Source organism: Rhodamnia argentea, chromosome 10 (assembly GCF_020921035.1).
Source record: "Rhodamnia argentea isolate NSW1041297 chromosome 10, ASM2092103v1, whole genome shotgun sequence".
Classification (NCBI taxonomy): Eukaryota; Viridiplantae; Streptophyta; class Magnoliopsida; order Myrtales; family Myrtaceae; genus Rhodamnia; species Rhodamnia argentea.
Window position 1 is genome coordinate 20,462,496 of NC_063159.1, and position 68,923 is coordinate 20,531,418.

Sequence of the window (68,923 nt, forward strand, 5' to 3'; positions counted from 1 at the left end):
TTTTTTTTTCCCTGAATTTGGACTTTTACCGGAAAGAGAGGTCACGCGGTGGCTCGGCGCCGAGCCTAATCCCAAATCGGGGACTTCTAATTAGGCCTCGGACAGTGAAAGCCGAGGCTTTGAATTTTCCCAACCGGGCGCCACCCCCCAAAAAAAAAAAAAAAAAAATGAAAAAAGAAAAGTCCACGTTTTGCTTTATTTATTATCCTTTTTTTTTTGTGTGGATTTGCTTGTGAATTATCGGGCGATGGCCCAAAGAAAAAAAGGGAAAAAATCAAAACGAGAAAACCAAAGGGCCCAGTCAGAGCCAGCCACGAGCGGCTGTAGCGTGCCGCCTCTGCACACGTGGCGAAGCCGCGAGTCCTGAGCTGTCATTTCGCCCCGGACAAGGAAAACAGGGAAATGCTGAGGTGGACTGGGTAGAAATTTTCCCCAGTGGGCCCCCCACCCACCAGCCTCTCGCTCTATCTGCATTCTGAGGATGTTTTTTTCTTTTTCTTTTTGTCCATTTCTCCTTCGAAAAAACCGGGGTCGTTTTTTTTTTTCTAAATCCTTTTTCACTTGGGAAAAGAGAGAGCTTCTTCTATAAATTGACTGCTCTCGCCATGCCTATCCCTCCCCACAAAAGATAGAGCGGCCCTCTGTCATCGCTCCTCCTGCTCCGCCTCCTTTAATCCCTTTGATCATCTTCATTCTCTCTCTCTCCTCCTCGAATCATTAATCAAGTCTTTTTCTGCAGCTCTCTCTGTCTCTGTCTGTCTGTCTGTCTCTCTCTGTGGGCGTGTCTGCGTTCTGTGGGTGATATATATTTAGCGCTGGTGCAGAGAGAATCGGTGGTTAACCCACATTTTTATTTTTGCCTCGGAGAATCTCTGGTCTCGAAGAATCCGCTTGGCCAACGAGAGCCCCATGAATGGCTTGTAATTCGTGAATTCTTATAGTGGGGGTGTTGTTTTTTTAATTTCGTTTTTTTTATAATTACGAGCATTGTTGTGTCGAGACAGCTCTCTCGTACTTGAACCCCGGAATCGTGATACCTGGGGGGGCTCTTTTCTTTTCCTGCGGAGTCCAAATCCGCCCGTCCTTTCGTTTTCGCTTGTTGGGCATTTTGGCGTGCAAACGGAGGCTCTAGGTGGGGTTGGGTGAAAGAAGCGGACTTGGAGTGAGTTTGAATCAGCCGTCGTTCGGCATACGCATCGATAGATCTGTTGAGGGATTTGGTTTTTTTTTTTGCTCGAGCGGAAGTGGGTTTTGTCGTCGGTTTGCCATCGGATCCTTCCCTGATCTCGCTTGGATTTGATTTTAGTCCCATCGGCTTAAACACCCTTCTTTCGTCGGAAAAGAAAGTCGTCATCTTTATCTCTCATCCATAGCGTGAAGCTAATCGAATCCAAGCCTCTTCGTTGTTTCGGTAATGTCGTCCGCTTCGTCGAGTTCGCTCCTTCAGCCGACAACGCGAGCTCATGCTCTGCCCACGTCGCTCGCCAAGCTGTCCATTACGCCGCAGTTGAGCGTGTCTCGTTCCAGGAGCAGAGCGAAGGCGAGTCGGTGCTCTGTTTCCAAGAAGTCAACGGGCGTTCAGGAGAAGAGTTTCTTCGGGCCCCGGCTTCAGGAAACCAGATCCGAGAGGCTCCGCGCCTTGGCGTCTGATGGGTCCAGTAGGCTATCGAAGCTCCGGCTCCTTGTTCGGTCCGCATTGTCCGCGGTCCCAGAGAAGCCTCTTGGTCTCTATGACCCAAAGTTCGATAAGGACTCTTGCGGCGTCGGTTTTGTTGCCGAGTTGTCTGGCGAAAGCAGCCGCAAGACGGTGAGCGAATTTGGCCATTCATTTTGTGCACGCTTTAATTCATACACAACCATGTCTGATTTGGCGCTACTTCTTTGATTGGCGTTCATGTTAAATTTTTTGTAAGCGCATTTTCCACGGGCTTGGTTCCCAGTTTTCTTGAAGGAATTATCTCCTCGTGTGTGATCTGATTAGTTTTGTGGGGGCGTAGATGTTAATTTGGGTTACGATGGGTGCATAAATGGTCTTGTGTTTTCGTCTGTAGGTGACAGATGCTTTGGAAATGCTGATTCGTATGTCGCACCGCGGTGCTTGTGGTTGCGAAACTAATACTGGTGATGGAGCTGGACTTCTTGTCGCGCTGCCGCATGAGTTCTACCAGCAAGTATGTCCTGTTACTTTGCATTTACCCCTTTCGTTGTGGATCATATGAAAATAAATACAAACAAAGAAAACCTTTCGCTGGTGATGATTAAAGTAATTCCATGTTCCTGCAAAAATAAAATAAAAGAGAAATTCTTTGTTTGTAGTTTTATGCTGGTTTTTTGTTTCTCTGGCCTGCAATTTTTGTTCGAGGTATCGAACATTTTTTGCGGTTTTACTGTTGTTTGAGGGTCTTTCTGGTTCTTTCCTCGTACATTGATCATTGCTGGATTGCCTTCCCTCAGGTTGTCAGGGAGAATGGATTCAAATTGCCGCCTCCAGGCGAGTATGCTGTTGGCATGTTGTTTCTGCCAACATCTGAGACTCGAAGGGAACAAAGTAAAAGAGTATTCCAAAAGGTAATCTCGAGACCGTGTGTCTCTCTCTCTCTCTCTCTCTCTCTCTCTCTGTGTGCCTCCAATGGTCACTAAGCTAATCCACACACCGAAATTGCATGATGTGTTAACTCTAGTTGCTTTGTTTGCATCTTTCGCTCTGTCTTCAAGTCTGATGTAGTTGTGTCGGTGTTTTATCTCATGAAGGTTGCGGAGTCTCTTGGGCACATGGTCATAGGTTGGAGATCTGTGCCAACTGATAATTCAGGGCTGGGCAAGTCGGCTTTGGAGACGGAACCTGTAATTGAACAAGTATTCCTCACGCCTAGTTCCAGGTCAAAAGTCGATTTGGAGCGACAGGTACTTGCTTTTTATCTCAATTTATTATCTCTTGAGTGAGAGCTGGGAGTCCAAGATTTTTTTTCCTTCGTCCTTCATGGTGATGGGTTCCTTTCAGAGGGAATCCCTTGGTCTCTTGGCCATTGGGTTGGTTATGCTCTATTCGGGTTTTTGAAAAGAGTCAATGCTGTATGTAGAACAGGAAAGGAGAAGCTTTTATGTGCTAATTGGTTATATTCACTTTTTTTCTTTGCTTAATCTTCAGCCATCTGTAGACAGTGAAGTATTTCTATGTCTAGGGATCTTGCTGTCCATCTTAGATTATTGTTTTGCAGAAAATTAACTTTGGCTTTCCCTTTTCTATCAACTAAAGCACTTGTTCCATTTTTTGCTAGATGTACATACTCAGGAGGGTCTCAATGGTTGCTATTCGAGCGGCCTTGAACCTCCAACATGGCGGCGCTAGAGACTTCTACATATGTTCACTTTCCTCAAGGTTTGTTCGTTTACGATATTGAATCGTGTCTCATTGGTTCAGCACTTTTCCCCACTTGATATCCCCTCCATTTGTTTATCCAAATTTGCAGAACTATTGTCTACAAGGGTCAGCTGAAACCTGTTCAGTTGAAAGATTACTATTATGCAGATCTTGGCGATGAAAGGTTCACGAGCTACATGGCCCTGGTAAATATATTAACCTTTTACTTTCTTCTCTCTCCACTGACTCCATACTTTAACAAACAGCACGGAACAAGTGACTGACGGGATGCAAGGTTGAGGAATGACTTCTGAAGCCTTGAGGTTTGAATGATCCCTTAAGTTCTTCAACTCCCTTGATACTGTATACACTGGGTGAGTTGGTAAGAAACCTCGTTGTCAAGTAAATCATGTTTACTGAAACCTGGTGCAGAGCTGTAGGTTCAGTCTTTAAGGATGAGATGACCTATTTAGTGGAGGGAGAGGAAAGTGTGTTCAGTCAGACCGCCCTAGGTTCCCAGTAATCTTATACTCATCCGCGTCACAGTTCCACGTTTGTGGACTTCGTTTCAGATTTCCCCTCTTGACTAATGCAAGTGCAGGGTGGAATGACTGTATTGGCTGTTTTATTGGTGCAGATACACTCCCGCTTCTCGACAAACACATTCCCAAGCTGGGATCGTGCACAACCAATGCGAATCTTAGGTCATAATGGGGAGATTAATACACTTAGAGGCAACGTGAACTGGTAATTTGTGGCAATGAGCTTGTTGTGCTTTTGTTGGCTATTGTCTTCTTGGCTTCCTACATGGAATATCCTGGAGTAACAGCCAAAAGGGATAAAATCTTTAAATGTGCTAGTACTTTTTGGAAAATTTCTGCTTTTTTCTCTTTTGATATATAAAATCTCCACATCTAGTTTAAGAAGAAGGGAATGCCAAATTCTGGTATCAATCTACAGGTTCTGCTTCACTAGGTTGATGGAAATTTACCTTGTTAGCTCTATAAACGATAGGGTTGTGGTCAACTGTAAGAAATAGAATAATCTTATACCTGCAATGGGACTATGATGTCGGGTGGACGGTCTTTGTATTTTTCTTCACAGACCTTTTTTGTTATCTCTGTTGCCTTATCTTTTTGTATTGACACTGTGTGACACTCTTTTTGTTCTTAGGATGAAAGCACGTGAGGGTCTCTTAAAATGCAAGGAGCTTGGTCTATCAAAGAATGAGTTGAAGAAGCTTCTACCAATTGTTGATGCCAGTTCATCTGATTCAGGTGGAAATTTATTCTGTTTTATTGTAGGTGCTCGCTGCTAGTGGGACCACGTACTTGCGTGGTTCCTTTATCTTTACAGACATAAACTCGGAAGATTCATGGTCTAACTTAGGATAACTCCCTCTTTTAGGAGCTTTTGATGGTGTTCTTGAGCTTCTAGTTCGAGCTGGCAGAAGTCTTCCTGAAGCTGTGATGATGATGATCCCTGAAGCATGGCAAAATGACAAGAACATAGATCCTCAAAGAAAGGCTTTGTATGAATACTTCTCAGCTCTTATGGAGCCATGGGATGGGCCAGCTCTCATTTCATGTAATATTCTGTTGCATTACAGTACCATTTGAAGCATATTCTTGTGCTATACACTTATCCGCAGAATCACTTGCAGTTACTGATGGCCGCTACCTTGGAGCAACATTGGATCGCAATGGCCTACGACCTGGTCGTTTCTACATCACTCATAGTGGAAGAGTAATAATGGCAAGTGAAGTTGGTGTAGTCGACATCCCTCCTGAAGACGTGTCAAGGAAAGGAAGGCTGAACCCTGGGATGATGCTTTTGGTGGATTTTGAGAAGCATATTGTTGTAGATGATGAAGCCTTGAAGCAACAATATTCTATGGCAAGGCCTTATGGAGAATGGCTTAGAAGGCAAAAGATTGAACTCAAGGACATAGTTGACTCCGTTCCTGAATCTAAAAGGATTGCTCCAGCCATTGCTGGGGTGGTGGCAGTAAGTGTCTGAATTTGACTCATTTCCTTACTTTATTTTTGTGTGGGATTCTTATCTTTTTTAATGTCCATCAGGCATCTGCTGACGATGACAATATGGAAAAAATGGGAATTCATGGTTTACTGGCCCCTTTGAAAGCTTTTGGGTACGTGATCTCTCTTATATGAGATACTGAACATTCTCTTTGGTCTTTTTTCTTGTTTTGAAGCTTTCACTTTTGCAGTTACACTGTTGAAGCTTTAGAAATGTTGCTGCTTCCCATGGCAAAAGACGGTACGGAGGCCCTTGGATCCATGGGAAATGATACGCCTTTGGCTGTCATGTCTGATAGAGAAAAGCTCACGTTTGAGTATTTCAAGCAAATGTTTGCTCAAGTGACAAACCCTCCTATTGATCCTATCAGAGAGAAGATAGTTACTTCGATGGAATGCATGATTGGTCCAGAAGGCGATCTTACAGAGACCACTGAGCAACAGTGCCATCGCCTCTCTCTGAAAGGTCCTCTGCTGTCTATTCAAGAAATGGAAGCTGTCAAAAAGATGAATTACAGAGGTTGGCAAAGCAAAATCATAGACATAACTTACTCCAAGAAACGTGGTAGAAAGGGACTGGAGGAAACCCTGGATAGGATCTGTGCAGAAGCAAGTAAAGCTATCAAGGAGGGCTATACAACTCTTGTATTATCTGATAGAGGTATTTTATTGTAAAACTGGATCTAATTTCTCTTGAAGGAACTTGTATATGGGATGGAGTTTAACCACTTTTTCTTCCAATGCAGCCTTCTCCCCAGAGCGTGTTGCTGTAAGCTCTCTCTTGGCTGTTGGTGCTGTTCATCACCACCTTGTAGAAAAGCTTGAGCGCACTCAAGTGGGGTTGGTTATTGAATCTGCAGAGCCACGTGAGGTGCACCATTTCTGTACACTGGTTGGGTTTGGTGCCGATGCTATATGCCCATATCTGGCAATAGAGGCAATTTGGAGATTGCAGGTTGATGGAAAAATTCCACCCAAAGCAAACGGTGAATTTTTTTCGAAGGACGAGCTGGTTAAGAAGTATTTCAAGGCAAGCAACTATGGAATGATGAAGGTTCTTGCAAAAATGGGGATTTCAACTTTGGCCTCCTATAAGGGTGCTCAGATTTTTGAAGCTTTGGGTCTTTCATCAGAAGTTGTTGAGAAGTGCTTTGCTGGAACACCAAGCAGGGTGGAGGGTGCAACATTTGAGATGCTTGCCCAAGATGCACTCGATTTGCATGAGTTGGCATTTCCTAAGCGTGTCTTCCCCCCGGGTAGTGCAGAAGCTGTTGCGCTGCCTAACCCTGGGGATTACCACTGGAGGAAAGGTGGTGAGATTCACCTGAATGACCCTCTTGCTATGGCAAAGTTGCAAGAAGCTGCCAGGAGTAATAGTGTGGCTGCATACAAGGAGTACTCAAGGCGCATCCAGGAATTGAACAAAAGCTGCAATTTGCGTGGGCTCTTGAAATTTAAGGAAGCAGCAGTCAAAGTCCCTCTGGATAAAGTTGAACCGGCTAGTGAGATTGTTAAGCGGTTCTGCACTGGTGCTATGAGCTATGGATCAATTTCACTTGAGGCACATACCGCACTGGCCATGGCAATGAACAGAATTGGGGGCAAGTCAAACACAGGTATTATTTAATTTAATCTCCCCTATATACAATTTGAACTACTTTGTCTCTTAGATGTGCGAAGCAGAACATATCTAAACTTATTAAGATGGAAATTCGTTGTACCATATCGTGGGTGAAGCTTCTGTTTGGGTTTCGCTGCATGTACTTTGATTTAGGATTATTTTACGTCATCCATCTCTGACTGCTGCAGTTTTTTACGTGTGAAGAGTTTTGCTCCTCATAATTGGGTTCGTATCTCCTTTATGTTTTCTGTTGAAGGTGAGGGAGGAGAGCAACCGTCTCGCATGGAGCCTCTTCCAGATGGCTCTATGAATCCAAAGAGGAGTGCCATCAAGCAGGTTGCTAGTGGGAGATTTGGGGTTTCAAGTTACTACCTTACTAATGCTGATGAGTTGCAGATAAAAATGGCTCAGGTATAGGTTGGTTCTATCCTGAAAGCTGCAGAATCCTCTTCTATGATTGCCTTCGATTTTCATACAGTTGGCCCTGTGCTCCCGTTGGAACAGAGCTTCCCTTTGTTTATTCATTTATGTTCATGGCAGATGATGCTGTGTCAGCAAAGCACCATGCGGTGTCTTTGCTTTAATTGATATCCACATGTGGAATTTGGTGAGGTTAACATGTGCTAAAAATACTTCATTTGAATTGGGTTTATTCGATTTTGACTTCAGTTGTGTTCTAATGTAGGGGGCCAAGCCTGGTGAGGGAGGTGAGCTCCCTGGCCACAAGGTAATAGGAGATATTGCGGTGACCAGGAATTCTACTGCCGGAGTTGGACTGATAAGTCCACCTCCACATCATGATATCTATTCAATTGAAGACCTTGCCCAATTAATTCATGATCTTAAGGTAAACTTGTACATCTTTCCTTCTCTGTTGTCCAGTGCCCAGTTCCTGGCTTGTGCAAACTAATCAGTCCTCGTCTTTGTTTGCTATTCTAGAATTCCAATCCTGCAGCTCGAATCAGTGTGAAGCTTGTGTCGGAAGCTGGAGTTGGAGTAATAGCAAGTGGTGTAGTGAAAGGGCATGCCGACCATGTTTTGATCTCGGGGCATGATGGAGGAACGGGGGCCTCTCGATGGACAGGTATTAAAAATGCAGGGCTTCCATGGGAACTTGGTTTGGCTGAGACACATCAAACCCTGGTTGCAAATGACCTCCGTGGCCGGACAGTTCTTCAGACCGATGGCCAATTAAAGACTGGAAGAGATGTTGCCATGGCGGCACTCCTTGGTGCTGAGGAATTTGGGTTTAGCACTGCTCCCCTCATAACACTTGGCTGCATCATGATGAGAAAGTGCCACAAGAACACCTGCCCTGTTGGCATTGCTACTCAAGATCCTGTTCTACGTGAGAAATTTGCTGGAGAACCTGAACATGTCATTAACTTCTTCTTCATGTTGGCTGAGGAAGTTAGGGAAATCATGTCTCAGCTGGGATTTCGGACGATGGACGAGATGGTTGGTCGTTCTGATATGCTTGAAGTCGACAGAGAAGTAACCAAGAACAATGAAAAGCTGGAGAATATTGACCTCTCCTTACTTCTTAGACCTGCAGCTGAGTTAAGGCCCGATGCTGCTCAGTATTGTGTCCAGAAGCAGGACCATGGCTTGGACATGGCTTTGGACCAGGAACTCATTTCCCTGTCCAAAGCTGCTTTGGAAAAAAGTCTCCCTGTCTATATTGAAATGCCTATTTGCAATGTGAATCGTGCTGTTGGAACAATGCTCAGCCATGAGGTAACTAAACGCTATCGCATGGCCGGCCTACCTGCAGATACCATCCATATTAAACTCTCTGGAAGTGCTGGCCAGAGTCTTGGAGCTTTTCTCTGCCCTGGTGTCACACTGGAGCTTGAAGGTGACAGTAATGACTATGTTGGCAAAGGATTATCAGGTGGAAAAATTGTAGTCTATCCTCCAAAGGGAAGTGAATTTGATCCGAAAGAGAATATTGTCATTGGAAATGTGGCTCTTTATGGGGCCACAAGTGGGGAGGCATACTTCAATGGAATGGCTGCGGAAAGATTCTGTGTGCGCAATTCTGGGGCAAGAGCTGTAGTAGAAGGGGTTGGTGACCACGGATGCGAGTACATGACTGGTGGGACAGTAGTTGTGCTTGGAAAAACAGGCAGAAACTTTGCTGCTGGTATGAGTGGTGGCATTGCATATGTTCTAGATGTGGATGGTAAATTCCAGTCACGTTGCAATCTTGAGTTGGTAGATCTTGATAAAGTTGAGGAAGAGGAGGATATTATGACCCTCAGAATGATGATTCAGCAACACCAGCGTCGCACAACCAGCCAACTGGCTAAAGAGGCGTTAGCAGACTTCGAGAGTCTTCTGCCTAAGTTTATCAAGGTAATCCCCAGGGATTACAAGCGTGTTCTTGCGGACATGAAAGCAGGAAAAGCTTCCCAACATGCTCAGAAAAATATGGAGGAAGAGGAGCAAGATGAGGGAGAGTTGATGGGGAGAAATGCTTTCGAAGAGCTTAAGAAGATGGCAGCTGCATCAACCAATGCCAAAGCCAGTCAGGTATGTATCTGATAAATGAGATTTGTTTAGGAACCCCTAGTGCTCCCTTCAAACATTATGACTTGATTTTAGTGCTTGATGTCAATCCTCGACACCAAAAGAAGAATAAAAGATAAGCCCGTCCATGTCCTCAATTCTTGTCTTTATTGATCATTCATGTGTGACACTAAGCCTCTGTTATACCTAAATAAAATCTTTCAACGTGGGACTAGAATACCCCAACTTGTTGTGGTAATTGTATGACAGTGTTAAAAATTTGGAAGATCTGATATTGGAATTAAGTTTTTTCTCCTGAGTTTGTGCTCTGCTTATTGATTCTGTGTTTGCCTGTCTGCGTGCTGGCACAAATGTGTCATAGACAGCTGATATCTCGATGCACATGACATGAATATCTCGTTCTAGGGTTCATGACTTTTAAATAAATTTTCAAAGTTGAAATTTTGCCTCTTGCCTTCCTTTAAGGCAGTTTGTGCAAAGTTTTGTTGCTTTCGTTTTGTGGCGAGTTTTTACCTTTTCTTTATGTGCTTTATGTGGGAGCTGACTGATATCAAGGATTCTGCTGGTAACCGTTCTTTGATGAGGTGTCTGACTTTGACTTTTGGTTTTTATAGACGGTAGAATCTGTTGAGGCTCCCAAGAGGCCTACACAAGTTCCTGATGCTATTAAGCATGGAGGTTTTATTGCTTATGAGCGCGAAGGCGTTCATTATAGGGACCCTAATGTTCGGATGAACGATTGGAAGGAAGTCATGGAGGAGTCCCAAGCAGGTCCCCTCTTAAAAACTCAGTCTGCCCGTTGCATGGACTGTGGCACTCCTTTCTGCCATCAGGTAAGAGTTGTCTGACAATACTTTTTTTTTTTTTTGTTATAATTGTGTGCTTGTGTATGTATGCCTCTAGATGAATTTTATTGTATATCTGTTCATGTGGCTTTAATATGCAGGAAAATTCTGGATGCCCTCTGGGAAACAAAATACCCGAGTTCAATGAGCTAGTTTACCAAAATAGGTGGCGTGAAGCTCTAGATCGACTGTTGGAAACAAATAATTTCCCTGAGTTTACCGGCCGTGTGTGTCCTGCACCTTGTGAAGGCTCTTGTGTTCTTGGTATCATTGAGAATCCTGTTTCCATCAAGAATATTGAATGCTCGATCATAGACAAGGCCTTCGAGGAGGGGTGGATGGTGCCCCGGCCACCCCAGAAGAGAACAGGGTATGCTGTCTCTTATTCAACAACATTAACCGGTCAATTTAATCTGTGCGCTGCTTACTACGTGCTTGGAGAATATGATCGGCAGGCCTCCTGGCTTGAAAGTCTCTGCAAGGCTGTTTATTATATTGCCTAGAGATGTTTCTTTTCTCCTTGGTTGTTCAAGTTAAATCCTTTTTCTGTTTCTTCAGTCATAATGCTTAAGAATTAGCCTGTATTCCAAACAAGTCGTTTGGTTTAATCTGATTAGATTTTAGGGCTGGTTGTGACGAAAGATGTTGCCCCTTGTAAAGTTAATATTATCGATTTCTTTATGCTCTCAGGAAAAAAGTCGCGATTGTGGGAAGTGGACCGGCTGGTTTGGCTGCTGCTGACCAGCTGAACAGGTTGGGCCATTTGGTGACAGTGTATGAGCGTGCCGATCGAATTGGGGGCCTAATGATGTATGGTGTGCCAAACATGAAGGCTGACAAATTGGATGTAGTTCAACGGCGAGTTAACTTGATGGCTCAGGAAGGGGTCAATTTTGTGGTGAATGCCAATGTTGGGAAGGATTCATTATACTCTCTTGATAGGCTCCAAAAGGAAAATGATGCTATTGTTTTAGCTGTTGGCGCCACAAAACCAAGGTAAGTTGATGGTGACTTAACTTTGGGGACATGGAGGAGTTTTTGCACTATGTTCTGTTTGATGAAAAAAGCAACATATATGCTTATGGGGGTCATTTTTCCCTTGTTCAGGGACCTTCCTGTACCGGGACGCGAATTGTCAGGAGTCCATTTTGCCATGGAGTTCCTTCATGCAAACACAAAAAGCTTGCTTGACAGCAATCTTGAGGATGGTGACTACATTTCTGCAAAGGGAAAGAAGGTAGTGGTCATTGGTGGAGGTGACACAGGCACAGATTGCATAGGAACGTCCATCAGGCATGGCTGCAGTAGCGTTGTAAACTTGGAGCTGCTTTCTAAGCCACCAGAGAGTAGGGCTCCTGGCAACCCTTGGCCGCAGGTACAAATATCGCATAAGTTACTTTTTCTCTTGACAATCAAAGGATTTCTCTTGCTTACTGCATTATCGTTTATTTTATAGCATGTGCATTGTCAAACTTGCTCACAGTTCTTTTCCTCTGTCCAATGCTGTTTTCAGTGGCCTCGTATCTTCCGTGTCGATTATGGCCACCAGGAGGCAGCGGCTAAGTTTGGGAAAGACCCCAGGTCTTACGAAGTGCTAACTAAGCGGTTTATTGGTGATGAAAATGGGGTCGTCAGAGGGCTTGAAGTAGTGCGTGTTAGGTGGGAGAAGGATGCGAATGGGAAGTTTCAGTTCAAAGAAATCGAGGGATCTGAGGAAACAATTGAGGCTGATCTGGTTTTACTAGCCATGGGATTCCTTGGTCCAGAATCGGTTAGTATTTGAATCATTCTCTCATATTTCTTGAGTAGTTTTGAACTGAGTTTAGCGTGAGGAGGACAAATTTGCTTGTAAATTAGTTGATTGTCTTTCAGTGGTAACAGTATAACTTGGTTGTACAGTGTTTGCGCTAAAGTAAATTTGATTAGTGTATGGGGCCTTTAGAGAGTCGCTATTTTCAATTGGAAACCTCATATAATATGGAAATGAAGGTGAGCCGGTTAAATATTTGAAGAACCTGAAGATACCTTTAACTCGTACTTGAGGTCAGGTGCAAAATTTCTGTACAGTTGGTTGACAGCATTTTGTGCATGTTGTTTTTGCTGTTTTGCCCTTTCCAGACAATTGCAGACAAGTTAGGTCTAGAGAGAGACGGGAGGTCAAACTTCAAGGCTGATTATGGCCGGTTCGCAACCAATGCGGACGGAGTGTTTGCTGCCGGGGATTGTCGACGCGGTCAGTCTCTGGTGGTGTGGGCCATATCCGAGGGAAGGCAAGCTGCTGCGCAGGTCGATAGATACCTCACAACGGAAGAGGGGGAGGATCTCACTGCCAACCCCGAGAGCCAAGAGGACTCTACCTCACAGCAGCAAGACGTCCACAAGCAGCAAGAAGGGAGCGGCAAATTCACTGTGATGACATAAGAGATGCACAGATTCTGATGGTTTGTGCGCGGTAGGGGGCGAAAGGTAAAAGCGAGCCTTGCCGTGGATATGCAGAGGAGAGCCTCTGCCCAGCTCATGCTGTAGAATCCAAGATGCAAATATAAAAACCGAGGGAGGAAATGAGGAAGTTGGAGATCGGCGGAGGCTCAATGTGCTATTGTGATGCTGGCCGAGGCTTCATCTTCATATGTTGGAAGAAGCTTTTTCTCTACTTCTCTGGTTGGGGGGGAAGGGGCTAATCTTTTAGTCTTTGTTTGGGGTTAGGTTTTGAAAGTTTCTTGATTGTTACAAAGGAATAATGTACAGTTTTTGTGGTCTGATGGACAAGGTTTTATATAGTGGGGAGATGCTTCTTATTTCATTTGAGCCAGTCGGTGCACTTTGCTATTCATTTTCTTTCCATGAACCAGTAACCTCTTCATTCGAGACGTTGCCGTGTGTGGATTCCTTTGTGTAACAATTGATGGAACTTAACGTGAGTCCCATGTCTTATAGATGAGAGTAATTCGATTCGATCTTCGACCCCGGTAACTGTGCATATCAAGAATTCGACCGCTGGACGAGGTTTATATGTCATGCTACTGTCGCGTGGAGGACGACACGACACGAAACGAAATTTGAACTTCAGGGTTTGAGGATATGATATCAGGGCTGATCTCAACCGGTGCACGCAATGTGCTTTATCCAGTTCCAACCAAATGAACCATTTGGGTACCGTCGTAGCGAAATTTAATTGCTATTCCAGAGGTCACAATGGACCGACACGTGGACAGCCTGCAGTCCCCGAGAGAGAGAGAGAGAAACGACGAGTCGTTGCATGCGCGTTCTTTCTTCGAGTCCCATCGTTTTGGCATTTTCCCTTCCCAGAGAAGCCCCTGTTTGGCTTCACTTGAGCTCTTCACCCCTCCTGGATCGCGCGATGGCCATCAATCTGAGTCGTCAATTCGCCTCTCTTGTGGGTCTCTCGGCTCCGAAGCTAGCCCTTGCCAGCGCCGGATCTGAGTCGCTGGCCCGATCCGTCGTCGGCTCGGCTGTCAGGCGGCTCGGCTCGTCGATCGAGCAACCCCGAGGAAACCCTAGCGGAGAGCTGCGGGGAGAAGCGCCGAAGGAGATTCGGCCTCAGCAAGAAGAGGAAGAACCCCGAGAGGAAGGAGGAGGAGAGGAAGATGACGAAGAGGAGGACGGGCAGGTGAACAAAGAGACGGGCGAGATCGGTGGCCCCAGGGGCCCCGAACCGACCCGCTACGGCGATTGGGAGCGCAACGGTCGCTGCTACGATTTCTGAGACCTCCCTGTTTTTCCGGTAGCGTGAGTGATGTGTTCCGTCGCTACTGTGTTGTTTTTTTGGCTTTTTCCCCCGTTTTGTGATCGTGGATTTGTGTTGTGATTTCGTGCGAAACCCCTAGAATCGCATTCGTGGCTTTGAATGGGATTTTGTCCCCGAGATCTCTTATCTGGTTCGCCACCGATTCCTTTCGAGATTTTCGCATGGTCGAATGTCCGCCATTAAACATTTAAGTCCAAAGTTGCGTTTCTGTCGGGGATTTTTTGCTTCTCCTCCTTCCCCGTTGCGCATCTGAAAGAGGAATAGGTAAAGGACAATAAGGTATGCTAAACGCCAACAAACCATCAAAGAAGTAAAAGACACTGCTTGTTCTTACTGCTTTGTTGAACAGAAGCCCAAAGTCTCCTATATTCTCTCTCTTCATTCCCATCTCATAACAGCATGTCATGACTTTGTGTACAATCTTTCATGGGTCTGACCAGCGAAAAAGGCCCACCAAATAAAAAAAAAAAAGATCTTTTTCTACGCCATTGCAGCCGCCACAGCTACCCCGACTCGAATTGTGAGAACGGGTCGTCTGTGAAAGCGCTGGCTGCACCACTTTTGAATAGCTCTGTGTCTTTAATCGATGATGGCCAAATTTGAACGGGTCCCATTCGCCATTTTTTCGTTTTGTTTTTTTCCTTCTTTTTCTGGTCGAAAGTCCCCGTTCGCGATTTGGACCGGCCATCTTGTGTCCCATCTAAACCGGTCAAACTTCTCCCGTAATATAGGACTCGGTGCGCTTGCGAGGGTCTTCCTCTCCTCTGTGACTGACCCTTCTGGCCTCATCTCTCTCTCTCTCTATCTCTCTGAGTTTTGTATTTGCCTGCCCTTTAATGGGTCGGAACATTCGGACATTGACCGTTGGGACTGGAACGAAGTTAATCGAAACAGGGCACGGTTCAGAACCGGGCCATTTCTACCTCTAATCCCCTCCTCTGAGGGCAGTACAGAAAGATGATCCTTTTCCTTTTCCTCAAGTCTTTTCGAGCGTCGTCGACGGGTCGTGTTAAAGAGTGAACCGATACGTGTCGGGAGGCATGTCAGTGCTCGTGGTGCTCATCTCTTGCGTCAATACCGTCGTATGGTTAAACGGATGGAAAAGAGAAATCTATCTGCAAATCATCCTCCATCACTCGTTTTTTGCAAATCAATGGTTTTACTTGTGGAGCTGTGATCCATACTCTCTATCAACAATAAAACATGGAGTGTCTCGCTCCCTGGTGAGCTAGCACGGGCTGGGGGAGCCGTTGCTCCCTTGATGCCGGATAATTTTTATAAATTGAGTTCATGTTTTATTGATAGTTTGGATTTATACCCGTGAATAATTTTACTATATGTATTCTTTTTTACTTGTAGTTGAATAATGCGATAAAAAGATGATGGATGCCAATTATAGTGAAATCTTTTATTGAATGTAATCCTAATTTAAAGGCGAATTGGGATAAATCTTATGTCTCGATTTTTTTCTCATATTTATTCTTCAGTCGTGGTGGTTGTGCACCGAGCCCTACCATCGCTGTATCAATTGCTTTTTTGGTGAAGAAGTGCATCCAGAGAAGTATGCCCAAGGAAAAGTCTGACGGAAATGCACGAGGCGAATCAAAAGTCAGCACATGCTGCATTTTTCGATCCGATTGGACCGGCTAAAAGATCATGTCTTCAACGAGTGGCGATTAGATTAACGTTAAACAAATCAAACCGAAAGAACGTCGTGCAATCCAACTCGTTCCTGCGTGTCCGTACATGCGTGAGGAAGACTGCCATCAACTTGATGTTAGAATATAAAAGTTAATCCAGCCAATAGTGGGACGATTTTCAATACGATAAGTTGCCTGAGGTACGTCAGCTCTGAAAAGAACGACAAAATGACGATGGAGCTCTTTAACCTGCTGCTATTAATTAAAACGCTAAGTCCTTAATCTAATATCTTCCCACTGTCGTTCTTATTTGAAGCGTTCCAAGTCGTCGTTCGCCATTCCAATGCCATCTAAAGCTAATACAGTCTCATTTGTCTATCGGGAAAAAAAAAAAAAAACACGAACCGTCGACTGTCGTTATCGTTGCTTGCATTGAAACTTACGTGTTGAAATGCGCCAAAAAAAGAAAAAAAAAAAAGAAGCTTCATAGGCTTTTTTGCCCTCTTTCTATTAAAATGGGCGTCGTCGGCTCAACTAATCTCCCTCCATGGGCACGAATAGCACGTAATGAAAGTTTCAAGAGTCATGCTACGTATTACGACGACCGTATACGGGCATGTTAAACGAGCGAGTGGTGTTCAACGTTCGGCTAGAATCGCGCCGTGAATTAGCTAGTTTCCCCGAGCAGTTTGTCTTCTCGTTTGTTTGTTTGGTTTTTTTTTTTTTTTTCAAGGTATCTATGCAGTGGCTCGTCGAGTAAAGATCAGAGAAGGCGACTTCAAGCCCCATGATTTTGCGATGACCCTATCCGTTCAACGATTTGATTTGAGCCCATGAACAAAGACTTTCTTCATCCAATAATTACTTAATTTTTGTGCATCGACCATGACTGATTCTTCAATCGAATAGTACCACTTCACACGATCCATACCCGACATCATGTGGTGGAGCCTCCTCCCATTGACCATTGGCGCCCTTTATAGAAATTTTCATGAACTGCCCTTCCTCCATGAAAATCTGTGACAGATATATAAGACCTCTCCATCACTTCCTAGAGGGAAAAAGAAAAAGAAAAAAAATACAAACTCCAGTAGCTATCCGGCTTTGTTTACCTCCTTTCTGAAGCTTTCACTACTCCAAGTGCAATGAAAATCCTCACGCCCTTTGTGACCTTGTTGTTCTTATTATGCACAGAAGCGAGCGGGGAGACCTGCGCCCCCGCCTTCTGTAGCCGTGAGGAGCCCGTGATCCGTTTCCCCTTCCGGATCGGATCCCACCAGCGTGAATCTTGCGGGTACCCGGGATTTGACCTGTCGTGCGACGGGATGAACCAAACCATACTCGAGTTGCCCAACTCAGGCAAGTTCACCGTCCTAGGCATAGACTATGCTGAGCAAGAGATATGGGTGAATGACCCTGAGGCTTGCCTCCCCAAGAGGCTGCTCTCCCTCAACCTCTCCGGCTCACCCTTCGCCGGGGTCTATTCCCAGGACTTCACCTTCTTCAACTGCTCCTCCAGCTACTTCAAGTACCGCCTGAACCCGATTGCCTGCCTCAGCGGCTCCAACTACACGGTCTTCGCGACCTCCTCACCGCGCATCGTGACCGCCCTCTCCCCCTCATGCGCGCTCGTGAAGACCGTGACCGTCCCTGTCGAATGGCCGTTCGACGAGCAGGTCATCTCGTCAGACCTCAGCGTGGATCTCCGGCTACAGTGGGGGGCGCCACAGTGCGGACGGTGCGTGTTGCGGGGCGGGAGGTGCGGGCTCAGGGGCAACTCCACCACTGAGATTGAGTGCACCAATATTCGCCAGCGTGGTAAGAAGGATCTTTCTGTTCAGTAGTCTACACAAACTTCCTTTCTTTATTTTTTTGTCTATCTTGCATATATCATCCTGGTCATCCGAGCACAAGTAATACAGCAAATTTCTAACATGTTAGAACTCTTTGGAATTAGGGGAAGAATAAGAACGAAATAACCTCGTTCCAACAAAAAACTAGCTACATGGAAGAATTCAGCTCTGTGTAGTGAAGAGGCCTGATCAGGTTCTTTGATTTTCAGTCTCTCCAATCTCTGTCGGCTGGGGATAAAGTACTTGTATATTAGATTAATTTCGTTTCTTTTCTACGATCAACTACAATGGATTATCTCAGGCCTTGCGGAAACTACACAAAACGTGAATTCCGGGGGGTTAAGGAAGCAGATGTTGGGTCCATCTTGTCATTTTCTCGATGATCCTGCAATTTAATAGAAGGAGGATTAGAATTGATCAGGATAGTATAGAATTTATGATGGATAAACTCGAGACTGCTTCTTGTCCAGGTCAGGGGAGAGTAAAAAGATTTTTCGACAGTGCCAATTGGGCCAATCATGCATTGCATGCCACCTTCCAAATAAGATAGCCAGCAATGATTGATGAAATAGGTTGAAGAATTCTTCCCAAGAATTACTTTAAAATGAAATGCTCAGATGCTTAAAGAAAAAAAATTCTGTTTTTTTTTTGTTTCCCTAAACCCGGCACCATACTAGTAAGTAACTCTACACAAACAGGCAGAGTCTTTGATCTGATTCATGAAAGTCGATAGAGCCATCGAGTTAAATTTACGGGATAAAGTAGCGAAAAAGTCGATGCCATAGTAATATGTTGACAACAGTAGCAGCCCTTTTTAAAATCTTAAGAGTATCTTTTAGAACCCATTGAGAAATAAAAGCCCTCGCTACTATTCAAGATCATCAGCCAAGAAACGATTACGGATACTGCCGATATGTCAACATTCAAATTACGTAATGAGTGTTAATCATCGATACGCGAATTAACAAATGGTGGGGGGTTGGGATTATAATGATATTGATAAGGAAAGGCAGCATCAACGGTGGTGCTTCCTTAATCGCAGTCAACGCAGCTTACCTAAAATTTGGCTTTGAAGCCATCGTCTTTTCTGATACTTTCGTAATTACAAATTGGTCAACATTTCCATGCTTTTGTTTTCTTCTTGGTCTCGTGAGGGTGTGAATGGAATGGAGTCAACTCTTGATCAGGATAAGTGTTGACTGAAGTGAAATAGAAAGAGCCAAAAAGTGGGACCAATCAAAAGATGCGAAATCCCTCTTGGCTTTTGCTTTTCAAGCTCTGTTTTCTCCCCCCTCTCGCCGTGATTCTAGGTTTCAGCTTTTGGTTGACTTTGACTTTGGCTCGATTGATTTTGGTTCAGACCAAACTTCTGGTCATTGGTACAGAAACAGCTCGGCCGACCAATCAGTGCACTTGATTTGAAATAGGGTTGTCAATTTAATATCCTTCTGGCTTTATAGCATATGTGGCATTCTAGATGTAATGGGCTTACATGCTTTCAGGGATTCCGAGGGGCGCCCGCTACGCGATCATTGTCGGGGTCGGGATCCCGGCGATCCTGTTCCTCCTGGGCTTGCTTTGCTTCCTCTGTGGCAGGGTGAAGTCCTGCGCGAGAGGACGCCGCCCCGCAGTCGTCGGGGAATTTGCCACGGCAGTCGCGCCGCAATCCGCCCTTGTTTCGGGCCTCGACGGGGTGGTCATTGAGTCTTACCCTAAAATTGTTCTGGGAGAGAGCAAGCGGCTCCCGAAGCCCGATGACAGCACTTGCTCGATTTGCCTGTCGGAGTATCAGCCCAAAGAGACCCTCAAGACCATACCGCAATGCAACCATTGCTTCCATGCGAATTGCATCGACGAGTGGCTTCGTCTGAATGCTACTTGCCCAGTTTGCCGGAACTCGCCGCCCCAGTCTTGACAGCATGTTTCATGTCGTGTTCCTCTTTCTCTGGTGCTTGAATTTTGTGTATGAAAACTATAAGCCACTTGACAGTTAAAAGAGGCGGTCTGTTTTTAGCTAAAAGAGCTCAAGGATGTTGGCTCGAATCAAAAGGAATGTTGAAGAGTTCAACCAAATGTACAAGGATGAGATGAATGTCTTGTAGTTGTTCGGTTACAGCACATGTCAGTAACCAAATTCATCAGCTGAGTTGCCACTCTTTGGTAAGAATTCCCTCTGTCAATGAAGCCCTCGTTCCACCCGAATTCACGGATGCAGTCTCCTTCAAGAAGCTTCGAACCGATGTCCTTTCAAATCTTTATTGAGTCGGCCTCGAGAACACATAACTTTTAGCGTTTGCGCCAATACGTTGTCTTCAACTGATTATCCATTTTAGAACTTATCATCCACATGAGAGGGGTCAATTTTTCCTACTAGCGGTAACTCTCGTCCCTACTTAAATTGCTGAAGCTAGATATTTTCCCACTCCCCAAGCAGACAAAAAGTACAATCCTTGTCATAAAACCAACTGCTGCTGTGCTGTGTTTCCCGGAATTGAGGACTTGAAATGCACAACAGAACGAACTGCATTTGCGCCGGGCAATCAAATCCAAGTACTTACTAAATTACAAACTTCCAGTAAGTACATAAATTCTTGTATTGCATGATAGCTAGCCTCGTTAGAAATATAGGAGGAAAGGAATTTCTCTATACATATTGGATCTGATACAACATGTAAGTAGTGGGAGCGCATCGAAGGTTTTCAGGCTATTTCGCGGTTGAGAAAGTTCCTACATTTAACGTATGGCTTCTTGATCACAGCTCTACTTACCGTCACACTGTTTCACATCCATTTCGGTCGAGGATAGATTAGATGACATACTGCGAACTAAGGGAAGGGCCGAGAGCAAGATATTGTGCGGCTTGATGCCGAAATGGAGTGTCCTGTGGTCACTGCCCTGATGAAGATACTCTGTGCCTTTGGCCACTCCAAGAGCGATGTCGTGGAGCCTCTCCCAACTGTGAACTAAGGGAAGGGTCGAGAGGGTCGTCGCCTGGAAATATGTGTTAGATATATTGTATATATTAGGATCAGGATTTTCTCTTTAGTGTATGTATTTACGTTTATACCCTTCCATGTATGTGTTATATGACGGACATTTACTGTAGATTCTTGTGTTGTTGTGATGACTTGAAAACTCTCACCTGCTTAAGAGTGGATTAATATTTAGTAGACTCGAATTATTGGATAAGTTTTGGGAGATTTTTATTCGGACTCAAGGGTATTTTTGAGGATTTATTATTAGCTCGATAATATTTTTAGGGACACGATATGTTGGATTTAGGTCATGTCGGGTCAAATATGTGCGAAATTAGGACAACCGGAGGTAGAATTGGGACAAGCCGCCCGTGTACATCCAGGGAGTCGCGTGTCACGCACGCGATCGACCAGAGACGGACACGTGGCATGCCCTTGTGATACGTGTCACAATTAGCCGACACGTGTCATGATGTGTTTTGAGTGCAAGCTATTGACTCATCCTAAGTTGCTAACTCACTTAAGCCGACCGGCCTTCGTTTGCTTTCCCTATATAAACCTCGAGAGTTAGTTTATTCGACATAAGATCATCAGAACGTCGTCACTCTGCTTCCGTAATCCTCCGAGCCACTTGACCGTTGCGCTGTCCGTATGCCTCCTTGGCCGTACACCGCCTTAGCCATGGCCATGCCGTTCGGTGCCCTAGTTTTGGAACCGGCCACCCACTTGTTCGTCTATCCGTTCATCTGTTGATTGTTGTTTTTGAACCCTATTCTTCTCGATTTATCGAGACAACTAGATTTCTAGTTCTTATTACTATAACGTTTATGGTTTTGCTATTGTGGGCATTATTTTCCTATATGTTTTGGCTGTGATAACTTTGATTTGGATATTCTGAAATCCTATCCTTGAGTGTCCTAAATTCTGGTTCGATAGATCTCGAATCATGATATTGATGACTTTGATTTAGTTTATTCTTGGATTCTGATTGATTCTATCATTGGATTTTGGTTTGATTTGGAGATTCTATCTTTTCGATACTTTGGATTCCGTCGTAATAACTTTGATTGCAATTCTGCTATTCTATAGCTGGTTTAGTCATTTGGCCTCGGAATCCTACTTGCGGAGGAGCTTCGACTTACTCCCGTGAATTAACCATTTTTGAGATGAGCAAGTCGACAAGGAAAAACGTTATGGGAAGTGAAGATCATGGACAGAGATGAGGCCGGTGGATTCGGAGTAGATTACCTTCCTTTATAAATCATGCCGTAGTCATTTGAGCTTTCATAAAGAACTGATTGAAAGATATATAAATGAATTCAGTATTTAGTGATCTCATTGTTTGAAATGTGTATCCGGTTAGTGAAACCATGAAAGGTCATACCTCCTTGTAGGCGTGCTTGCCGTTTGGCTGTTTTGTATTTCATGCACTTGTGCCCGTATGCTCGACCCGCTTGATTTTCTATTTTAGAGCTTTCGCATGCGCTAGTTACTCTGAAAGATTAATTAAAGAAGATCGCGAGTATAGCAACACCTTCAGGTGTGGCGGTATGAGACGTTACGATTATATAGGATTGTACGAGTGGTTAGGCGATTGATAGGGGTAGTAGACATCGAGGATTGTATACAATGCAATATTTCCAATTTCCCTCACCTTAACCTGTTCTCACCATCTTCTACCTTGATTGTTGGCACCAGCGTTTAGGTCATATATATGCTTCTTGTTTGTCTTTTCTATTTCAATAGAGTGTACTTGGGCCTGTTTTATCTATTGTTATGCGTTCTTGTACTAGTTCTCTTTTAACTAAACAATCTGCACCTTCTTTTCATGTTAATTCTTCTGTTTCCACTACATGTTTTGATTTAGTACATTCGGATGTTTGGGATCCTGCCCTCCAACTTTATAAAAGTGGATTCAAGTATTATGTATCGTTTATTGATGATTATTCTTGTTATACCTTGGTTTATTTCATACGTTCTCGTAATAAATTTCTCTCTATCTATAAAAACTTTATAGCCATGCTTTCTACTCAATTCTCTAAAACTATTAAAGTTTTTCGTTTTGATTCGGATGGGGATTATTTTTCTACAGCTTTTCATTCTTTCTTAACTTCTTAGGAAACCTTACCTCAGTTGTCTTGTGTTAGTGTTCCCGCTCAAAATGGTTTTGCTGAGCAAAAACATCATCATATTCTGGATACTAATCGTGCTCTCATGTTGTCCAATTCCGTTCCCACTAAATTTTGGGCCGAAGCGCTTTCTACCGCTGTCTATCTCATAAATCGACTCCATTATTTTGTCTTCTCCAAAGCCATCCCTCACCAAAGTCTTTTCTCGAAACCACTCACTTATTACCAACTTCATGTTTTTGGCTATACGTGTTATGTACTTCTTACACTTCATGAATGTACCAAACTCTCTATAAAGTTAGTTCGGTGTGCTTTATTGGGCTAGAACACGGAACATAAAGATTACAGGTGCTATGATCTTTCTTTACGGAGTATTCGTATGTCTCGTAGTGTTTAGTTCTTTGAGCACATACCGTTCTTTTCTGCCTCTTCTACTTCTTCACAATCCACTCCATCTAGTTTTATGGATTTTCCTCTTGATTCATCTTTTTGTTCCTCCTATTATATCTTCTTCGTCTTACCCAGTGTCATCACCTTCTCCTATTATGCCTCGTCCTTCGTCCACTTCACCTGCCACTCCGAAGCCTCTTGACGATTCTCGCCCACCTTCCCCTCGGCGGAATCCTCCGTGAGATCGCCGTCCTCCGGCTAGGTATGTGGCGGCTATGAGTTGCTATAATGAGTTTGGTTCCTTTATGGTTGTTGTCCACATGTTGCGGGAACCATCACGTTATCGTATGGCCATGCAACATGCCGAGTGGCGTGATGCTATGTCTAAAGAGTTGTCTGCTCTTGAGCGCATTGGTACGTGGGATCTTGTACCTAGGGAAATCCTTGATATCTTATCGCCGGGTCTACAAAATCAAGACTTACTCTGATGATAGTATTGAGCGTTATAAAGTGCGTCTCGTAGTACATTGTTTTAATTAGAAATATAGGATTGATTATAAGGACACCTTTGCTCCTATTGCCAAAATGACTTCCGTTCGCACTCTTCTTGTAGTAGCCTCTATTCGTAATTGGCCTCTTTTTTAACTTGATGTGAATAATGCTTTTCTTAATGGGGCACTTCATGAGGAACTTTATATGCAGCCACCTCCTGGTCTTGCTCATTCTCCTAGTCGGGTTTGCCATCTTTGTCGAGCCCTTTATGATCTTAAACAAGCTCCTCGAGCTTCGTTCGAGCGCTTTGCGGATGTTGTTAGGTCGAGTTGATTTTGTTCGAGTGAGAATGATCATGCTATGTTCACTCATACTTCTCTTGCTGGTTGTACTATTTTGCTATTCTATATTGATGATATGATTATTATTGGGGATGACTCTGCTCATATTGCTTATACTAACAAATATCTTCACCGTCGGTTTGCTATGAAGGATATGAGTTTTTTACGTTATTTTCTCGGTATTGAGGTTGCTTGCAGTCAACGTGGTATTCTTCTCTCCCACCAAAAGTACATCGCTAGCATTCTTGCTCGTGCTAAGTTATCTGATACTTGTATTGCGACTACTCTCGTTGAACTTCATTTAAAACTTCGTCCGGATGTTGGTGAGCCTCCGTCTGATGTTCCTCGCTACCGGGCTCTTATTGGCAATCTTGTCTATGTTATGACCACTCGTCCTAATATCGCTTATGCTGTTCATTTTGTCGATCAGTTTGTAGCAACTCATTTTACATATCATTATCTTGTTGTGCTCCGGATTCTTCGATATCTTCGTGGTACTCTGTCACGCTCAATTTTTCTCTCATCAACTTCCTCACTTGCTATTTGTGCTTACTTTGATATTGACCAAGTAGCGGATATTACCGACCACAAGTCCATTATAAGATTTTGTATTTTTCTGGGTGATACTTTGATTTCTTGGCATGCCAAGAAGCAGTGTATCGTGTCTCGATCTTATACTGAATCCGAGTATCGTGCTATAGTTGATACTACAATGGAGATTATTTGGCTTCCTTGTCTCCTTGTTGATCTTGGCTTGGCCTCCTCTACTCCCATTCCTCTTCATTGTGACAGCAAGAGTGCTATTCACATTGCTACAAATTCAGTCTTTCATAAGTGTACCAAGCACATCGACATTGATTGTCACATCACACGTCATCAGCTCCAAGTACGCATCATTTCTCTTCCCTTTATGGCCTCTGCAGCCCAGCTTGCCAACGTATTCACCAAATCTCTTACATCATAATAATTTGCTGCTATTTTTTCCAAACTCTTGTTGGTTGACCCACCTTAGGTGTTAGATGTATTATATTGATTAGGACCAGAGTTTTTCTTTTAGTGTATATATTTACGTTTATACCCTTCTTTGTATGTATATTTATATCGGTCTTGTGCTAACTGTAAATGAATTATTCCATTATCTATTTCTCTAAATCAATTGATAGGAGCTTCTCTAGAGACTCGATCGGCATGAACTCTTACACCAAGGCTCTTTGGAACCCGCCACCGCAGAAACCAATCATCCGAACCACATTGACGTGGTGAATCTTTCCCATAGTGCTTACTTCGTTGATGAACTCCTCTCTGTTTCTGGATGAATTGTCCAGCATCTTCACGGTGACGAAGATCTCGCTCGAGAGCTTCCCTTTGTAGACCGTTTCGTAAGCCCCCTGGCCTAGTTTCTCCTCCAAGTCGTTGGTTATCCTCTTGATGTCGTTGTAGAAGTAGCGGGTCGGCTTGAGGGCCTCATAGTCATGCAAGAAGCTCTCGATCTTGAGTCGGAATGCTTTCTCTCTTCTTCTTTCGTTGAGGACATAGCCGACTCCAATCAATCCAATAAGAAAGAAAAACGAGCCCAAGACTCCTCCCGCAATCTCTCTTCTTATTCTTTCCGCAGAATCATAAGTTCTATCGGCGTTAGTTAACACCATGAGTGACCTTCGTTTCAGGGCATCAGATAATTTCTATGAAAGTGTAATAACAGAGAGTCAAGCAAAGTCTCATGAAACGTAAAGAGTTTCAGACCCGGTAACCGCATGCGCCTTCAACTAGGATTAAAGCAATACCTATGTGCCCACTAAGAGGCACGGTGCAGCTAATGCCGCTCTCGTTCCGTTGACCCCACAACTCTGCATTCGTGCAGTTCCCGCAGTCCAGTTTGCCCCACACCAAAAGATTCTTGCTCATCATGTTATCGATTGGCATCGGAAGCAAGTCGAAGTTCTCTTGCAGAACATTAGTAGCAATTCTCCGATGTAGGAGTTGGATTCAACACCGTAGACTTCGTACGACCCGGGCTGGCTCTGGCAATCCACCCGGGCCATGCTGGTCCTCTTGGCCGACAGGCACTAGAACATGGTATAGTTATGGTTGGAGGGTGGGTACCCACACGGGTCGTTGTAGACCCTTTGGAAGGAGAAGCGAGGGAGGTTAAGGTTCGCCAGCAGCAAAGGGGAAGCACCCGTTGGGGTCCTGCACGAGGACGGACCGGTTAGCATAGTGGATGGACTTGATGAAGAGCGGCTGTGGGGGTGATGGGGAGTGAGAGCAGAGTGTTTCCAACCCCTTCGCAGGACAACTTGAAATCCGGATGATAGCCGCAGTCGGCGGCCTTCGAGCAGGAATGGGAATTGGACCTGCGGCCCGTGGTGGGAGCACCCTTTGGGGCAGCAGCGGTTTGAGGTCAACGGTGCCATCGGCGAAGCTGAGGAATCGAATGTATGGGCCTTTATTTGTATCGATGTTCCCTCTCTGCATTTTTGGCTCTTCGATCACCCGTCAAACGGGCGGGGCGGGTCGGGTTAGGTCGGATTTTAAATGGTTTCACACAAATAGACTCATTTAAGTCGTTTATGACCCATTTATTGCAATGCAAATAGTGACTTATAGTTGATGTGACGCATACTCGACCTGTATTCCTAAAACACTTTCGTATTTAGTTCAATTTAGGAAAACTCATACTCAAACCGAAGTGAGAGTGCGGAGCGAGCGAGCGCGATATTGAGTGAGAACGAGGAGCGAGCGAGTGCGAGATTGAATGAGGGCGAGAGAGAATGATAAAGAGTCATATACAGATGGGTTGGGTTAAATAAATTGACTCATTTACGACCTCTTTAATATGCATACTATGTTGAACTCATTTATTGAGTATAACTAACTCATATAACAACTCAATTGATCACATACGGGGTAAGAAATAAATTTATGACCCATTTTGATAGGTCTAAATTTCAACCCATAATAAAAAGGGTTACTCACACCCAACCCTCCTTTTTCTAAGCAGTGTCCGAGATTGGAACATGGGTACTTTTTCTTTTCATGACATTGTCGATGTTTGTTTTCCTCGAAAAATTAGGGAAAAAAATAGACACAAAGAGAAACGAAAAGGAAAAAAGAATTGTGGATGTCTGAGAATGGTTTCCAAATGGAATATGCTCATGTATTAATTTTTTTATCTACTGTAAAATTGACAGCATATTGTGAGTCATAAAAAAAATGAATAATAAATAACTAAAAATTGTTGCGGGCCTATTCTTTCAAGAATTTGTGGCCCACAATTCTCATAGTCACAAAAAAACTGTCATGTTAACAAAAGCCTTTTTCAAATCCTCTCAGCTATGTGTTCCTCTTCCGGCGAAAGACCAGTTTTATTCAGGTCTAATTCCTTCAAAAAAAAGAATATCTCGATTTTAGGTCTAGTCTTAATTCTATATCGAACTTTTTTTTTTTTTTTTTTGGGTTTCATAGAAAATCCCCAACTTTTGGTCTAGTCTCAAATCTGTCCCCGCGTCCAAAAATTTTCATTGAGTTCGACGATATTATCAGCATTTGGATGGTGCTATTGTTCCTTACAAGAAGAAGGTGTTGATGAAAACGCCCATTCAGATAATGAACTTCTGGTAATTTTTGGACATGTGGGCGGGCTTGAAGGGAATTACGCTTTATTATCCACGGACCGCCCTAAAGACTTGGAGCCTTTGACGGGCATCTTTGCTCCCCCTTGGCCCCACGGGCTCCCATCGTGCGTTGACTTCTTTGACCCATTGACTTACCCTCTAATCTTCGGTCAACAAGTCAAACTTCCAACCGTTCAACTCCTTTCCGTTCAGCGTTCACCTCGACCCAGCGTTGTTTCTTCGTGCCTAACATGCGTTTGTTTCGTAATAAATAAATAATTTAATATACGGCCATTTATAACAATAAATAAATAAATAAATTTTATTGTTCATAAAAATATTTAAGTATATATTTTTGTCGATAATATAAATATTCTCGATTGAATAATAATTTCAAACAACACATACGATCTAATCCGCTCTCAAGTTGGGGTTTTTCACTGTCCAATCCCTTCCCGTGTTACGTGCTAAATTTTCCTTCCAGTTATTATGTTATTGCGTCGTCTGGAAATAAGATTCCATGCTAAAATTAAAGTGAAACATCATTGGAATTTTAAATATAGATGTGTGTGTGTCGTGTGTGTCTACATATATACAAACTACTGTAAAGAAGGCATGTGTAGTACTTTTATGGTTTTGGCATTAGATCTAGCGCACATTGCGCGCATCAGGCGCATTGAACTACGTAAATTTTGACGACTGTTTTGTTGTAATTACACAAGCGCCACTAGATTAATGGAATATTACGATACCGCCATAGGCGGCAAGATTTCTATATACTAACAATGCCCAAAATGCCTTTAGGACACAAAATTTTGATTAAACCTATTTATGAGAATAAGGTTTATCCATATGGCCATTGATATTTACTTTCAATTACATTCTTGGTCTCTTTGAGACGCAATTTACTAGCTACTCTTGGACCTATTTTAAACCAAGTATTGTCATAAAAAAATAGCCACTTATTACTTCGGAAAAAAATAGTATATGTGCCAAAAGTTGTGTAAGGAGATCACTTTGGTGCCAAAAATTGTGTACGGAGATCGGTTGAGTACCAATTTTTTTTTAAAAACGATCATTTGAGTGCCAACTCCTATATGCATTGCCGGAAATTCGACGTGGCATTATTTCACTAATATTTAAAGGCGACGTGGCTTGCAGAAGGTCCAGTTAGCAATAAAAAAAAATAAAAATTGAAAAAATATTAAAAATAGAAAATACAAACTTAATTACTTTACAAAAATAAAAAAATAAAAATTGGAAAAAAAATATTAAAAGACAAAAAAATACCAACTTAATTGTTTACAAAAATAAAAAATATACAAATTCAAAAAAAAGGACTTGTTCAATAAGGTCCTAAAATTTGTCATGAAAGTGGAGTTGAATCCTAAAACTTACAAAAAGTGTAATCAAATCCTAAAATTTGTCAAATTGGTGTAAACGAATTCTTCTGTCGACTCCAAAAAATGATTATGTTTTTCAATATTTTCTATCTCCTACGTGGAAATGACGTGGCTAAGATGACCTCGGCTTGGTTCAAATTCGATTGGTAATACAAGTTTCATTGAAATTAAATTTAAAAAAGCAAAATTAACAAAAAAATTTAAATACAAATTTTATTTAAAATAAATTGAAAAAAATAGCTTAAAATTTTAACAAAAATATCAAACAAATAAAAGTAAAAGGTAAACGCAGAAGGCGAGGGATGCGCCGTAGCAGCCAAACCGAGGCTCGGCGACCCCTACCAGCCGCAGGCAATGGCCTACGGGATTGGGCGAGGGTCGCCGGCCTCACCCAGGTTTGGCCGAGGGCCACCACTAGCGGCTGACCCCCGCTAGTGATTTTGTGTGTATGAAACTAGAAGCCACTTTGGCGGTTCAGAAGAGTATTTTTCTTTCATTTTTTTCAGCTGACAGAGCTCAAGAGTGTCAGGAAAAACCAGGCAAACTAGTTTTCTTTGGCTTGAATCGAAAGGCAATGATGATGAGTTCAATCAAATGTACGCGGACGAGATATATATCTTCTGCTGTTTACTCAAACGACACAACCTTAAACCAAATTCGTCAGCTGAGTTGCCACTCTTTGGTAAGAACTCCCTCTGTCAATGAAGCCCCTGTGCCAACCTAATTCACAGATGCAATCTCTTTCAAGAAAGCTTCAAACCGATGTCATTTCGAGTTCCTGATTGAATCGACCTCGAGAACACATCCCTTTTAGCGCTTGTACAAATCCGTGCTCTTCGACTTATGATGTAATTTCTACTTATCATCTTCATGAGAAGGAAGGGCCATTTTTCCTAGCAGTAGTACTCTCGTTCCTTCTTAAATTGCTTGAAGCCAAAGACATTTTCAACTCCCCAAGCAAACAAAAAGAACAAGTCCTGTCCCAAAAAACAGCTGCTGCAATATTTCCCGGAATTCAGGACATGAAATGCAAATTGGAACGAACAGCATTTGCGATGTGAGATTAAATCCCAATTATTACTATCTCATAAACTTCTAATAAGTAGATTGGTTCCAGTATTACATTGTAACTAACCTAGTTACAAATATAAGAGGGAAGGAATTTCTCTATATATATATAGGATCTGATACAACAGGTAAGTAGTGGGAGCGTATGCAGGCTGTTTTTCGGTAGAATCACAGCTCTACTTACTTTTGCGCTGTTTCACGGCGGTTTCGGTCAATGAGAGATGGCATACTGTGAAAGGTCGTTCGGACTTATTCCTCGATGACTTCCAGATTAGTGTTCCAGAGTCTTCCCGGCATGGTCGCAGCTTCCCCTGAACCGGAGGAGGAAACGAAAGGATTTTTGGGCATGACGGGGCACTCTTCTCCCTCCAGCATCAGAACCACCGCTTTCATGGGAGGCCGGTCGGCCGGGTACCAGTGAATGCACCAGAGCCCTACGATTGCCAGTTTCCTGGCAATGTTGTGGTCGCCGTCCTCTCGGATTCGTATTTCAAGCTCTTCGCCCTTATTCAGATGGTTATAGACCCACTGCGGGAAGTACATCTGGCTCATGTTCTTGGCGTTCACGTCGACGTTCTTTCTCCCCCCGACCATTTCGAGCAGCAGCATTCCGAAGCTGTACACGTCAGACTTGGAGGACACGCTTCCAAAGTTCCGAGAGAAGACTTCTGGAGCAATGTATCCCATGGTACCTCTGGCTGCGGTCATGGACACGGCGCTTTGTTCCTTGGAACATAACTTTGCCAGACCGAAATCTGCAATCTTAGGATTGAAGTTGTCATCCAGCAAGATGTTGTGCGGCTTGATGTCGAAGTGGAGGATCCTATGATCACAGCCCTGGTGAAGATACTCTATGCCTTTAGCCACTCCGAGAGCGATGTCGTGGAGCCTCTCCCAACTAAGGGAAGGGCCAAGAGCGTCTTCGCCCGGAAATATGAACTTCTCCAGAGACTCGTTCGGCAGGAACTCGTACACCAAGGCTCTTCGGAACCCATCGGCGCAGAAACCAACCATCCGAACCACATTGACGTGGTGAATCCTTCCCATAGTGCTCACTTCGTTGATGAACTCCTCCCCGTTTCCAAACGAATTGTCCAGCATCTTCACGGCGACAAAGATCTCGCTCGAGAGCTTCCCTTTGTAGACCGTTCCATAAGACCCCTGGCCTAGTTTCTCCTCGAAGTCGTTGGTTATTCTCTTGATGTCGTTGTAGGAGTAACGGGTCGGCTTGAGGGCCTCATAGTCATGCAAGAAGCCCTCGATCCTGAGTTGGAATGCTTTATCTCTCCTCCTTTCGTTGAGGACATAGCCGACTCCAATCACTCCAGCAAGAAGGAAGGACGAGCCCACGAATCCTCCGGCGATCTCTGCCCTTGTTCTTCCTGCAGAATCAGAGAAGTCAGTATTCGAGCCTCCGCCGAAGTTCACGTGAATGATAAAATCACTAGAAGAAAAATCCTCAAAGCTAGTCATATCAGCTTTCACTTAACACCATGAGCGACGTTCGTTACAGAGCACCAGATCATTAAAAGAGCAGCAGGCGATCAGGATTCAGGAACTCCTCCAATTTAAAGTACAAACGTATCATGTGAAGTAAGATTTAACTTTGTGGATATGCATCCATCCAACAGAATTGCATAAATCATCAAAGTAATCTTAGTTCCACAGAGGTCCGATTTCTTGTGTAGAAACTACGATTCTCCTTCCTCTGCGCGCTCTGGATCTTATCTTTAACAATAAAAAGAAACTCGATGAATTTCATAAACCCGAGGGTGATTAAAACAATACCCCGGTGTCCAGGAGGAGGCCGTAAGCATATGATGTCGCTCCCGTTCCATCCACACAACGATCCGTTGTGCCTGCAACTCCTACAGTCCGGCTTTTTCCAGTAAAAACGAGCCTCGGTGATGATGAGATAGATCGATTCTGGCAGCCAGTCGAGACTCCCGTTCCTCTCGCAGTACACAAGCGGCGAGTCTCCGACGAAGTTGTTGGAGTCAACGGCGTAGACTCTGTCCGGCCCGGGCTGGTTCAGGCAACGTACCTCGGTCAGGTCGGTCCTAAGGGGCGGCGGGCACTTGAACAGGGTGTAGTTGTAGGTGTTGGTGTGCGGGTACGAAGACGAGTAGGCGAAGCCAAGGCGGCTGAGGTTGGCGATCCAGAAGGGGAGGCAGCTGGTGGGGTCATGCAGGAGGACGGACTGGGAGTGGTAGTCGATGGACTTGACGAGTAGCGACCGTTGGGTGGTGTTCGAGAGCCGGAGCGCAGTCGACCCATTCTCGTCGCAGAAGAGTTGGAAGCCCGGATAGCCGCACTCGGCGTGGTCGAGCCAGAACGGGAACATGACCCGCGGGCCGTGATGGCACTTTCTGCGGCAGCGAGGGTGGTCCGGGGGGCCGAGGTCGTCGGTGCCATGGGCGAAGCAGAGGAAGAGGAGGAGGAGAAGAAGGAGGAAGAGAGAGGGAATAGGAGAATGCATGGAGGAGGAGGAGGATGTGTTGGTGTGGATGAAAGTGCGGTATTATTTTATTATGTGAAGGTTGTGTATTTATTGATATAAAATGGAGCTGACTGCTTCCTTTCCTTACACTTTCCTTCCTTGGAGTCGCTGATTTGACCCTATTATCCTCATCCCTCTACGTTTTTATTTTCTGAGATCCAATCAAACACCGACACGTGGAAATAAAACATGCAAATCTGCTGGATTATTCTCTCTCTCTCTCTTCCTCTACGCCGTTAACGGCCACCGGAGTTGCGAAGCCTCCCCTCGCCGTCCCTACCAGCGGAGTCGCCGGGCGCCGTGTCTTGTGGGCCATGTATTCTAAGGCCTCGATTCCTTTTGGCCAATAGATCCGCTCTGCTATTTTGACCCATGTTGCCATGTTTTCTCCCCACAAATCTCAAGTCCGAGATTTTTGCGAGCGGCCAGATTTCCAGATCTGGACGAGCCAGGACCGCGAGCGACAATGGCCGGTGGACGTTGCTGTCCGTGGCAAGATTTTTTCATTAGGGGTTATGTCTGGATCATCTCCGATCAAGCGTTGAGGCGACGGCTTTGTCCGCGAGAGATGAAACCCAAAAAACCGATTTTTATCGAGAACGAAGCCGTACGAATGGATCTCTTTCCTCGGCTTGTCTAAATCGAAAGAGTTGACTTGACCTGGCTTTTTGCCCTCTTTCTACGGTGCTCTGTTTTTGTCGGCTTGCGTCCACCGCACTGACGCGCTGTTTGTTATCGGTGAAGTGAGTGCATGGAACACGAACTCATACCGGGTCAAGCTCGAAGTCGCCAAGCAAGTTCCTCCCCCCTTTCCCGCCCTCTTTTTTCTTCATCTGACCATCCTTGGGCTCTGCTGATTGAGTTGAACCAGTGCTTTTTTTTTCCTTACTTTTTGAACGTAGTGTCAAAAAATTTCTAAACCTTTTGTATTTATATCAATTCAATTTTAAACTTTTTTTTATGCCAATTTAATCATAAACCTTTTATATTAGTGTCAATTCAGTCCTAAACTTTTTTATTAATGTCAATTCAGTCCTAAACATTTTGCATTGGTGCCAATTCAATCCTAAATATTTTGCATTTGTGCTAACTCAATCCTAAATATTTTGCATTTGTGCTAACTCAATTCGCCGGTCTATGACTGAATTGGCACTAATACAAAATATTTAGAACTTTTTTTTACACTTTTCCCTTCTCTTTTTGATTGGAGATGAATTCTATTTTCCCAGGGGAACAAGGGATACAAACCCTTTTCAAGTTCGAACCGAGCATTCTCTGAGAGCGCCTTACTAAATCACCAATCAACCGTGTAATCGAGTGATGGAATCGAGCTATCAATGCAAGATTTAGAAGGGGATTGGGGAAAAAAAAAACAATCCCGTTTCGAGTCATGCAACTAATTAGCCTTAGGAAAATCAAGCAAATAATTAGCTGACAAAAAGGGCAACTTCTTCAAAAAAAAATTTGAGCAGTGAGCACAGTCCCTCCAAAGCCATAAACTAAAACCCAAGCCTAACTTCCTATCACGTCTGATTCTTTACTCGTAGGGTCTGGGTTAAAAGACCCACTGGACGGGACAAGGTTGGGGAAAGTCGACCTGCGTGCGGGCGTGACAAAACAGATGATGAAAATCAACGGTCGCTAAGGTCATCATGGCTTGTTTCCTCGGTCAATTTGCGCGCCTGCCGTCGATTATCGGAAGTGGGATCTGCACAGGCTCTACTAGTGGCCACAGCCTCCTGGAAAGTAACCTACACTCTCCACATGCAGATGTGCTAATAAACTTACCAGCAAAGAAGAAGAAGAAAATACGAACCCCCAAAAACACACACAAAAATCAAAAAACAAAAGAAGACGAAGAAGAAGCACAAAGACAAGATCACTAGACAGCAACATGGCGCAACAAAACTCATTGCCCGCATGGAGTAGCCCAGACTTCTGAAAAGCTAACTGGCAAGAGAAACGTATGATTATCGTCATCATTCAACTTTCGGATCAACCGTTCCACTAAAAGATGTAACAATCCTATTCGAATATACTAGATTCCATAGTTAAATTACAGCAACGATCTTTTTTCCTAGTCAAATTCGAAAACTGTCATAAAAAGATACCTGCAGAAGAGACCATAAGTATCTTCCATATCAATGCATAAGCATCAAATCATCCCCAGCTAACATAGAAGGAAGAAGAACAGACGAGTGAAGAAACAAGTGCTGGCAAAACCGTATCCTTTTGATCGTCCTGTGGTCTTATCAGTGATCACGACCGCCTCCAGAATCGGACCAAACTGCTCGAAGTGTTGCCTCAGTGTCTCGCTCTGCGTCCCCCAAGCCAAACCCCTAACAAACACCTTAGTGTACGTGGTGTCTCCAAAATCGGGATTCGCGAATTGAAATCCAGAACTCGAACTCTCGTGATAATCCATGGATTCAAAAAAAAAAAAAAAACCACCACCCAACAAAGACACGACAAGAAAGATGATAACTTTGACAAAATTAAGCGTTGAGATGGCCAAGAGATTGCAGAGTGCAGAATATCGTCGTCATATACTGAGAAAAACAGAGTGAATTTGAAGGAATGGACAAAAGGGTATTCTAATAAAGGGTGAAATAGTAGGGATCAAGAAGCAACGAGGCAAGAATCTCACAGTAGAGAAAGATTCATGTCCTAAGAAGAGAAGGCAACAAACAGAAAACAAGAAAGAGGAAGAGCGAAAAATCAAAGGAACTTTGCGAAGCAATGAAACTGAAAGCAGGACAGACAACTGTAGTAGAACGTTAAGCGATCATAGATGGCGTAAGGAGAGAGAGAGAGAGAGAGAGAGAGAGAGAGAGAGAAGTTGCTCTTCATCGATGGTGGTTGTGGTATGTGGCTAAAGAAGATGGATGGCAGAGAAGGGAATGTCTGAGAAATTGGCATGATTTACGTGGGAAAAGAGCACACGCACGAACGAGAAAAACTGTTGAAGTGATAGGACATGAACGATGAAGGCGAGTGAGAAAACGAAGGAACCGCAAAACCAACCGAAACACCCTCTTCCGTCTTCTTCTTCTCATTTCCCTCTCTTCTGTCTTTTCCCGTATTCATTAACTTCAAAGAAAAATTCAAAAAACCACCGACTTTCCCCATAAGTTGTCTGAATTTTCATATTAATATATTCGTTAATGCGTGCTTGTGTGTGTATATAAAAATGTATATATATTATATTTATATAGAGAGGTGGGACTAATTAACAAGAGCATGCACTACGTACTTTTGGCGCCCAATTATAATTGGGTAACATAAAAAGATTTTATTAGCAACTATTTTCAGGGCGCTGATATAATATAATTGCATTTGTTTTAAAAAAAATACGTCATTTAGAACACATTTTTCTAACAATGATCGTTTGTATCTCTTACAAAAATGAATGGACGAAAAACATTTTCATAAAATTATTATCAATACCGAGAACATCTTTCATTGACTAATTATTTCAAGTGATCATTTTTTGGAAATATTTTTTCAAATCATTTATTTTTAGCAAAACAAATGAAGCCTTAATGAATAAATATTTGATTTTCAAGACATTCATTGTTTAGTTACGAGGACAATCAATACATTGGACACTAAAGTATTTCCTCACTAAATCGCAATCCGCCTGTTATTTGGGGGGGTGGTGCGGGGGGCGGTGTTAAATTATAAAAGTAGGACAATTCCCAATCACCTATGAATAGACTATATATTTCGATATAACATGAAAAGTTGGGTGCTAATTTAGAGGTACTTGCTCGACATAACTATCTCGACAACTAATTAATAGAATTTAAAAATATAAGCAGGACCTCCGGCATAAGGCCCATATGACAAAACATTTAAGCTTAGAGCAACTTATTAAAATAAGATTATAAAAGTATTAGAAAAGAAATTTTGCAAATTTTGAAGCAGCTTATATGAACAAACTCAAAAAGGTGATGTGATCACCTATTTTATGTATTCTTTATTATGTTTCAATTGTAACTAACGTTACTAACCTATTTACAAATATAAGAGGGAAGGAATTCCTCGACATATATATATATTAGGATCTGATACAACAGGTAAGTAGTGGGAGCGTATGCAGGCTGTTTTTCCGTAGAATCACAGCTCTACTTACTTTCGCACTGTTTCACGGCGGTTTCGGTCAATGAGAGATGGCATGCTGTGAAAGGTCGTTCGGACTTATTCCTCGATAACTTCCAGATTAGTGTTCCAGAGTCTTCCCGGCATGGTCGCAGCTTCCCCTGAACCGGAGGAGGAAACGAAAGGATTTTTCGGCATGACGGGGCACTCTTCTCCCTCCAGCATCTGAACCACCGCTTTCATGGGAGGCCGGTCGGCCGGGTACCAGTGAATGCACCAGAGCCCTACGATTGCCAGTTTCCTGGCAATGTTGTGGTCGCCGTCCTCTCGGATTCGTATTTCAAGCTCTTCGCCCTTATTCAGATGGTTATAGACCCACTGCGGGAAGTACATCTGGCTCATGTTCTTGGCGTTCACGTCGACGTTCTTTCTCCCCCCGACCATTTCGAGCAGCAGCATTCCGAAGCTGTACACGTCAGACTTGGAGGACACGCTTCCAAAGTTCCGGGAGAAGACTTCTGGAGCAATGTATCCCATCGTACCTCTGGCTGCGGTCATGGACACGGCGCTTTGTTCCTTGGAACATAACTTTGCCAGACCGAAGTCCGCAATCTTAGGATTGAAGTTGTCATCCAGCAAGATGTTGTGCGGCTTGATGTCGAAGTGGAGGATCCTATGATCACAGCCCTGGTGAAGATACTCTATGCCTTTAGCCACTCCGAGAGCAATGTCGTGGAGCCTCTCCCAACTAAGGGAAGGGCCAAGAGCGTCTTCGCCCGGAAATATGAACTTCTCCAGAGACTCGTTCGGCAGGAACTCGTACACCAAGGCTCTTCGGAACCCATCGGCGCAGAAACCAACCATCCGAACCACGTTGACGTGGTGAATCCTTCCCATAGTGCTCACTTCATTGATGAACTCCTCCCCGTTTCCAAACGAATTGTCCAGCATCTTCACGGCGACAAAGATCTCGCTAGAGAGCTTCCCTTTGTAGACCGTTCCATAAGACCCCTGGCCTAGTTTCTCCTCGAAGTCGTTGGTTATCCTCTTGACGTCGTTGTAGGAGTAACGGGTCGGCTTGAGGGCCTCATAGTCATGCAAGAAGCCCTCGATCCTGAGTTGGAATGCTTTATCTCTCCTTCTTTCGTTGAGGACATAGCCGACTCCAATCACTCCAGCAAGAAGGAAGTACGAGCCCACCAATCCTCCGGCGATCTCTGCCCTTCTTCTTCCTGCAGAATCAGGGAAGTCAGTATTCGAGCCTCCGGCGAAGTTCACGTGAATGATAAAATCACTAGAAGAAAAACCCTCAAAGCTAGTCATATCAGCTTTCACTTAACACCATGAGCGACGTTCATTACAGAGCATCAGATCATTTACAGAGCAACAGGCTATCAGGATTCAGGAACTCCTCCAATTTAAAGTACAAACGTATCATGTGAAGTAAGATTTAACTTTGTGGAAATGCATCCATCCAACAGAATTGCATAAATCATCAAAGTAATCTTAGTTCCACAGAGGCCCGATTTCTTGTGTAGAAACTACGATTCTCCTTCCTCTGCGCGCTCTGGATGTTATCTTTAACAATAAAAAGAAACTCGATGAATTTCATAAACCCGAGGGTGATTAAAACAATACCCGGGTATCCACGAGGAGGCGGTAAGCATATGATGTCGCTCCCGTTCCGTCCACACAACGACCCATTGTGCCTGCAACTCCTACAGTCCGGCTCTTTCCAGTTAAAACGAGCCTCGGCGATGATGAGATCGATCCGTTCCGGCAGCCAGTCGAGTTTCCCGTTCCTCTCGCAGTACACAAGCGGCGAGTCTCCGACAGATTCGTCGGAGTAAACGGCGTAGACTCTATCCGGCCCGGGCTGGCTCTGGCAACGCACCTCGATCAGGCTGGTCCTCTGGGGCGGCGGGCACTTGAACAGGGTGTAGTTGTAGGTGTAGGTGTGCGGGTACGAGTATGCGAAGCCAAGGCGGCTGAGATTGGCGATCCAGAAGGGGAGGCAGCTGTTGGGGTCATGCAGGAGGACGGACTGGGAGTGGTAGTTGATGGACTTGACAAGTAGCGACCCTTGGGTGGTGTTCGAGAGCCGGAGCGCAGTCCGCCCATTCTCGTCGCAGAAGAGTTGGAAGCCCGGATAGCCGCACTCGGCGTGGTCGAGCCAGAACGGGAACATGACATGCGGGCCGTGATGGCACTTTGTGGGGCGGCAAGGGTGGTCCGGGGGGCCGGGGGCGGCGGTGCCATGGGCGAAGCAGAGGAAGAAGAGGAGGAGGAGGAGGAGGAGGAAGAGAGAGGGAATAGGAGAATGCATGGAGGAGGAGGAGGCGGAGGAGGATGTGTTGGTGTGGATGAGAGTGAGGTATTATTTCATTATGTGAAGGTTGTGTATTTATTGATATAAAATGGAGTTGACTGCTTCCTTTCCTTACACTTTCCTCCCTTGGAGTCGCTGATTTGACCCTATTATCCTCATCCCTCTACGTTTTTATTTTCTGAGATCCAATCAAACACCGACACGTGGAAATGAAAACATGCAAATCTGCTGGATTATTCTCTCTCTCTCTTCCTCTACGCCGTTAACGGCCACCGGCCAGCGGAGTTGCAAAGCCTCCCCTCGCCGTCGCTACCAGCGGAGTCGCCGGGCACCGTGGATGATGGAGGAGGAAGAAGACAGAAAACATAAGACGACAGAAGCTTGTGGGCCATGTCTTCTAAGGCCTCGATACCTTTTGGCTTGTCCTCGGCCAATAGATCCGTTCTGCTTTTTCGACCCATGTTGCCATGTTTTCTCCCCACAAATCTCAAGTCCGAGATTTTTGCGAGCGGCCAGATTTCCAGATCTGGACGAGCCAGGACCGCGAGCGACAATGGCCGGTGGACGCTGCTGTCCGTGGCAAGTTTTTTTCATTAGGGGTTATGTTATGTCTGGATCATCTCCGATCAAGCGTTGAGGCGACGGCTTTGTCCGCGAGAGATGAAACCCAAAAAAACCGATTTTTATCGAGAACGAGGCCATACGAATGGATCTCTTTCCTCGGCTTGTCTAAATCGAAAGAGTTGACTTGACCTGGCTTTTTGCCCTTTTTCGACGGTCCTTTGTTGCTGTCGCCTTGCGTCCACCGCACTGACGCGCTATTATTGCTGAAGTGAGTGCATGGAACGGGAACTCATACAGGGTCAAGCTCGAAGTCGCCAAGCAAGTTCCTCCACCCTTCCCCCCTCTTTTTTTCTTCATCTGACCATCCTACACCTCTCGTTTCTTCGGTCAACTAGTCAAACTTGCAACCTTTCAACTCTTTTTTATGGATTGGGCGGCTTCCAAATAGGAAAAAAATAATAATTTCGAGTTATGTAGCAAAAAAGAAAGGGAAACGCGCAGAGAAGGAAGAAGAAAAGAAATGAAGAAAGGGAAAGCAGAAAGAAAAGCGAAAGGAGTATTATTATGTCGTGGGGGACCACATCAAATCGGATTACTCTCGTTTCGCGACGCACGGCGAGGATTTCAGCCCTCTGTTCATCTAATCAGAGTAATTTTTGGAGTTAGGGCATAAGTTCCGAATTGTGAATTTTGAACTGCGGGTTTTGATTTTAGAGTTATTAAGCTGTGAAATTACATGGAAATGAGCAGTTCGGGACCTCGTGGAGTTGTGTGATTTGATGGAAATCGATTTGGGAGTTACAATTTAGCCAGAGCAAGATTTTAAAGCTTCATGTTGGAAATCGGCGTAGCGAACAACTTTAAAATTACCGCTTTTGGCAAGCTTTTTGTTAGCAAGTAGGAGTTGTTTTGCCAATAACGGCGCTTAGTTTAGTCGATTCATAGTTGAGGCAACATTGTACTTGATTTTGATATCGTTTCTCATTTAATTGATAGAATTTTGAGTTGGTCTCGCTTAAAATAGCTTCGTGATTTGGTTTAGACATTTTCCCAAGTGAGTGATCTTATCTCTTCTCTGAAATTGTGAACTCATATTTGATATATATATATATATATAGGCACGACAGGGAATGATAATCACGAAAGGAAAAAAAAAAGACTTTTAGAGCAATAATTGTTGTGCAAATTCAAATCTGGCGTTTACTATCATTTTGATTGTTTTGAAATAGCATTGTAAAGCGTTTCTCAAAATGGTTGTGAGCTCGTTTGGAAAACGATTTATGAAAGGATTGAAAATGATATATGTACTAATTCGTCGATCGAGTTTATGAAAAGTATTACGATGTGACGAAATACATGTTTTGGTTTAAGAAATGTATTCTGTATTATGAGATGAACTTTGGACTTCATTTTTAGCATTGGAGGATTATGATTTGATGCTCATTGTCGTTGTGAGTGCTACATGGTGACGAGTGGCAATCACCTACGGAAGTTTATATGTGTTGGTTAAGAACTAACTGCTATATGGTAATATGAATCTCGTGAAAGTCACCTCTAGAACCTCGTGTCCAAGGACTAAGTGTTACATGGTGACATGAGTCTCGTGAGAACCGCCTCTAGAGTCTTATACTGTCGATACCTACCTACTAAGTGCTACATGATGACACGAGTCTTATGGGAGCCACCTCTAAAGTCTTGAGTTGGATATTGAGCATACGAGATTAATTAATGAAATGGACCATTGATGTATGGTTCGTTAGAGATTAATCAATGGGATGAGCATTGGTCCGGTTTTGGGTCCTTCGGTTCCCTATTCACAAAAAAAAAAAAAATTGGAACAGGTGGTTCCCGATCCGGTTTTCGATTCCCAATGCAGAGCCGAACAGCCCGGACCGTTGATCCGACCATGCACTAGAGTAACGACTGCAAAATCTAGTGAAAGACAAGTCGATAATCTATTAGCCACGTCCCGGATCATGTGAACATTTATTTAACGAAAGACCTAACATAAGGCGCTTTTCTCCTTTGATGTTGAGAACTCTCACTTGTAGCACTTTAACTGAAAAGATGCATACGGAGGGGGACGAAAGAATGGAGTTCAAGATGTAAGTGCCATCAAAATCAAACGCCACAGCTCTGAGAAACAAAATGTTCATTCATGCTCGAAGCTGAGTCCCCACCCAAAGCAGGTAGAATCGTGCTGACCACCGAAGCGCCTCTATTTTATCATAAGCTCCATGTAAAACACTTTCACAGAAAAAAAAAAAATGACATGTTGAGATATAACTCGAAAAACGCTAACGGATTTTGCAAATAAGTTGATACGAAATCACCAGAGAAATAAGGACATCGGAGATTTACGGGGTTCGATCCGAATATCGATACCTACATCCACGGGGAGATCCAACCGAAATAATCCACTGTAATCGGAGAATCGGAATTACAATCGCGCTCGAGTGTTTTTCCGTACTTATATTAAACCAAAATTGAAAGTGTTTACAAATAAACAACAGCTCAACTGGATATAAAATTCATAGGCACAAATCACCCCGTTCAAGAATTTCTTTGCGCGACCAAGAGAATCCCTGCATCGTTCTCTTTCTTCGTTCGCGTTCGTCCTTCTCGGAGAGTCTATCGTGCGACCCCATCTGTTCTCTTTCTGTTTTTTCACGGGGAGTCAACTGAACCAACTTTGATCGGGACCCAACCGCATATTCTTCTTGGCTTTTGGAGTTGAACGTCCACCGTACGTCGTTGAAGAATATATCTTGATCAACCTCTTCCTCTTCAACAGAAAACAAAATCCCACACCCGTATCGACATGAATTCAAATGAGGAATTTTATATCCAAAAGGAATTCTTGGATTTGTTTCCTAACAAAATTCGGTTTAACAAACGGATATCCTCCCATCAGATCGGATTCCATAAACGATTCAAACTCGAGACGTTAATGTAACACGATAAATTTCTGAAAAAGTCAGGAAACGCCAAGCTTTTCATTTGACAAAAACCGTGTCCCCCCCACAATAATCAACATAAACCACAGCTCCCCCCACCCAATCCCCTTCTTAAATGGAAAACAGCGTTCATCGTCTCATTGAATCGCAATAAACAAGGAAACCACCAAACGCAACTACTTCTCTCGCTTCTCCTAAACGCAGCTACTTCTCTCTCCTCTCCTAACGCCGCCGCGAAGTCCGATCCCTAGCCTGAGCCAGAACTGAAGCTTCTCCTACATGGAAATGACAGTGACTAAGACGACCTCGGATTGGTTCAAATTCGATTGGTAATACAAGTTTTATTGAAATTAAATTTAAAAAAGAAAAATTAACGAAAAGATTTGAATACAAGTTTTATTTAAAATAAATTGAAAAAATAGCTTAAAATTTTAACAAAAATATCTAACAAATAAAAGAAAAAGGTAAACGCAGAAGGCGAAGGATGTGCCGCAGCTATCAGGGCGGGGGTCGGCGACCCTTGTCAGCTGCAGGCAATGGCCTATAGGATTGGGAGAGGGTCGTCGGCCTCGCTCATGTTTGGCCGAGGGCCACCACTGGTGGCCGACCCCGTCAGTGATTTGCGTGGACGAAACTAGATGCCACTATGGCGGTTCAGAAGAGTATTTTTCTTTCATTTTTTTCAGCTGACAGAACAGAGCTCAAGAGTGTCAGGAAAAACCAGGCAAACTAGTTTTCCTTGGCTTGAATCGAAAGGCAATGATGATGAGTTCAATCAAATGTACGCGGACGAGATAAATATCTTCTGCTGCTTACTCAAACGACACGTCCTTAAACCAAATTCATCAGCTGAGTTGCCACTCTTTGGTAAGAACTCCCTCTGTCAATGAAGCCCCTCTGCCAACCTAATTCACAGATGCAATCTCTTTCAAGAAAGCTTCAAACCGATGTCATTTCGAGTTCCTAATTGAATCGACCTCGAAAACACATCCCTTTTAGCGGTTGTGCAAATTCGTGCTCGTTGACTCATGGTGTAATTTCTACTTATCATCTCCATGAGAAGGAAGGGCCATTTTTCCTAGCAGTAGTACTCGCGTTCCTTCTTAAATTGCTTGAAGCTAAGGACATTTTCAACTCCCCAAGCAAACAAAAAGAACAAGTCCTGTCCCAAAAACCAGCTGCTGCAATATTTCCCGGAATTCAGGACATGAAATACAAACCGGAACGAACAGCATTTGCGATGTGAGATCAAATCCCTATTATTACTATCTCATAAACTTCTAATACGTAGATTGGTTCCAGTATTACATTGTAACTAACCTAGTTACAAATATAAGAGGGAAGGAATTCCTCTACATATATATAGGATCTGATACAACAGGTAAGTAGTGGGAGCGTATGCAGGCTGTTTTTCGGTAGAATCACAGCTCTACTTACTTTCGCACTGTTTCACGGCGGTTTCGGTCAATGAGAGATGGCATACTGTGAAAGGTCGTTCGGACTTATTCCTCGATAACTTCCAGATTAGTGTTCCAGAGTCTTCCCGGCATGGTCGCAGCTTCCCCTGAACCGGAGGAGGAAACGAAAGGATTTTTCGGCATGACGGGGCACTCTTCTCCCTCCAGCATCTGAACCACCGCTTTCATGGGAGGCCGATCGGCCGGGTACCAGTGAATGCACCAAAGCCCTACGATTGCCAGTTTCCTGGCAATGTTGTGGTCGCCGTCCTCTCGGATTCGTATTTCAAGCTCTTCGCCCTTATTCAGATGGTTATAGACCCACTGCGGGAAGTACATCTGGCTCATGTTCTTGGCGTTCACGTCGACGTTCTTTCTCCCCCCGACCATTTCGAGCAGCAGCATTCCGAAGCTGTACACGTCAGACTTGGAGGACACGCTTCCAAAGTTCCGGGAGAAGACTTCTGGAGCAATGTATCCCATGGTACCTCTGGCTGCGGTCATGGACACGGCGCTTTGTTCCTTGGAACATAACTTTGCCAGACCGAAATCCGCAATCTTAGGATTGAAGTTGTCATCCAGCAAGATGTTGTGCGGCTTGATGTCGAAGTGGAGGATCCTATGATCACAGCCCTGGTGAAGGTACTCTATGCCTTTAGCCACTCCGAGAGCGATGTCGTGGAGCCTCTCCCAACTAAGGGAAGGGCCAAGAGCGTCTTCGCCCGGAAATATGAACTTCTCCAGAGACTCGTTCGGCAGGAACTCGTACACCAAGGCTCTTCGGAACCCATCGGCGCAGAAACCAACCATCCGAACCACGTTGACGTGGTGAATCCTTCCCATAGTGCTCACTTCGTTGATGAACTCCTCCCCGTTTCCAAACGAATTGTCCAGCATCTTCACGGCGACAAAGATCTCGCTCGAGAGCTTCCCTTTGTAGACCGTTCCATAAGACCCCTGGCCTAGTTTCTCCTCGAAGTCGTTGGTTATCCTCTTGATGTCGTTGTAGGAGTAACGGGTCGGCTTGAGGGCCTCATAGTCATGCAAGAAGCCCTCGATCCTGCGTTGGAATGCTTTATCTCTCCTTCTTTCGTTGAGGACATAGCCGACTCCAATCACTCCAGCAAGAAGGAAGCACGTGCCCACGAATCCTCCGGCGATCTCTGCCTTTGTTCTTTCTGCAGAATCAGAGAAGTCAGTATTCGAGCCTCCGCCGAAGTTCACGTGAATGATAAAATCACTAGAAGAAAAACCCTCAAAGCTAGTCATGTCAGCTTTCACTTAACACCATGAGCGACATTCATTACAGAGCATCAGATCATTTACAAAGCAACAGGCCATCAGGATTCAGGAACTCCTCCAATTTAAAGTACGAACGTATCATGTGAAGTAAGATTTAACTTTGTGGATATGCATCCATCCAACAGAATTACTTAAATCATCAAAGTAATCATAGTTCCACAGAGGCCCGATTTCTTGTGTAGAAACTACGATTCTCCTTCCTCTGCGCGCTCTGGATCCTATCTTTAACAATAAAAAGAAACTCGATGAATTTCATAAACCCGAGGGTGATTAAAACAATACCCCGGTGTCCACGAGGAGGCCGTAAGCATACGATGTGGCTCCCGTTCCGTCCACACAACGATCCGTTGTGCCTGCAACTGCTACAGTCCGGCTTTTTCCAGTCAAAACGAGCCTCGGCGATGGTGAGATCGATCGGTTCCGGCAGCCAGTCGAGTTTCCCGTTCCTCTCGCAGTACACAAGCGGCCAGTCTCCGACGGAGGTGGTGGATTCAACGGCGTAGACTCTGTCCGTCCCGGGCTGGCTCAGGCAACGCACCTCGGTCAGGCCGGTCCTCTGGGGCGGCGGGCACTTGAACAGGGTGTAGTTGTTGGTGTACTGGTACGAAGACGAGTATGCGAAGCCAAGGCGGCTGAGGTTGGCGCTCCAGAGGGGGAGGCAGCTGGTGGGGTCATGCAGGACGACGGACTGGAAGCGGTAGTCGATGGACTTGACGAGTAGCGACCGTTGGGTGGTGTTCGAGAGCCGGAGCGCAGTCCGCCCATTCTCGTCGCAGAAGAGTTGGAAGCCCGGATAGCCGCACTCGGCGTCGTGGAGCCAGAACGGGAACATGACCGGCGGGCCGTGATGGCACTTTGTGCGGCGGCAACGGTGGTCCCGGGGGCCGAGGTCGGCGGTGCCATGGGCGAGGCAGAGGAAGAGGAGGAGGAGAAGAAGGAGGAAGAGAGAGGGAATAGGAGAATGCATGGAGGAGGAGGACGATGTGTTGGTGTGGATGAGAGTGAGGTATTATTTCATTATGTGAAGGTTGTGTATTTATTGATATAAAATGGAGCTGACTGCTTCCTTTCCTTACACTTTCCTTCCTTGGAGTCGCTGATTTGACCCTTTTATCCCCATCCCTCTACTTTTTTATTTTCCGAGATCCAATCAAACACCGACACGTGGAAATAAAATATGCAAATCTGCTAGATTATTCTCTCTCTCTCTCTCTCTTCCTCTACGCCGTTGACGGCCACCGGCCAGCGGAGTTGCAGAGCCTCCCCTCGCCGTCGCTACCAGCGGAGTCGCCGGCGCCGTGGATGATGGAGGAGGAAGAAGACAGAAAACATAAGACGACAGAAGCTTGTGGGCCATGTCTTCTAAGGCCTCGATACCCTTCGGCTTGTCCTTGGCCAATGGATCCGCTCTGCTTTTTTGACCCATGTTGCCATGTCTTCTCCCCACAAATCTCAAGTCCGATATTTTTGCGAGCGGCCAGATTTCCAGATCTGGACAAGCCAGGACCGCGAGCGACAATGGCCGGTGGACGCTGCTGTCCGCGGCCGCTAGCTTTTGTCGCCCATGGCCTCGAAAAGGCCAAAAGAAAAAACAGAGGAAGCTCATCGGAGCTCCACGGCCGCCGCCGGCACTGGACGGTTGCGCGTCCGGAATTCCGTTACGCCCGTCCACGTGTCTGTTCGTTATTGGATCCAGCAAAAAGCATTCCACGTCAGCCACGCGACATGGCACCGCAGAATTGCCGGTATATTCGCGCAGTGGTCGGCTCAAAACGCTTCACCCTCTTCAGTAAACGCCATTGATCACCGTAATCTTTTCCGCAGCAAGTTTTTTTCATTAGGGGTTAAGTCTGGATCATCTCCGATCAAGCGTTGACTTGACCTGGCTTTTTGCCCTCTTTCGACGGTCCACTGTTGTTGTCGGCTTGCGTCCACCGCATTGACGCGGTTATTGCTGAAGTGAGTGCATGGAACAGGAACTCGTACCGGGTCAAGCTCGAAGTCGCCAAGCAAGTTCCTTCCCCCTTCCCCCCCTCTTTTTTCGTCATCTGACCATCCTCCACCTCTTTTTCTTCATTGACCATCCTTGGGCTCTGCCGATTGAGTTGAACCAGTGTTTTTTTTTTCTTCCTTCTCAAAAGAATTGTCAAAAAAGTTTTAAACCTTTTGTATTTATATCAATTCAATCTTAAACTTTTTTTTATATCAATTTAATCTCAAACCTTTATATTAGTGCCAATTCGGTCCTAAACTTTTTATTAGTGTCAATTCAATCCTAAAAATTTTGTATTGATGTCAATTCAATCCTAGACCATAACCATTTTACATTAGTGACAATTCAATCTTAAACATTTTGTATTTATATTAACTAAATTCGCCAGTCTAAGACTAAATTGGCACAAATGCGCAAGATTTAGAAGGAAATTGAAAAAAAAAAAACAATTCCGTTTCAAGTCATGCAACTAATAATAGCCTTAGGAAAATCAAGCAAATAATTAGCTGACCAAAAGGGAAACTTCTACAAAAAAAAATTTCGGGTTTATGTGAAATGATTTTATCCTTTTATATTTAAATTTACTTATATGTTTTTTTTTTAATTCCAAAAATGTGGAACCCGGGCTGGGCTGCTGAGCAGTGAGCACAGTCCCTCCAAAGCCAAAAACTAAAACCCAAGCCCAACTTCCTATTACGTCCAGCCTAATTCCCCCCTAAATTAAGCCCAGCCTATTGAGCTAATCTTAAACCCACACCAACCAAAAACAAAACACGCTCTCACTCACTTCGAATCATAATTAGCACACACCTCAAGGCCCAAGCCCATTCTCTAAATCATTTCCTCTTTCAAACACGTGTGACCCCATCCGATTCTTTACTCGTAGGGTCTGGTTAAGAGAACCACTCGACGGGACAAGGTTGGGGAAAGTCGACCTGCGTTCGGGACGTGCCAAAACAGATGATGAAAATCAACGGTCGCTAAGGTCATCGAAACAAACTTGCAACCGTTCAACTCTTTTTTCTGGATTGGGTGGCTTCCAAATAGGGGAAAAAAAAAAACAAAGGTATATAGCAAAAAAGAAAGGGAAGCGCGCAGAGAAGGAAGAAGAAAAGAAATGAAGAAAGGGAAAGCAGAAAGAAAAGCGAAAGGAGTGTTATGTCGTGGGGGACCACATCAAATCGGATTACTCTCGTTTCGCGACGCACGGCGAGGATTTCAGCCCTCTGTTAATCAAATCAGAGTAATTTTTGGAGTTAGGGCATAAGTTCCGAATCGTGAATTTTGAAATGCGGGTTTTGATTTTGGCGTTATTAAGCTGTGAAATTGCATGAAAATGAGCAGTTCGGGACCTCGTGGAGTTGTGTGATTTGATGGAAATCGATTTGGGAGTTACAATTTAGCCGGAGCAAGATTTTGAAGCTTCGTGTTGGAAATCGGCGTAGCGAACAACTTTAAAGTACTGCTTTTGGCAAGCTTTTTATTAGCGAGTAGGAGTCGTTTTGCCAACAACTGCACTTAGTTTAGTCGATTCGTAGTCGAGGCAACATTGTACTTGATTTGGATATCGTTTCTCATTTAATTGATAGGATTTTGAGTGGGTCTGCTTAAAATAGCTTTTGTGATTTGGTTCAGACATTTTCCCAAGTGAGTAATCTTATCTCTTCTCTGAAATTATGAACTCATATTTGATATATATATATATATATATATATATATATATATAGAGGCATGATAGGGAATAATAATTACGAAAGGAAAAAAAAGACTTTTAGAGCAATAATTGTTGTGCAAATTCAAATCTGGCGTTTATGAGAAAATCAGGAAACCACAAGCTTTTCATTTGACAAAAATCATGTCGCCTACAATAATCAACGTAAACCCCAGCTCCCCCACCTAATCCCCTTCTTAAATGGAAAAAAAAGCTTTCATCGTCCTATTGAATCGCAATAAACAAGGAGACCACCAAACGCAACTACTTCTCTCGCTTCTCCTAAACGCAACTACTTCTCTCTCCTCTCCTAACGCCGCCGCGAAGTCCGATCCCCAGCCTGAGCCGGAGTCACAGGAGCCGCAGCATCCGCATCCGCAGCCGGAAGAAAATTCTGAGGAATATCGTAGGAGTTTCTGCAAACACATTAGAAGGGTTAAGAGAGAAGTGGAAAATAAAAGCCTTGACCTTCCAAAGCGGCCCTCATTGCTGCTACCGAGGGTTGTAACCACGTTTCCCTGCGGGTGCGGGACGGGGCCATGAACCTCCGCCCTTGCAAGTGCAACCCCATAGGGCTGTACAGCATTTCTCCGGAGCTCCAATAGAGCTTCAACCTCATCTATCGTACTTACTATTAACGTGCCTTTTGCCAAAGACTCTACTAGCTTGTGCCGAATACGTATCCTCGGCATCCTCGACGGCTCTTCGCGCTTCGCAAATCTCCGTGGCTCTTCGCGCTTCATGAATGTTTCCGAAACCGAAAACAAAAAAAAGAAAAATGGGAAATCAAAATCGATAAAAGTAGGAAATTCTAATTGAAATCCTTACCCTTTAAAATTCCATGTGGCATTCAAAAGCGCACGGTCGAATTCTCCTCGTCGGAGGCGCCTGCTTTCGGAGGCTTGCAAAAAGCAGAGCGACAGGAGAGGGAAGATTGATCTTTGCGTCGAAGACGGTTGACATCTTGATGAATTTGAATCCAACAGAAGAGTCCTTGAAAAAGCCTTTGTGTCCTTTTAAGGCTTTCACTCTCGAGTAATGTATCCTCAAGTCTCTAATTCGTTTAGAGCTTCATCAAATTAGTTCATTTGACCGCATTTGACACACGGTCAAAGCCGTTAGCAACAACTAATTTGCTCATCCTAAGAGTATGTGACAAAAGTTGTGTACTAATAGAGCCTTAGAAGTGGCAAAATAGGTCAAAAACCTATATTTTAATGCATGTTCAAGAGTGTGGGTCATAAATGAGTTGCTTAACAAACTTAAGTGGGTTATATAAATGGATCACTTAATAACTTAATGGGCATTAAATGGATTTTAAATAAGTTAGCTAATTATTTTAAGTGAGCCATCAAAATATTTCTGACTTTTTTATTTTATTTTTCCTATGGGTTTGGCGAGGGTCGGCAAATCCTCGTCGACACCAGGAGAGGGCTGTGAAACCCTCACCAAATTTGGATGAGGATTGGGCCCTCGCCCGTGGCCGGCGAGGGCTTTGCGACCCTTGCCGGATCCGGGGCGAGACCCACGACCCTTGTTAGCGACCAATGAGGGCTGTGAAACTCTCACCAGACCTGGGTTAGGATCGGGTGGCCCGGACTTTGAAAAAAAGAGGGCAAGAAAAAAGGGAAAATGAAAATAAAAAATAGAAGAAAAAATCAAGGTTTTAGTAATATAATTTTTTTCAATTCATAAGTTTTCATATATTTGTATTATATCAAAATGGGTTGATATGGGTTGAACCATATTCGGCCCTACCCAAATCCGATCCAATCAACCCTGTTTGATACCTCTAAATAGAACCTAAAGATTGAAAGAACTATTCTAAATGGACATTGATGAATAGGGTTTTGCTTTTTCCACTCCTCATATAGCTCAAACACTCCATTTTGTAGTATATTGACGATATTACCCCTCGATTTTCCTCCTTCGAATGCTACATCCCATAGAGTTAAATATGGGACTCATTTAGAGTTATTTATTTATTTCTTCTTTTTCTTGCACTTTCCTTCTTGTTCTCGCTTGTATTGAAGTGTATCGCCGGCACTTCTTCATCTTCCTCCTCCGAGCTTCCTCGAAATGGACAACTTGATCTTGTCCCTCAAATTCTCACTCGGATGGTCCACGACATCCGCTTCCGGTACCCCTCGAACGCTGCATTGAACCTCCGAAGACATGCCTTGTCGCCTTCGGCGATCGTCCCTTAGCTGCCACCTTCGACAAGGACGAGAGGACCTTGTTCTACATCGCGGCCTCATAGCTCGCCACACCCGCATAGCTCGTTGCGTATTGCCTCATCTTCTCCAAGAGCCTTGCTACTTGCTCGTCCCCTAGTAGGTCTTGAGGTTCGTCGAGTAGTTCAAATTATTTGCAAGAAATAGGTAGGAGAGCGAGACACTTTCTTGTAGAGCTCCCGGCCTTAGTAGTGAGTCTCCATAGAAGGATGAGGATTTACCACGCTAATCGATCCGAGGCCAGATACATTGGCGGATTGTTAGAGTTTTGGCTTTTGAAGTACAATTCCGGCCAATTCGGATTTCCCGATCACGGATGATTCATCAAGATGTTAGAGAGATTCGTGTTGTAACCGATGAGGGAAATCTAAATTCCATGACTAGCAGAGTAAGCGAGTGGATTTTGCCGCCTTTAGTAAGAATTTTGGAAGAGTCCTTTTGAGAATTGTGGCTTTGTAGTTCGAGAGGTTCATTCCAAGCTTTACCAATGCAGAGAGGGCTTGTAATTCTCTCCGGCGATCCTTTGATTCTAGCAATGATTTTCGAGAATCAGAAAAGATTAATCGAGATGCTCGAGCTCACGAGCAACGCAAACAAAGACCGAAGCGTGAAAAGGACAACCCCGATGCATTTGCAGCTGGACATCTGGGACGATAAGGAGCTTGAAACTCTCATCAAATATCAATAAACCATTGCTGGAGGCAAGGTAGCATCCTCAGTCGACAAAACACCAAGAAGGAAAAGGAAAGTGGAAGAGAAAGAAGAAACAAATTAACAAAATCCCAAATGGGCGTTAACATTTGACTCTTTGTGGGTACAACATTGTAAAGGAGAAAAAGGCAAAGGGCAGTATAGTCAGTGCATCGTAAAAAGGGAGAATTTTAGCCAAAGAAGAAGTGGAAAAAGTGCCACCCGATGAATATTGAATATTCCAAATTTATTGTCTTTTTAGCACGTGGTTGTAAATTAAGCATGTCCTAAAGTATAATCTTACAAAATGTTGTCGGGACGATCTCTACAAAAATCCTTATTTGTTAATTCTCTCGGAAAAACAAATTTCGATGCTTAGAAAACCAAGCATTCCCTTGGCGATTTTATGCACACAGTTGTTGTCAATGATCAAACTACTTATGTGAGAATAATATTTTTACCTATGACTTTTATGAATATGTTTTTGAAATTTTAAATGCTTCGCATTAATTAAAAAGTTATCGTTTGAACTATGGGACCTAAGTTCTGGGATATTCCCTTGAAATGAGGGGAAGAAAAATTATTCTCTCAATTTGGGGGGTAGCGGTGGAGAGGGTAAACTCCACATCATTTTTGGATGGCTACCTCCGGATAGGCTCGTGTAGTAGCGACCCGTGCTTAAAGTGAGTCATCGGAGTTTCGGGTTCTGCGTTTTTAGCCTGTGCTGCGCATAATGTTTGCTAACAAGCTTGCTAGCAACGTACTCCCATTTTACAAGCACCGTGTTTCATTTGGATGACTACAGAAATGAGGCCACTCCTATGTATGGTGGGGGCTTTCCTTCTGTTAGATTAGAGCATCTTGCATTAGTGTAAAGAAATTTTTAAGTAATCCTTCTAATTCATCCTTCATTTGAGGATTTTAACTATCGGATTTCTTACTAATCATCGAATCAAAGACAAATAAGGCTGCTTTTTGAAAAATACTTTCACTCTGGCTATGTACGTTACAATTACTCCCCATGGCATACTCTGATGGAGTAAAAAAAAATGATTCGAATGGGTTTATACACTACCGGTTTGAGAGCGGGTAATTACAATGCCTAGTTTGAATTCGAAAAATGATCTTTGTAATTATCGAAGAATGAGGGACATGGAGATTGATCAAGAAAGATCTCTTGTTCTTCATTCAAGACAAAATAGTGTTTGGATGATTATTTCTATACTGACGGTATATATTGTATTTTTTCAAATTTAAAGAAGCCCTAGACGAAAATTAGAGCTTGTCTCCATTGATTAGCTAATCACCCCAGTCTCCACGAAAAGAACAGCTAAAATGAAATCCCTAGATACTATTTTCAATCCCCCATCATTTCTTGCTCTTTATCAATCATTTTCACGACCAACATGGTGATCAGCAAGACGTACGAGAAAGAAAACTTTTAGGCGTTAGTGATTTACATGGTTCGAGAACTTTTTCCTTCAAGGCGGATGAAAATTTGCTTCACCACAATTCAAGTGATCCAGAGGTGAGCGGTTCCAGGATAGGTCTAAGTTATATAAAACCCGTCGTGCCAGCTATTGAGACTTGTTCTCAGTTTTTGAAATTTCGAACTTACTAAAAGCCAATCCTAAAATTGAACCTGCAATTTCAGAGTCGATTCCAAGTTTGTCTGGGAAATGGCCAAATCTTTCTTCTTCTTTCTTCTTCTTCTTCTTTCATTTTTACTCAAGCAAAATGAAAATCAAGAGCAATAACGACAATCTCCATCCTGCCAATAGCAACAATCAATTGCCACCATAGCAGGCCCATTATACTCGTACCCAGAAACCATCGAATTCCAAGCAACAGTTGTCCTGTCCCCCATTGTCTGGGAACCGGACCAATTTCCGCTGGAACATGAAACAAGACCACGTGGTTGATTCGATTCTTGGTTCTATCGCGGGGCCTATGCTCACTCCTTAGGATCGCCTACGAGAAGAAATTAGTTGTTTTCCAAGGATTTCACTAATGAAAAAGAACCCTGAAAACTCAATTAAGATTAAACACGTGATGGTCCAATAATTTCAAGCTAGATTCGAGGCGTACGAAAATCACAAACTGGGACTCACAAAAACAGCATCAAGCAACCACACATCTTTGCTTCCGCCAAAAAGAAGGGAACTGCCCCCCTACTCTTTTCTTTCCTTTTCAATTAGGAAAGCAACATTCCCTTTTGCCAAAGCTCCGTATCCTCGTTTCGTAACACTTATAATAGATAACGATGGATATGATTTTTGAACTCTGACCTAATATGCAAAACATAATTTATAAGCTTTTTAATTCATTCAATGTGATCTATGAACTACCTAATATGTAATGTGAACTCTGAACATTTGCTATAGTTTCAATTTAATCTCTTTAATTATAATTAAACATGTATTTAAAGTTCATAGGTCGCATTGAATAAAATAAAAAAAAACCTACGAATCATACGATATATTGAGTTAAAGTTTATATACTATTTGTGTGATTTATGTACAGTATTCTTGTGGCGCATCGTATGCATCTAAGCCATAGGATCCTAATGTTGTCAAAATTGGAACCGACGAAGACAATCCAGAGAGGCCAGCTGGCTTTCGGGCGAAACCTCCGGACCAATCAGGCCGCGACGCAGCACGAAAGAAAAGAAGAAATATCTGGGGCTAAGCCTGGACACATCGTACGAGGTACATGTTCTGTCCGAAACAGCGACCGCCATGTGTCCGGACACGTGTCCCCCCGGAACCCCGACGAGTCAACATTCCTTTGTCAGACGTTTTGACACTTCGAAAAAATTGAAACTGCCCTTGCTTTTTGAATGATTTAAAAAAAAAAAAAAGGAAGGGAAGGGGAAGCAATACGGAAAAAAAAAAGAGAAACCCCGCCCCACCTAACACGAAGCATCACAGTTGTCCACGTTTCAACGTCTGTGGGCTCCACGCGTGGGCCCCGCCGCGCGGGTTACCAAATCACTAACTCGAAGATCAGACCCCCGCGTGTCCGCCAAACCGATCCGAGCCGTCCACGTCTCTGCTCCCGAAATCGAAGTTAGAGGCGTATAGCCTACCCATGTGGCAGCCACCTACAGACCCGTGCGATCTGGACGGCCACGATTCGACGCCTTTTCGTGCTGTCCCATCAAATAAATGCTCACATCAGTGTCGTCGCTCCCATTGCTACAACACTTCTTTCTTTTTCCTTTCCTGCATGCAATGAACGAAGGACAAAAGCTGCACTGGCCGGCAAAGAGAGTGATCCCCGGAGGATGACGGCAGACGCCGACGGAGGGATCTTCCCGGTGGTAGCGCCCGAGAATGTCGGGAACGGCCGCCGGAGAAGGTTCAAGATCAGGAAAGCTCACCGGGACGGCCATCGGCGCGCGCAGAAGAGAGACCAGGTCGCGAAACCCCACCCAGATGAGGAGGAGAAGCCGATCGAGATATCGCTTTCGTTCTCTTCCTCGTCGTCGGAGGACGACGGGGTTCTGGCGGGCGAGGAGGAAGACGGAGCCCGCGAGAAGAGAAGCCCGCGCCCGATCAATCACGGGTCGCTCTCGGTGATAGGCAGGAGGAGAGAGATGGAGGACGCGGTGAGGGTGGAGCTAGGGTTCGCCAAGAGGCTGAGGGCGGGCGAGTCGTACGATTTCTTCGGGGTCTACGACGGGCACGGCGGGGCGCGGGTGGCGGAGGCGTGCAGGGAGAGGCTGCACCGGCTAGTGGCGGAGGAGGTGGAGGGCCGTGACCGGGAGGGGAGGGGAGTGGACTGGGAGGAGACGATGGCGGGGTGCTTCGGGAAGATGGACGGGGAGGTGACTAGCGGGGGCGCGGCGGAGGAGATGAAGACGGTGGGGTCGACGGCGGTGGTGGCGGTGGTGGGGAGGGAGGTGGTGGTGGTGGCGAACTGCGGGGACTCGAGGGCGGTGTTGTGTAGAGGAGGTGTCGCTATGGCGTTGTCTGATGACCATAAGGTATAATTTACACACAAAACACTTATGGGGAGGTGCTAGGTTTATTTTTGGCCATTATAATAATAGTAGTTACCAAAGCTAGTAGCTCGATTTTGATGTCCTAGACATTTTTGTCTATGAACTTTCTTGATCGTTGTTGTTCTTGAGGGCGTGGGTAATTTTGCTCTTCGGATTGCAGCTACTTCAATTTGTGATTGTGAACTTAGCCCCTTGATTTGTAGAAAGAATTGCCAATTCTAGAAATTCACGCTACTTGTTGGATCCAAAGATGCACCAAACTGAGATTTGGAATTGACGCCGGATCCATAAGAGGGTAGCCTAAACCGTGGCACGGAATGAGCTGTCATGATTTTAAAGGAAGCGATAAAAATTATGCTCCGCTTGCGTAGAATGAAAGGCTAACTATGTAGTGAAGGCTCCATGAGATTATGGGGCATCTGATGGACCCTCTAGGCGAATTTAAGGATGTCGCATTTCTCATTTTCCCCCTCGATTTATTTGGCTGATGCTATTCTTTTTTTTAATAGATCTAGAGCTTGTTCGGTACACGTTAAACTTAGTCATGACAGGCGCTTCACGACATGTCGAAAATCTGCCGAATTATTCGTCAAACTTACTCTATTTCTATCGTACTCTCATATTTATCTGGCTTGCTGTTATTTCGTCTGCTGGATCCCATCTGATTAACCCTCTTTTGATGGTTTTTTGTGGTCAAAAAACTTTTTCGTGTATGTCAACAGTGTTCGGTCTGAAATCAAAAATCGGTGTGCCAATGCTGGGTGTCATTTCCATGGACAAACTGTTTTGGACTTTGCATGCATTGATGTTCTACTAATTCTTTTGCTTACGCCCGGCTTGCCTTTTCGTTCAGCCTAATAGGCCTGATGAATTGAAGAGAGTCGAAGATGCCGGTGGACGGGTCATTAACTGGAACGGGCACCGCATTCTCGGCGTCCTCTCTACCTCGAGATCAATAGGTTCGTAGGCACATTGTTTTGCGTTAGCAGTTCGGGGTCTTTTTTTTTTTTTTTTTTTGACGTTCTCCATGAGTCGGTTTGTGATTGAGAGCCACGCCGAAAGCGCCCGGCTTTGCTTTCTCTCGGTTCTATGTTATTAGCGAGTGAGCAAATGCGTAGGCGTCTCTAGAATCTTAACAAGAATCAAGCATGTCGAGTGCTGAGAATCAAACGCTGGTTAAAATTTTGTTGGAAGGTATGGATTGGTGCGTGAATAATTTAACGGTACTCATGAGATCTTTTCACATTTATCTTTACTGTGTAAATGATGGTTATGTCAATGAAATATTTCATGTATTTCATGGATTTTTTTTTTGTTTTTTTTTTTTCGGGAAGAATGGAGGAAGAATCAAGTTATCACGGGCCCCTTTCCCATTGGCGTGGGGGGAGTTTCTATACTTTATTACAGTTGTCACTATTCTTTGCCACATCAAAAGATTAAAATTTTCGGGACAAACTCCTGATGGGTCCATCTTATACGTGTTTCTTACGTGTAGGAGATCAATATCTGAAACCGTTCGTGATCCCCGAACCAGAAATCAACGTGAGCAGACGGACCGACGCGGATGAATTCCTGATCCTGGCCAGCGATGGCTTGTGGGACGTGGTCTCGAACGAGCTCGCGTGCCAGGTCGTGCACAGGTGCCTGGTGGGCCGGATGAGGAGGAGAGCTCGGGAGGGCAGTGCGATCGAGAACCGTGCTGCCGAGGCGGCGGTCATGTTGGGGGAGCTCGCGATGGCACGGGGAAGCAAGGATAACATCAGCGTGATCGTGGTAGAGCTCGCCGGCCCGAGCTAGCAGTAAACCTTATATCATCGAAGTGGATATGTTGTGTTCTTCGTTGATACAACTATGGACATGCTGGTCGATCATTGTTTAAAAGGTTGCCTTCTCTGGGGCGACACTTGGAATAATTCTGTACGATCCACAGAGTCGATCCAAGGAAACTCGGATACGTGCTCATGGTCATGTGCTCCGATTCTGTGAGCTACCACGGGTTCTAATCTTCTCTGTGATGAGAGTTTTTATTCCCCCGCCTGTACGAAGACATAATCTCTGTCAAAAGGGGAGCAAATAAGTTTTCGCAAAGAATATGCCAAACGGTTATAAGTAACGAAGGTGAATGATGGGTAGGTTATTAAAATGAAATTTTTGCAAAATCGTATGAAACTAGGAATATGTCGTTAATAATGGTGATGAAACCACCAGGTATGTCTAATAAGGGACGGCTCAGTAATCGACACTCAAGAGTAAGAGGAGGAAGCATTTCCTCATACTTGATAGGAAAACGAGACCGAAGATACGAGAACCCGTGTCACGAACCATGAAGTTGAATAGAGATAAGAGATTTAACTTTCCTTATACCCTTCTTGATCGAGTATCGATGAGGATAGAGATCCGAGGAAAGTACAATCATGGCGATTCGCTACCTGCAAGGAACTAGGGAAACATGTCGGGATATTACAGGAAATTACAACGTGGCCGGCTACCGCATAAAGTACGAAGCGTCAGGGTACAGGTGGCATGCAAACTTGGCGTGGAGAAAATCATGCGAAATTGTGGAACTTTTTAAAAGAATTAAAGAGGGCATATGGTGATGCCAAAACTAACTCGATGCCAAAAATAACTCATCCGTCGACACACGTGCCTAAGAGAGAGAGAGAGAGAGGAGCATGGATAGGTCATATGCACCGCACGTGGATATTATCATACAGTTATCGATTTCCTGGAGGATATTCACGTGCTAATCGACGACGGTATATATTAATGCCACGCATCCAACCGTCAAATACGATGACAAAATTGAAATGATCATTGATTTTGGCGCCAACAACAAGTTATACCGCTAGCGATTTGAAATAATCAAAGATAGACGCGAGCTAGAAGAGAAGAACGGTTATTGTTTGAACATCCAGCGACAGAATAGTCATTGACAGTTATGTAAGCCCTCATACAACTACCCAAAGGCCTAATCATGGGATTGGCGATACATAATTAAGGAACGTGGGCACGATCAATAATGGCAAATAGAGAGACTCAAGTTGCTGCAAGCCCTTAGAGGGCTATCGACAGTTGTGTGACTACTTGTATATAGCGGATACAATTACCCAAGAACGTGGTTGAGCAGTTCATGAAGAATAGCGGACGTGGAAGCGGTCGATGAAGATCATTTGAAAATCGCAACCATCAAGGAGTAGTTATCATGCAACCATTATAAAGACCACCAAGAGAGCCCCCGACAAATCAAACAAATTTATCTTTATCTTTACTTCCTACATCGCACTTTAATTTCCTTAGTTATAGCTTTTAGATTCTCGTCGTCAAGTCAAACACCGGCTTATATCTTCATCCTTGGTGTTTTGTTATGGAGTCAAACTCCGGCATAACATCAAAACGTATTCGAGCTTTGCCGTTGAGTCAAATTCTGTCAAAGTTTGCTTATGATGGTTCTTTTGTAAAAATTGAACTTTTTGGACATTTCTGTCGAGTCAAACTCCAATTCTGTTCACATTTGTATAACGTTATTGAAGACTCATCCGTTGATTTCTTGGATCACTCATGTCCGGAATCACCATAGAAAAGAACTACTTTTAGTAAAAGGTATTTCGGGAGAAATTCCGACGAAACAAATATAGATGTTCAAAAATAACTATTATGAACGAGAAAACATAGGAATGTGAACAAAAGGAGTCTATAGGAAAAATAATTGAAGAAAGGGAAGGAGGAAAAGGAGGGCAAAACATGTCCCCCTAAAAATGGGTACTTGCATATGCACTCATAAACAAATTAAAGGCAACCTTTTGTGTTCTGTAAAGATAAAGATGGCAATCATCTTCTTATTGAATTATGTCACCTTCATCATTCAAGTATACGGGGAAAGCTTTTGCCAAGAAAAACCAGCGGTTCATTTGAAGAGTAGCTTAGAATATACTTTGGATGTCGCTGAAAACGAACTTAGAAAACATTTTCAAGGAATTTATTTTCAAAGAAAAAGATTTCATCTTCCTGTGTTTGGCTCTGTCTTGCAAACAGTATGCGAGTCATCTTCCCATACTTGTCACCGGGTAAATTATGCAACATTTATTTGAGAAAATGTCTCGAGTACAAACCTAGATCATAGGGACCCGAGCCCGGCCGCTTATGATTCGGGCGCGAACGCTGGCGCCGCGCCCTTGGTCCCGACCAATGGGGGACCTAGGTACAAGAGTTGGGGTGAAAATCCGATACTCGGGGCGCGCGCAACCATTAAGATCCTAAACATGGGTGACGGGGACCCTAACTTCGCCTTGAGGGACCCAAGTGCGAGCGTTGGATCCCGAACCCGGCCTTGCCTTGGGGGACTCGGGGTCCAAGGGTCGTGGTCCTATGTCCGGGCGCTGGGGTTTTTCCCCCTATTTATGAAAAGATATTCCATCGTCATGTTTTTTAAGCTATTCAAAGTACCGAAAAACGATGTCTCTTCGAAGACATCCGATAAAAAAAAACAGTACCGAAAAACGATAATAATAAAAAAAAAAAGGCGATTCCCCGACCGTAAATAACGAACGGACTGCCCAGGTATCTTCCCCCATGCAATTTCGGAATTCATAATGGACCGAACCTTTTCTTGGGGACTCATACCCTATCATCCGTCAGCCCCATTTACAACCAATCACTTTGACTGTTGAAGACATATTTGCGTATGTTGGCCGCTTTGGATTCTTTCTGTTCTCTCGTACCACGTGTTTTTGCATGGATTCTCCACTTCGAGACATCCCAGGGGATCCCACCGAAACTAACGCATCGAAAACCACAAAGGAATCTTGTGTACAGTATCAGGCTATCAGCTACGACTACGAGTCTAAAAAAACATTATCCTCTTCCGTTCGTGATGATAAGATATTTAAATATCAAAGTATGCATTCGTGCAACAACTTAAATTTTTAATACAGTTGATGCTCGTAAAGATCACTCATAGTCGCTTTCGCTTCTCCCTAATATTCAATTGGGCGGGACTACAAAGAACAGTAAAGGATGGGATTTTAGCCATTGTATTTAGGGTCCGTTTGTTTGACGACTAATTTTAGGATAACGTGAATCGTTTTTAAGGAAAATGATTAGTTTTCATTTGTTTGATGATTTAGGAAAAATGATTTCCTTCTCGCCAAAAAGAGATGTTATTTTTTCTCAATCTAATTTGATGAAACGTTTTTCATAGGTTTAAGCAATTTTTCGGTCGTTCAAACACCGAAAAGTTTAGAAAATAATTTGTCAGTCAAAAAAAAAATTGCTCGAGTATTTATGTGGACATTAGAGAAAAGCAGGGAGGACCGACCACATGGTGCCATTTCTTTTTCTTTTCTTTTTGGTCGAAACATGGTGCCATTCCAGTCTTCACAATTTCTTTCACCTTTTTCTCGTGGTTTAAAGCTGATTGGTGACACAAAACTAATGATAAGGGTAGTTTTTTTTTTTTTTGGACGGACAATGATAAGGGTTGTTGGGGACCTGTACCTTTTTCTGTGCTGTATTTTTACTTTTTTTTACGACTTATCATCGACAGTCTGTTCGGGATTTCTGTTTCGATAGAACATGTATTTCTATTATTGAAATTCAATTTATTTCATTATTTTCATATTCGTAATAGTGCTAAACGAAGGCCCAAATAAGAGTCTAAAATGGATTTTATTTCATAGAAAGGCCTAAAGTACCATCATTGTTTCAAAAAAAGCGCCTAAACAAGGGTATTTTCGTCTTTTGATTTTCTAAATTTATTTTTTTATATTTTTCTTTCTTTCTTTTTTTTTTTTGCTTCCTTTTCACCTTTAGCCGATCTCAGGCACTGGTCGGCCACAAGCGAGGGCCGGGCGAGGTAGCCGCCTTTAGCATAGTTGGCGTGTATTCAAGTAAAATGAATGTCAAGACAAAAAAAAAAAAAACCACTTCTCGTCACCAGTATAGTACTCCTGCAATTCATTGGAGTTGTTGTTCGAGCCATGATCAACTGGTCGATCTAGATCCCCGAGCGTGCAAATGTTGCACAACCCGCCGCTAAACAACTTATTCGGTTTCTTCTTCGCCTTGGCAGCATAGCTCGAAAGGAGTCTTGGTCGACAAAGCCGATCAAGACCTCGACGGGGAGTATGATAGCTATGGGGACCGTGCTAGCGACACCGAAGGTGAATGAGAGGGTGAGTTAGGGGAAGCCGGGACGGGCACAGGGAAGGGGAAGGGGAAGGGCAACCGGAGGTGTCAACGAGAGTGTTGTTGTCGAGGAACGTTGAGACGATGGTGTTGAGGTCCCAATTGTGGCGCTCAAGCAAGAAGACGGCCTCCTCGTAGGAGGAGGAAGTGATCTCACAAAAGGAGTTGATCGGGGCGACTTTGTCCTCCTCACCCTTGAGCGTGACTCCATGGGCTCGAACTTTTCATGAGATTCGTAATTGCATTACTTATAGCTTCCTTGTTCGTAGACAAAGCAGTCCATGACGACCGGTTTGGAGGGGGGGCGTTGAGGCTCTTTGATGGAGCCGCTACGTGCGCTTCTCAAGTCAACTGCATATTGAAGGATAGAGTGATTGGGGATCCATAGTTGTCTTTGCTGCAACAAAGAAAAACAAAAGGAATGGGAAAAAAGCATACAAAAGAAAAATAGAAAAAAATAAAATAAAAAAGGTAAATGACGAAGTTGCCCTTGGTCAAGCATTTCTTTGAAACAATAAGGACACTCCATGCTCTTATTTAAAACAAGATCTTTATTTAAGAAAATGAAAACACTTCAAGTCTCTATTTGAAATTTTTTCAACTTTTTTTGCTTGTGTAATCATTAACCTAGAATGTGGCATTCCCCATTTTCGTCCGTCGCTATCCTGTTGACGGGGACTGAATGCGATTCTAATGGTTTTGGCTTGGTGCAATTGCTACTGAAAATATCATATAATTCTCTCACTTCTATTTTCCCTACAAAAATTTAAAATTGAGAAAAATTACAAAATAAAGTCCAAACATATAGCACATATGTCAATACATTCCTAAATTTTTTAATTTAGCTTATTAAGTACTAAACCTCTTGACAATTTGCCAATTTTTTAAAGACATTTTAAATTTTTTCTTTATTATTCTTGCTTCTTCTTTTTTTCCAATCTCCCTTCGCCGATCACCAATGTCGAGAAAGAACGAAAAAAAAAAAGAAAAGAAAAAATTATATATAATTCAAGAAAAAAAATTAAGGTATTGCCAAAATTATCCACGTTAGTGCTGGCCGTCCAATTCTCGGTTTAATAATGTGAAAAAAATCTTATTTTTTTCGAATTTAATTATTTGTTGCTTGTCTATCATTAACCTAGAACGTGGCAGGTTGTTGCATACAAGGTTGACGAGGAGAGGACCGCATGCGATTCTAATGTTTTGGACTGAAGTAATTGTTACCCAAAAATCATAAAATCAAAGAATATATGAAGAGTTATCGCATCAAGGCTTTAAATCCAAGCCTACCAAAACATGGCCTCGGTACTTAAGAACTATATTTTTTTCTTCTCACTTTATTCCTACTTTGCTTTAGGATAAGATCATGCTTGTTTCTTTATATGATCTTTATAAGATCATGCTTGTTTCTTGATAAGATCATGGTTATACTTTATTTTGTCATGTGAAAAAGGAGCACTATCCCATCCTTCTCGTGGGTCCTAGAAACGTGATTTCCTCTCGCTACCGCGTGAGAAACGGAAGAGAGCGAAAAATAATGGCAAAGAACGATAGAAAAAAGGCAAGTTAAGAAATTATTTCCTTACCCCCTTAAAAAGGTGTCAAAGTATTTCACATTGCTTGCTTATGAATTTATGTGCTCTTTTCTCTCTCTCTCTCTCTTTCTCTCTCTTGTTTTCACGCACTTTTTTCTTCAAACTCCATGGTGGGTAGGGTTTGAGATAAATATCTCTAATCCCTACTTTTAGTTCTCTATTTTCTTTTCTTATTTTTCCTCCCGTTTGAGAGCGTTTCTCTTCCAATTTAGTCTAGATCTGAAAGTTCTTCTCTTCTATTTTTTGGGGAGAATGCTATCCCAATTTAGTTTAGATTTGGGGTTTTTTTGCAAGTATGTTGTCACGACCTAAAAAATAAACGAGTTAATTTTCGGGCTAATGGATTATCAGGTTAATTAATTAACTAACCTAACTCGGATTCTCCCAAGTCCATACCAAATCGCAACTTAAGGTTCAAATAATTAACATGCAACGTGTTTTGAATTTGGAGTCGCCACTAATCATTTTCGGTAGGTTGATTAGAAACCTAAATAAAATAGCGGGAGAAAACTATCTTATTTCCGCGAACCGGAGATTTTGAATTCGGGGATTTGGTTACGCTAGATTACTCTAACGCCCTTTCGGTACCATTTTCATGAAAAATATTTGATTTGGCAATTTTGATGGATTTTACTTGAAATTCAAAGATGCAATTTTTTTGGTTTTTTCTTCTTTTTTATGGGGATGTAAAACATTGAACTTTGTACGATATACACCATGGATGATTTAGAAAGAAAGAAAACGCAGCCAATCACGAGTATTTACAAAAATAAATTAACATGTAATAATGCTAAATTTTGGGACACGTGACATGTCTAAAATAAACAAACAAATGTTCACACCAAACGATTACATTTTTGTAGATCGAGATGGAAAGGGTTACCTTCTATTCCACAAAATCTTACTCACGTACACGTTATGGCTTCCTTCAAGATCTCGGAGTTGGAAGAACGTGGCTATCGTCGAAAAAAGGCAAGCAGTGGCGTTGTTGGATGGCGAGAGGCGAAGTACGTGCCGGGACTCGTCGAAGATGATGCTCGACTAAAACTCTTTTCTTCACTCTCAAATTTTCTCTTACGATTTTTCTCAAGAACTCTCTTTTTTCCTCTCTAAAGAATTTCTCTCACAAATTCTCTCAATTCTCTTCCACTCTAAAACTATCTCAATTCTCTTTCACTCCCCCTTCAATTCTCAAGAACTCTCCCCCCTTTTATAGCCAAATTTCTCCATCATCTTCCCTTCTTCATCTTCTCTTCATCATCTTCTCTTCATCACCTTCCCTTCATCATATTCATCTTCTCTTCTTCATCTTCCCTTCACCATCTTCCTTTCATTATCTTCTCTTCTTTATCTTCTCTTCATCACCTTCCCTTCATCATCTTCCCTTCATCATCTTCCCTTCTTCATCTTCTCTTGGTATTTGCAATGCAGTCCCTGAAGTTTCAAGTATTTGCAATACAGTCCCCGAAGTTTTAAGTATTTGCAATACAGTCCCTGAAGTTTCAAATCTTCTCGGTATATTTTTCCATCCCGTGCCTAGTCTAGACGCATGCTAAATTAAGTGTTCCGCTTGCCCAATTATATGCCAATGCAATGTACGCTAAAAATAAATATATGAGATGATTTTTTTATAATTTTTATGCAAAAAATAGATTAGTCAAAATTTAGGCGTCAACAGCTGCCCCTCTTTGAGTGGAGGCTCGTAGAGGTTCCGCTCAAAGACAAAATTGAATCCTAAATTTTGACAGTGCAAATTATGGATGAACTTTTTGGCGGGAGTTTTAATCCCATTTTTTATGTAATGAAGTGATGCATGATATGCAAGACTGTAAATAACATGTGTCAAAACTTCTCATTTTTCATGTTAGAGAAACCTGCACATGGATCGCATACAAGAATACCTGTTTTACCAAATTTCTCGTAAGCTAATGGTTCTCTTAATTTCCAAGCTTCTTTTTGCGGATGCAAGGATTTTAAGGTATCGGTGCCTTATCCGTTATCGAGACTTCTCCCTAATGCAAGACAGCGCAAGATATGTGTGTCGTTTGAGATCACAAGAGCTACGTCGTTGTGAGTCGAAAGAAGTGAAATCAAGTTCACAAGAGCTACGTCGTTGTGAGTTGATTAAATGTCGAAATCGCAAGTGCATATGTCTTCACGATTCGACAAAGGGAATCAAAATCATAAGAGCTACGTCATTATGATTTGGTTTGGATCAAAACCATGGGTGCTTATGTCTTCATGATTTGATAAAGGAGCCGAAAATCATAAGAGCTATGTCATTATGAGCCGACTAAAGGTCAAGATCACCGGTGCATACGTCTTCGTGATTCGAGACCGAAATCATAAGAGCTACGTCGTTATGATTTGATAAGATGTCAAGATCGCCAATGCATATGTCTTCACGACTGACGGAAGAGGCATACCTTGCCCGAATTGAACAATGTTTGATAGGAGCACCATTGAATGGAATCGATAAGTACAAAAGGGGCATATTGCCTCGAATTGAATCATAACAACTATTATCGAAGAGTTGTTAATTTGAAAAGGGGTTCGGAAAACTTACCCGGGTTCTCCAAACGATTAATCAAGGAACGAAAGCAGATTGTCTGTATCGCACTGGTAGGCATTTGCCAGCAAAACTTGCTCATTCAATAATCCTTGGATGAATTTCGAGACCTTGGGAGGGAACTCGAACATCGGGAATGTATTACGTATCATAGAATGTCAGAGGTAACATACACAAACATATTCAACAATGAGTATAATGCAATCACTCATACTATGGTTCATGCATAACCATTCTGTCAAGTTTGCATTACCAATTTTGTCCAGGGAGGTTCTCACATGACGAATACCTCGAATGTGAGCTGAATGGGGGGACTTCAGTCCGAAAGGGCTTTCTCTCACTCTCGAGAAAAGCTATTTATCCTGTCTGCAGGATTCAAGAGAAATCACTCAATCTTTCCATCATCGCATTCGATAAGGATCCAAGTAATCTCGCAATTGATACGACCGAGCCGATCTGGAGGTCTTGATTAGGACCGTAATGAGGGCTAGGTCAAAGGTTTACAAAGGGGACTCTAGTTGAGTCAAGGCTGCTGAAATGAATTTCTTCATCATTTGCTCCGGATTTACAAGTCAAGAATCCTGCAAAAATGAGAGAGAAATAATCTTGCTCGAACTTCTTCGAGTGATGCTTAAAATCATTTAACTCTACGTTAACTCAAGTGCCCTAATCGGAAGAGACTTTGGATGGTTATAACGTAGGCTAGGATTGGGGACCGAGGAACGAAAAGGCTCGTTTTGGCTCATAAATTAAATGAGAAGGGGCTTGACGTTGGTGATCGTCGCCGACTAGTCACCGATCATGGTCTTTCGGAAATGTCTTCAGAAAGAATTCCATCATTGAATGAGGGATGGTAATTTTCTATTGAAAATTGCACTTTACAAACCGATTTCTTGGGGAGTCTTCTTCACAACAAGTGTCTGTCAAGGATTTGCAAGAGACACAATGCAAACATATACATGGAATTTACAACTTAACATGCAAAAATGTACATTCAAAATTCAGAAGTACTTTACAAATGAATGTGCATTGGCCTTACTTTTGGTAGGGACTTTGCTTTTCCTATGCTCGAAATTTTCATATGAGATCGGCCTTTGCTTTTCTTACTCCCGACTCTCATTTTTCTTTTTTTTCTTCTTTTTTTCGAGAAGAGATTTCTTTTCCTTTTTCTTTGAGAGCTCTTCGACATCTCTTTATTTTGCTTTTTTTTTTTTTTTTTTTTTTTTTCGAGAGCGGGCCCTTCTCCTTTAAGTTGAGTTTGCCTTTTTTTTTTTTTTTTTTTTTTTTTTTTTTTTACAATCCAATGATTTTTAACCAGGAATTACAACAAACATAAACATTTACAAAGAAAAATTATGTAAACATAAAAAATCTAGCATACAAGAAATGAGTCCATTCGGGAATTCTCTGTTGACCCGACCATCTCCAATTCTAATCCTTGGGAAAATGCTATCTTCGTCTTTGGAATGAGCAAATGATCACCAACGGGGGTTTAAGAAATGAATTTGCAGGCTCAAGTGGGCTATGCAAAGAATGAAGTGTATAGATAGAGAAGTGAATGCTCTTCATCATCCTAAGGCACTTGAACTAAAATTCGAGTATAAATGCAAAGAAACACCCGAAGATTAATGTTAGTCCGAGCAAGAAAATTTCTAACCATTTACCTCGTGTTGCTGCTAGAATTAACCCGTCTGGACCCCGATGTGGAGTGGTTCTTGACGGGGGTAAAGAAATGAAACCATCGCTCAAAAGGGGTAATCAATGGATCACCTGTAGTGTTTAGATAGAGAAATGAACGCCTCCGTCACTTCGGTTATCGTACCTTTCGCGAGAAAACTCTTTACCTCGGGGAATGCGGAATTTTGCCACCGTTCATCTCGCCTTGAAAAAAATTGGACGTGTTTGGGAAATGATTGCCTTTCATCATCCTGTCATGCCCCATTCCATACATCCGATGTATCTTATGTAGTTCATGTTCCTTATTCAGAGTTGGTAAATTAAATATGAGGAACAGTCATGCACAAACTATGCAATGTATGAGTGTTTTTGAGCATATAAAATGTAGCAACTTTTTATCTTGGTGCAAGCACGTAAGAAAATTTTTAGGGGCGTGGATCGTGAGTTGCCCCTGCTCATGCAAATGAGTTGCAAAACTTTATTGTCTACTTCGAGACATGAGATTGTCAAAGGCTTCAAAAAATTTCTCAGTTCATTAATTTTAAAGAGAAGGGATACTTCCCTATCTGGAAAGGCAGTGACCCCTGTAAAAATCAAAAGGGAAAGCGTCAATGTACGTTCTCATGTTCTAAACGAGTTGAAACGATACCGCTTTACCCTTGTACGAATTTCTTGTGAACTTTGAATTGAAAAGATTAACTCATCTGGATCAGATTGTATGTCCGGGATGTTATATCTCCGATTTTGTAACCATTGGGCTGAGCTTCAATCGGCATTGAACTGCGAAGCAAAAAGGTTTTTATTAATCTTTGTACATTGATGCCAAATCCCAGGATCGAACCCGGGACGCCTCGGACCACTGTCATTCCCCCAACCACTAGGCTATGGTGATGTTGGCGTCCATGGTTGGTTCGCTTTTTGCTATATTGTCCTCAAAACAGTTGACAATCCCCCGTTGAGAATGAAATAAGATTAAATTAGAG

General features: G+C 43.4%; 6 protein-coding genes across 10 annotated transcripts; 4 read left to right on the forward strand and 2 right to left on the reverse strand.

The window, feature by feature from the left end:
- The first annotated feature begins 603 nt into the window (after positions 1 to 603).
- LOC115742270 (glutamate synthase [NADH], amyloplastic) lies at positions 604 to 13,201 on the forward strand. 3 transcript variants are annotated; one of them, XM_030676459.2, is made up of 22 exons: positions 604 to 1,807; positions 2,052 to 2,171; positions 2,455 to 2,568; positions 2,752 to 2,904; positions 3,279 to 3,379; positions 3,471 to 3,567; positions 3,999 to 4,108; positions 4,535 to 4,638; positions 4,769 to 4,948; positions 5,025 to 5,368; positions 5,443 to 5,513; positions 5,592 to 6,061; positions 6,147 to 7,016; positions 7,278 to 7,432; positions 7,707 to 7,868; positions 7,961 to 9,556; positions 10,168 to 10,386; positions 10,500 to 10,768; positions 11,089 to 11,394; positions 11,506 to 11,773; positions 11,912 to 12,169; positions 12,517 to 13,201. In XM_030676459.2, the coding sequence occupies exons 1-22, from the start codon at positions 1,415 to 1,417 to the stop codon at positions 12,817 to 12,819; spliced, it is 6,663 nt and encodes a 2,220-aa protein (XP_030532319.1). In that variant the 5' UTR covers positions 604 to 1,414; the 3' UTR covers positions 12,820 to 13,201. The 3 variants fall into 3 exon arrangements, with proteins under 3 accessions (XP_030532319.1, XP_030532320.1, XP_030532321.1); XM_030676460.2 differs by lacking the exons at positions 604 to 1,807; positions 2,052 to 2,171; positions 2,455 to 2,568; positions 2,752 to 2,904; positions 3,279 to 3,379 and adding an exon at positions 3,628 to 3,684 and having other exon boundaries at positions 3,495 to 3,545; XM_030676461.2 differs by lacking the exons at positions 604 to 1,807; positions 2,052 to 2,171; positions 2,455 to 2,568; ... (1 more) ...; positions 3,279 to 3,379; positions 3,471 to 3,567 and adding an exon at positions 3,647 to 3,735.
- Positions 13,202 to 13,759: 558 nt separating this feature from the next.
- On the forward strand, positions 13,760 to 14,125 carry LOC115742274 (succinate dehydrogenase assembly factor 4, mitochondrial). The gene has a single exon (XM_030676465.2). It carries the CDS (start codon positions 13,760 to 13,762, stop codon positions 14,123 to 14,125), a length of 366 nt encoding a protein of 121 aa, XP_030532325.1.
- A 2,520-nt stretch (positions 14,126 to 16,645) lies between these two features.
- Positions 16,646 to 19,688, forward strand: LOC115742273 (putative RING-H2 finger protein ATL21A). 2 transcript variants are annotated; one of them, XM_048271341.1, is made up of 3 exons: positions 16,646 to 17,146; positions 17,243 to 17,625; positions 19,163 to 19,688. In XM_048271341.1, exons 1-3 carry the CDS (start codon positions 16,953 to 16,955, stop codon positions 19,573 to 19,575), a joined length of 990 nt encoding a protein of 329 aa, XP_048127298.1. In that variant the 5' UTR covers positions 16,646 to 16,952; the 3' UTR covers positions 19,576 to 19,688. The 2 variants fall into 2 exon arrangements, with proteins under 2 accessions (XP_048127298.1, XP_030532324.1); XM_030676464.2 differs by having other exon boundaries at positions 16,647 to 17,625.
- Positions 19,689 to 20,186: 498 nt separating this feature from the next.
- On the reverse strand, positions 20,187 to 39,065 carry LOC115742272 (rust resistance kinase Lr10-like). Of its 2 annotated transcripts, none has more exons than XM_048271125.1 (3): positions 38,312 to 39,065; positions 30,309 to 31,454; positions 20,187 to 20,485 (listed from the first exon to the last, which is right to left on the reverse strand). In XM_048271125.1, the coding sequence occupies exons 1-2, from the start codon at positions 38,997 to 38,999 to the stop codon at positions 30,322 to 30,324; spliced, it is 1,821 nt and encodes a 606-aa protein (XP_048127082.1). In that variant the 5' UTR covers positions 39,000 to 39,065; the 3' UTR covers positions 20,187 to 20,485; positions 30,309 to 30,321. The 2 variants fall into 2 exon arrangements, with proteins under 2 accessions (XP_048127082.1, XP_048127081.1); XM_048271124.1 differs by lacking the exons at positions 20,187 to 20,485; positions 30,309 to 31,454 and adding exons at positions 30,068 to 30,258; positions 36,768 to 37,905.
- A 4,623-nt stretch (positions 39,066 to 43,688) lies between these two features.
- Positions 43,689 to 46,249, reverse strand: LOC115742193 (rust resistance kinase Lr10-like). Its single transcript, XM_030676331.2, has 2 exons — positions 45,565 to 46,249; positions 43,689 to 45,158 (listed from the first exon to the last, which is right to left on the reverse strand). The coding sequence occupies exons 1-2, from the start codon at positions 46,247 to 46,249 to the stop codon at positions 44,026 to 44,028; spliced, it is 1,818 nt and encodes a 605-aa protein (XP_030532191.1). The 3' UTR covers positions 43,689 to 44,025.
- An 8,854-nt stretch (positions 46,250 to 55,103) lies between these two features.
- On the forward strand, positions 55,104 to 57,823 carry LOC115742350 (probable protein phosphatase 2C 8). The gene is made up of 4 exons (XM_048271691.1): positions 55,104 to 55,630; positions 55,703 to 55,898; positions 56,770 to 56,875; positions 57,412 to 57,823. The coding sequence occupies exons 1-4, from the start codon at positions 55,197 to 55,199 to the stop codon at positions 57,711 to 57,713; spliced, it is 1,038 nt and encodes a 345-aa protein (XP_048127648.1). The 5' UTR covers positions 55,104 to 55,196; the 3' UTR covers positions 57,714 to 57,823.
- The last annotated feature ends 11,100 nt before the right edge of the window (positions 57,824 to 68,923 follow it).

What these genes read in the sequence shown, in the direction of transcription:
- LOC115742350 (XM_048271691.1), top strand. Translation starts at nt 55,197, where the DNA reads ATGACGGCAGACGCCGACGGAGGGATCTTCCCGGTGGTAGCGCCCGAG. An exon ending in GTGGCGGAGGCGTGCAGGGA is followed by an intron (nt 55,631 to 55,702) that starts GAGGCTGCACCG and finishes GGACTGGGAGGA; the next exon opens with GACGATGGCGGGGTGCTTCG. An exon ending in CTCTACCTCGAGATCAATAG is followed by an intron (nt 56,876 to 57,411) that starts GTTCGTAGGCAC and finishes TCTTACGTGTAG; the next exon opens with GAGATCAATATCTGAAACCG.
- LOC115742270 (XM_030676459.2), top strand. Translation starts at nt 1,415, where the DNA reads ATGTCGTCCGCTTCGTCGAGTTCGCTCCTTCAGCCGACAACGCGAGCT. An exon ending in GCCCCTTTGAAAGCTTTTGG is followed by an intron (nt 5,514 to 5,591) that starts GTACGTGATCTC and finishes TCACTTTTGCAG; the next exon opens with TTACACTGTTGAAGCTTTAG. An exon ending in GCACTCCTTTCTGCCATCAG is followed by an intron (nt 10,387 to 10,499) that starts GTAAGAGTTGTC and finishes TTTAATATGCAG; the next exon opens with GAAAATTCTGGATGCCCTCT.
- LOC115742193 (XM_030676331.2), bottom strand. Translation starts at nt 46,249, where the DNA reads ATGCATTCTCCTATTCCCTCTCTCTTCCTCCTTCTTCTCCTCCTCCTC. An exon ending in GCCTCCTCGTGGACACCGGG is followed by an intron (nt 45,159 to 45,564) that starts GTATTGTTTTAA and finishes CTGATTCTGCAG; the next exon opens with AAAGAACAAAGGCAGAGATC.
- LOC115742273 (XM_030676464.2), top strand. Translation starts at nt 16,953, where the DNA reads ATGAAAATCCTCACGCCCTTTGTGACCTTGTTGTTCTTATTATGCACA. An exon ending in CACCAATATTCGCCAGCGTG is followed by an intron (nt 17,626 to 19,162) that starts GTAAGAAGGATC and finishes ACATGCTTTCAG; the next exon opens with GGATTCCGAGGGGCGCCCGC.
- LOC115742272 (XM_048271125.1), bottom strand. Translation starts at nt 38,999, where the DNA reads ATGCATTCTCCTATTCCCTCTCTCTTCCTCCTCCTCCTCCTCCTCCTC. An exon ending in GCCTCCTCGTGGATACCCGG is followed by an intron (nt 31,455 to 38,311) that starts GTATTGTTTTAA and finishes CTGATTCTGCAG; the next exon opens with GAAGAACAAGGGCAGAGATC.
- LOC115742274 (XM_030676465.2), top strand. Translation starts at nt 13,760, where the DNA reads ATGGCCATCAATCTGAGTCGTCAATTCGCCTCTCTTGTGGGTCTCTCG.